This window comes from Trifolium pratense, linkage group LG3 (assembly GCF_020283565.1).
Source record: "Trifolium pratense cultivar HEN17-A07 linkage group LG3, ARS_RC_1.1, whole genome shotgun sequence".
In the NCBI taxonomy this organism is placed as follows: Eukaryota; Viridiplantae; Streptophyta; class Magnoliopsida; order Fabales; family Fabaceae; genus Trifolium; species Trifolium pratense.
This window is the reverse complement of record NC_060061.1, coordinates 44,705,607-44,776,675: the sequence shown is the minus strand read 5'-3', so window position 1 is coordinate 44,776,675 and position 71,069 is coordinate 44,705,607. Positions and strand designations below refer to the sequence as shown.

At 31.9% G+C, this 71,069-nt stretch overlaps 7 protein-coding genes, 2 long non-coding RNA genes and 1 pseudogene across 48 annotated transcripts in view; 3 read left to right on the top strand and 7 right to left on the bottom strand.

Annotated features, from left to right (window-relative positions):
* The window catches only part of LOC123918882 (ribokinase-like), a 7,936-nt gene extending 7,904 nt beyond the window's left edge, over nt 1-32 (bottom strand). For 4 of the 6 annotated variants that reach the window (XM_045971047.1, XM_045971048.1, XM_045971049.1 and 1 more), the window contains exon 1: nt 1-32. This exon is cut by the window's left edge. The gene's annotated coding sequence lies outside the window, so the exon portion shown is untranslated. The other 2 variants (XM_045971051.1, XM_045971052.1) reach the window with 1 other exon arrangement.
* An 829-nt stretch (nt 33-861) lies between these two features.
* LOC123918881 (cytochrome P450 71D10-like) lies at nt 862-3,470 on the bottom strand. Its single transcript, XM_045971046.1, has 2 exons — nt 2,485-3,470; nt 862-1,526 (listed from the first exon to the last, which is right to left on the bottom strand). Exons 1-2 carry the CDS (start codon nt 3,373-3,375, stop codon nt 906-908), a joined length of 1,512 nt encoding a protein of 503 aa, XP_045827002.1. The 5' UTR covers nt 3,376-3,470; the 3' UTR covers nt 862-905.
* A 12,356-nt stretch (nt 3,471-15,826) lies between these two features.
* LOC123915197 (cytochrome P450 71D9-like) lies at nt 15,827-20,747 on the bottom strand. Its single transcript, XM_045966341.1, has 3 exons — nt 20,655-20,747; nt 16,821-17,696; nt 15,827-16,438 (listed from the first exon to the last, which is right to left on the bottom strand). The coding sequence occupies exons 1-3, from the start codon at nt 20,745-20,747 to the stop codon at nt 15,827-15,829; spliced, it is 1,581 nt and encodes a 526-aa protein (XP_045822297.1).
* A 2,505-nt stretch (nt 20,748-23,252) lies between these two features.
* LOC123918880 lies at nt 23,253-31,131 on the top strand. The gene is made up of 6 exons (XR_006812988.1): nt 23,253-23,588; nt 23,795-23,864; nt 24,724-29,589; nt 29,796-29,865; nt 30,725-30,788; nt 31,075-31,131. It is a non-coding gene; the product is annotated as an uncharacterized LOC123918880 (long non-coding RNA).
* Nucleotides 31,132-31,807: 676 nt separating this feature from the next.
* Nucleotides 31,808-33,891, top strand: LOC123918878. Of its 27 annotated transcripts, none has more exons than XM_045971042.1 (6): nt 31,810-32,051; nt 32,209-32,271; nt 32,377-32,408; nt 32,543-32,628; nt 32,790-32,875; nt 33,567-33,891. In XM_045971042.1, the coding sequence occupies exons 2-6, from the start codon at nt 32,251-32,253 to the stop codon at nt 33,678-33,680; spliced, it is 339 nt and encodes a 112-aa protein (XP_045826998.1). In that variant the 5' UTR covers nt 31,810-32,051; nt 32,209-32,250; the 3' UTR covers nt 33,681-33,891. The 27 variants fall into 27 exon arrangements, 6 of the variants coding, with proteins under 6 accessions (XP_045826995.1, XP_045826998.1, XP_045826999.1 ...); XM_045971043.1 differs by having other exon boundaries at nt 31,816-32,051; nt 32,215-32,271; nt 32,799-32,875; XM_045971041.1 differs by having other exon boundaries at nt 31,817-32,051; nt 32,215-32,271.
* A 2,743-nt stretch (nt 33,892-36,634) lies between these two features.
* LOC123918877 (cytochrome P450 71D9-like) lies at nt 36,635-39,227 on the bottom strand. 2 transcript variants are annotated; one of them, XM_045971037.1, is made up of 3 exons: nt 39,036-39,127; nt 38,223-38,973; nt 36,635-37,795 (listed from the first exon to the last, which is right to left on the bottom strand). In XM_045971037.1, exons 2-3 carry the CDS (start codon nt 38,892-38,894, stop codon nt 37,184-37,186), a joined length of 1,284 nt encoding a protein of 427 aa, XP_045826993.1. In that variant the 5' UTR covers nt 38,895-38,973; nt 39,036-39,127; the 3' UTR covers nt 36,635-37,183. The 2 variants fall into 2 exon arrangements, with proteins under 2 accessions (XP_045826993.1, XP_045826992.1); XM_045971036.1 differs by having other exon boundaries at nt 38,223-39,227.
* Nucleotides 39,228-43,177: 3,950 nt separating this feature from the next.
* LOC123918876 (cytochrome P450 71D11-like) lies at nt 43,178-45,312 on the bottom strand. Its single transcript, XM_045971035.1, has 2 exons — nt 44,214-45,312; nt 43,178-43,925 (listed from the first exon to the last, which is right to left on the bottom strand). Exons 1-2 carry the CDS (start codon nt 45,123-45,125, stop codon nt 43,296-43,298), a joined length of 1,542 nt encoding a protein of 513 aa, XP_045826991.1. The 5' UTR covers nt 45,126-45,312; the 3' UTR covers nt 43,178-43,295.
* Nucleotides 45,313-50,112: 4,800 nt separating this feature from the next.
* On the bottom strand, nt 50,113-54,118 carry LOC123918875. Of its 8 annotated transcripts, none has more exons than XR_006812964.1 (7): nt 53,593-54,118; nt 53,373-53,482; nt 53,209-53,280; nt 52,676-52,777; nt 51,955-52,504; nt 50,848-50,948; nt 50,113-50,447 (listed from the first exon to the last, which is right to left on the bottom strand). It is a non-coding gene; the product is annotated as an uncharacterized LOC123918875 (long non-coding RNA). The 8 variants fall into 8 exon arrangements; XR_006812961.1 differs by having other exon boundaries at nt 50,114-50,447; nt 50,848-51,058; XR_006812965.1 differs by lacking the exon at nt 50,113-50,447 and having other exon boundaries at nt 50,718-51,058; nt 51,955-52,026; nt 52,428-52,504.
* A 734-nt stretch (nt 54,119-54,852) lies between these two features.
* Nucleotides 54,853-56,530, top strand: LOC123915196 ((-)-germacrene D synthase-like). Its single transcript, XM_045966340.1, has 4 exons — nt 54,853-54,879; nt 55,006-55,285; nt 55,706-56,078; nt 56,170-56,530. The coding sequence occupies exons 1-4, from the start codon at nt 54,853-54,855 to the stop codon at nt 56,489-56,491; spliced, it is 1,002 nt and encodes a 333-aa protein (XP_045822296.1). The 3' UTR covers nt 56,492-56,530.
* Nucleotides 56,531-59,499: 2,969 nt separating this feature from the next.
* Nucleotides 59,500-61,249, bottom strand: LOC123918874 (annotated as a pseudogene).
* Nucleotides 61,250-71,069: the final 9,820 nt, after the last annotated feature.

Sequence of the window (71,069 nt, the reverse complement as noted above, 5' to 3'; positions counted from 1 at the left end):
AATAATGGTGGAGTTTAGATCCGTTCCATTTTCTTATTCTCCATTTTACTCTAGTATCTTTATGGATGAATGACACATGACAATTAAAAATTCAATGGGTGAGATTAATTCTGAACTAACAGCACAGACTAATCCTTTGAGTCTTATGGGACCCAAATAAATGCACAGACTACACCATTAGGAAGTGTAGGATTGTTTTCTTTTTATGTTTTGGAATTATTGTATTATAACTTATTCTAATTTGTATTGACTTTTTGTGAGGTGTTACCCAACAAATAACCGGTCTAATTTTTTTTTAGCTATGTGCATGAATGAAATGGGTCTCACCATAAATTTCTATTTTTTAAAAAAATGTTATAATCAACAGCAACGGTTTTCTAGTGTTCTCTAAAGTAGCTCACTAAAGTAGGAAAAGAGAACGGTTTTTGCACATTACATTGTTTGGTGTTGCCATAGGACGAAAATGTTGTAGTGTGTGATTTCGGTTACAATACATACACATACAAATTAGTATCATAATTCCCAAATTGGTTTCAATGGAAAATCGTCAAGACGGGGGGCCTGAGAGTAATATAGGGGGCCTAAATAGCAATTTTCTCTCAATTTTCAGTTTTTAAAATCAACCCAAAGGTGTAAAAAAAAATCAACCTAAAGAGTAAGCCCAATTGGTAAGCCCAAATATGTTTTTTTTAAAAAAATAATAAATTTAGGTGGTGGTGCCAGTCATGAAGATTTTGTTCGCAAATTCATCCTTTTTAGTTTTTAGTGAACTTGAATATGTAATGATTTCGATCGATATAATCTACTGATTTGAATGAATGAATTGTTGTTTGTTAGTAAAAAAAAAATTGTAAATTTTGATTTCTTATCAAACTTTTATTTAATGATAGTTTAGTAATTAGTTATCACTCAACAGTTGAATGATACATAATAGGAATCAGATACAAATCATGTTTCCTTCTAACAGACAAACCAAATACCTCACTCATGTCAAGTTCTTCAGCTTTCACACCATTAATCATTTTCCAATCAAAATGGAAAAGCAAATTTGCTAATAAGATTTCAACATTAATAGTGCCAAATGTAGTACCCGGACACATTCTTCTTCCAGCACCAAACGGAATAAATTGAAAGTCCAAACCTTTGTAATCAATTATGCTATCAATGAATCTTTCTGGATAAAACTTCTCAGGTTCATCCCAGTAGTTTGGATCCATTCCAACCGCATACGAGTTTACTATTACCTTAGTCTTAGCCGGTATCTCATATCCATTAATTTCACAATTTTCGCTGCATTCTCGTGGTAGTAACAATGTAACCGGACCATGTAAACGCAAAGTTTCTTTTATCACTGCTTTTAAGTATTTTAGTTCATGAAGGTTTGTTTCATCGACATGCCCTTTTGCATCAAACACATTTCTTACTTCAATTTGTGTTTTTTCCATAAGTCTTGGGTTTCTGATAAGTTCTGACATTGCCCACTCTAAGGTTTTGGCTACCGTTCCACTTCCAGCACTAAAGATATCCTGAAAGAGAAGTTCACATGAAAGAAATTGCCAACAATATAATATTGATCATTGATAATGTCTTCTTCGAACTATTTTTTCAAAGTTATGTAGTTACCATAATGTATGACAAAATATTTGTCTATAAGGTCACTACAAAAAAACTCAATTTCCTAACAAAACTTGTTAGAGATTTACTTTTCACACCCCCAAAAAACTTCACACGCCCCCTGAAATTATCAAACTAACCCCATTACTTTCTAGATGCGAGCACTGTTCGCACTCTAAGTAGCGAGTGAAAATATTTTTTAGTCAAACTCAACAGTTGGCCCCTAGATGAAAAATATCATGAAAAAAAGAGTTCGCATTCTAGAATGCAAATTCAAATTCAATATTTTTTACTCAAACTAAAGCTTATAGAAGAATTTGGTTTTGGAATTTGCAACAAATTTGTATCTTCATCTTGTGTGGTTTAGAGAAGAAGATTTCACTTTGATGGAATTTTTTTTTCAAGCCCGCCACATTTGTTGGCGGCTTCGTCCGCCAGGAACTTTTATGCCATATGTTGGCGGATTTTTTTGCTAGGAAGTGCAAAATTGTGTCAGCAAGTTATTGGTGGCTTTAGCCGCCAAGAAGTTGTAGTCAATTCTCTTTCTTATTTCTTCTTCAAAAAAATTATTTTCCTCATTTGTTGGCGACTTTAGCAGCCAAGAAATATAGCGAGAAGCTATTTGTTGACAGATTTTTGCTGTCAATTGGCTGCCAACAAGTTTTTACTTCTTGAGAACTATAATTTGGTTGTTCTTGGGGGCTTTTGGCCCCCGAAATTGGTGTTTTCTCGTAGTGGGTATCAGTTCAACGATAAGAGTTTGACTTTATAAGTGAAGTTCAAACTTATTTGGAACGGTCGTAAAATGGTTAACAATAATTTTTCTCTTTTCCAAACTTATTTCTTTTTTAAAATGGAAAAAATACTAACCAACATGTTTGCTTTGATAATCCTATCAGACAGAGGATGCTCAAGGTTGTTCTGCTTCTGAAGCCTCAACAATACATCAACAAAGTCTTCACCTTCTTTTTCTAAACTTGTATCCAATTGATGATATCTAAGAATTTTCTCAAGAATCCTATCAATTTCTTTATGCATCTTCTCAGCTTTAAATCTTATACCTGTCAAATAATGAAGCACTTTAAAAGAAGGAAACAAATCAGCTACAGAAAAACCACCAACTAATCTTGAAACATCCTTCATAGCAACCATAAATGCTTCTTGATCTTCAGATTTTCCACCTAAGGCAATTCTTGATGTTAAGCCATAAGCAAATAAATTAATCATCTTAGTAAGATTAATAGATGACCCTTCACTCAAACCTATCTCCTTAACAATATTTGACACCTCATGTTCCCTAATTGATTTAAATGATTCAACACGTTTTGGTGTTAATAGTTCAAAAGTGCAAATTTTTCTCATTTGTCTCCAATAACTACCATAAGGTGAAAATGTCATGCCTTTTAAACCATAGGTTATAATATCAGCAGCTAGAATATGTGGCCTATTTGAAAATTTTGTGTCATGTGTTTTCATTATTTCTTTGGCAATTTCAGGGGAAGAAACAACTATGATTGAAATTTCACCTAGTTTTATATGCATTAATGGACCATATTTTTGTGATAATTTTGTTAGGCTACGATGAAGCAATGAACCAAGTTGGTGTAAGTTTCCTATAAGAGGTAGTTTTGGTGGACCTGGTGGTAACTTGGAGTTTGAAGGCTTTGATTTTTTTGATATCCAAATTAGGATGAAGACTGTGAATAGAAAGAAGGGTATGATGAACATAGATGATGAAATATTTTTGGGCTCAAACTCCATGATTTCTGAAGAAGAATAGCTATCTTAGATGTCAAATTAATTATGAACCTATTTGAATATATCTTGGCACAAATAATATTGGAAGGCACACAAAGGTTTTTATATCAAGAAAAAGACTTAAATAAAGGTTTAGTTTAATGTGCAGAAGTAAAATAATTTTACATCATGCACAAGTTTGTTTTCTTTCATACGTCACATTATATCTCATATGATTCAATGACGGGATTTAATGATTCAACCGTGCAAACAAATTTTTGTATAGTGCAAAATTAAATTTGTATATAGTGCAAGATTTATGTCACTTTTGAACCTCAAAATTATTTACGCTATATGGTAACGTTATTTTTCCGTGCTTAATTACAGACTAATTAAATGTTTTTATCATAATTTAAGACTATAAAAAGTATATGTGGATATAGTAAAAAAAAAAAAGTATGTGGATAAAAAGTTTCCGGGGCCTAATAAATTGATTGATTCACACTTGATAGAGAAATTGTTGGGGTTTGTCCAATGTGAATAATCCCCCATAATCCAACTATGTTTCCTTCAATAAAAAAATTCGGTTTCTGTTAACCAAATTTTTCCTGAATTTGAACTAAAAAAAATTTCGATTTCTGCGAACCGAAGTTTTTATCAAGAACAAAATTGAAATATTTTGGGTATAAAAGATACATGAGGGGTCTAAAGAGAAAACATCTAATCCAACTCCCTTCATAACCCAACATGTCCATACTTCAAAGAATGCAGTTGATAATATGACCAATCCAGTCATCAATGACAAATACAAGTGGATGTTTTCCCTTTGGGCCCCCGGTGTATCTTTTATACCCTCAAATATTTCAATTTTGCCCTTGATTAAAACTTCGGTTCGCAGAAACCGAATTTTTTTCTAGTTCAAATTCGGGAAAATTTCGGTTAACAGAAACCGAATTTTTTTTTCAAGGCAAAAAAAATTCAATTCGTAGAAACCGAAGTTTTTATTGAAAGGCAAAAAAGTAAAATCCAGAGGGTGAAAAAGAACCATGGGGGGCCTAAAGAGAAAATATCATACAAGTGGATGTGGTGTAGAAAATCATTCATAAGGTTTAATATTCACCATGTAATCTTATGCATCATAGACACGAAGAGGAGTGCAGGCCCAGAGTAGTACTATGACACAAACATGTCTTTCACCCTTTCATTGATCATTATTGTATCGAGATGTCGTTAACCCTTTCATTGATAATCATTATTTCTGTTTTGGACTGGCCATAAGTGTAACTCGACGTCGAGCATGGCTCACTTAGTTGTCGAGTTCAGATTCGGTCCAATAACATGTTAACCCAAGAGTCCAAGACCACATATCTCTTCTCAACGGCGGTAGTAGTTGACACTTCTGTAACATTCGACATTAAAATGATTGACATTTACAGATTACAGTCAATCATGACTTTTCAATTATTATTCTGACATTCACTAACGTTGAAACTTCGAGATACACCCTGAAATTAATAGTTTTGGCTCCATGTTGGTAGTATACACCCTTCTCATGTAGTAGGGTAAGATATTGTATTTTTACTCTCTTAAACTTCTCATTCTACGAAACTACTAACTTGAGGGTCAAAGTTTCTTGCGGTACACTCCCTCATCACGATCACCGTACTGAAGAGACATTCCAACCTCCGGTAAACATGTTAGGGATCACCAGTTACGACAGTTTTATCAGGGACCAATTTTAATATGTCTTTCTCCCTTGTAAACGTGTCGCATATAAAGAGTGTTAAGATGTGTCGAAGCAAGGAAAATAAATAAGAATTGGACCACTTTTTGAGTTGTAGGTTAATGTCGGATATCAACGCTGTCACACTTGATAGGTATCGATCAGAAAAATAAACTAAATACGGAGTACTATGTCTTTTTCCACAATGGATTTCGAAGAATTGCATACAAGGAATCCGAAGTTCAAAATATTGGTGGCGGGTGCCAAATGGCTAATTTAGTTCCATGACATCCCTCGTTAATTTCTGTGACCTTTTATGTTTTTAATCTCTTGTCTTCTTTATCCAAAAGATCCTTTAAGTCCAAATATTTATTCGAAAAACTAATATGATGATTATGTTATCATTAAAAAATATTAGAGATTAATACTCTCAAGTTTTAAATATAAATAAAAAATAACTTTTTTTTTTATGGAAAAAAACAACTTTTTTATTCATCTAATAGTTAATGAATTTGATCTACGATATATTTAAAAAAATATTTTTTGCTTATATTTGAAACCGAAAAGAGTAAATTATATTATCGTGAGGATGATGGTGAAATGTGCCTTAAAATCATAATTTCGTGTAATCAACAAAGTGCGAGACGTCTAGCTGATTCCAACCGTTAGTCATCTAGGTGTAAGTTGTTCCTTATGTGTTTTTCTAGTTTTTCTGTTATTATCTTTTCTTTTTCCTTTGAGGGTTTTGGTTAAGTCCCCCTCTTTTTGTACTTTTTATTTCTATTAATCTATGTTGAGGGTGTTGCAGTAGGTGTTTTCTCTGCCCCCTTTCTTTTGCTTAAAAAAAAATGTGTGAGACGTTTGGAAAAAAGGTGATGTGTTTAAGAACACAATAAACACAGTGGTCCGTGCTGAAAATGTGGGGCATTGGGAAATACACTCTAAATACTTTGGATAGTGATTATCGCTGAAGGGTTAAGAGAGAAAATGAGATAAATTATAGATTGCTCTTAGACCATGAGCAATGGTAGTGTTGAAAGTGGGGTTCAACTACCAAACATGCTCCAATGTATGTTTAATTAAGTGTTGAAGATGAGATGGATGTGAGAGAAGATGAAAATCTTCAACACATTTGAAACTGAACAGCAGGACACGCAGGGGGACACGCGGCAGGCTTTCTTTGGCTTGCAGCTGGCGCGTGTACACCACGCGGGGGGGGGGGGGGGAGCGGCTGGTGTCACACGCGGAGAGAGATTGTAAAGTTGATAAGATCCAGCCACGTGGCTGGCTGAATTTTTATCCATTTAATACTTTGAACTCAATTATTTCGTTGCAAATTAATTTTTTTTTTTGGGTAAATAGAGTTTTACCCCCTGCAAAATAGGCCAGTTTTGCGTTACCCCCCTGCAATTTTTTTTTTTGTGATTACCCCCTGTAAAATGAAGATTCCATAATTTACCCCCCTCAGTCGATAACATGGATGCTGACTGGACAAAATTGATGACGTGACACGTACAAGTGGAATTAATTTATTTTATATTTATTTTTTTATTGTCAATTCATTAATTAATGTATAATTATTATTTTTTTAATTTCAAAAAAAACTAAAAAAAAAAAAGAAAAAAACGATAGTAATTGGGGTTGAAGGTTCATCTTCTTCAATATTGCTATAATTTCATCCTTCTCTCCAAAAAAATCACAAACAACAAAAGTTATCCCCTCTCTAGGAAAAGAAAATCAATCAACACACCAATATACTCAACACCTAAATCTTCATCACTTACTTATACATCATCTTCAAACCCAAATCTTCATCACTCAAACCCAAATCATCTAAACCTGTCATCTTGAATGAAACTAACATAAGCCTTCATCGCCACGCTCGCCGAAACCCACAGAAACTTTCATCGTCACCTTTGATTTTTGTTTTCAGATCTGGAAAATATTCATTAAACCTAAAGTTCCAGAAAATATTTCTTGTTAACACAAAAAAGTTCATCAAACTGTAGATCTGGAAAATATTCATTAAACTTAAATTAATAACTCAAACCTTTATCCAAGAATTGAAGAGTTTTGGAAAGTTTAAATTTTTTGTTACTTTGGCTTAGTTTTGTATCGTATAGTTGTGGTTATAGAAGAGAAATAATTTAGGGTTGTTAATAAGATGTGAAATTTGAGAGAAATTTGGGTTAGAAGATTTTGTTGATTGTGTGGGATTTGATTTGTGATTACACCGAGAAGAAGAAGAACAAGAATGTTTATAAATAAATTCTATTAACAATTTTTTTTAATTTCTTTTTCTTTTTGAAAAATTAATAATTATATTAAGTTATTTATCTACGTGGCACAAAAACTTTAATAAAAAATGAATGAAAAGCCACACATGCATCCCACGTCATCAATTTTGTCCAGTCAACATCCATGTTGTCGACTGAGGGGGGTAAATGATGGAATCTTCATTTTACAGGAGGGTAATCACAAATTTTTTTTTTGCAGGGGGGTAACGCAAAAAAATTCATGATTTTTATTTGTCTATAAATAGAGACTTGGTTCATTTGATTTGGACACAGAATTTTTTTTTATTTTTTCACTATATTAATCTTATTATTATCTATCTATTAGTATTAATCTTGAAGTATTAGTCTTTTTTTGGTGAAATAGATCCCAATAACCATTTCAATAGCCAAAATTCTTCTAATTCTTCTAATTTGTATCATACTAATTATTACGTTGCTTGTGTGTTGCATTGCATTTTAAATTATTTGTATCGTACTAATTATGTTGCTTGTGTGTTGCATTGCATTTTAAATTATTTGTATCGCACTAATTACGTTATTTGTGTGTTGTATTTTAAATTAAGTTAAGATGATTTGTATCGTATAAATTATTTAAATAAATTTTGATTTTATTACAAAAAACTAAAAAATAAATTGTTAAGTGTTAATTATTTTAATTTAATTTTAATCGATAATTGTAATTTTATGTAATCATAAAAATAAAAATAAAAATTTAAATAAGAATATGAAATAAAAAGTGGTGGGGTAGAGTGTTAAATGGAAAAATTATTGAAGAGGATAAAAGTTGAATGAGTAGGTGGAAGAAAGAGAAGATAATGTGGAGTGAAAAAGGTGGTGTTGAGTGTGTAGACCATTGTGGACGGTCTTAGTGATCCCAGGGGATACATTTCTTGGTCTCACTTTTATAATTCTTTGGGAAGAGGAAATAGTAAAAAATCGAGTTTTCTCTACCTGGACCATGAAGCTATTTTCTTGTAACTATTTTGAGTTTATTGTCAAGACGCATTAATAATGGCAATGTTTTAAGAACCGGACCGGACCGGCCGGTTCGACCGGTTCAACCGTGAACCGGGGACATCAGCGGTCCGGATGGAGGCCAAGAACCGGAAGTCAGTAAAACCGGATAAAAACCGCTTTGAACCGGGTTGAACCGCCCTGAACCGTTGAAACCATTGAACCGGGGACGGTTCTGGAAAACCGGCCGGTTCGGAATCCAGTTGGGAAAAAAAAAAACAGAAAATTCAATTTTGTTTCTTCAGTTTTTCAGTTTTGTGTTGATTGATTGATTATGCCTTTGAAGAAGAATAACAATAGAGGAAGTGAGAAGAGGTTTTGTGGTGGTGATTTAATATAGTTTTTCAGTTTTGTGTTGATGGATTGATTATGCCTTTGAAGAAGAATAACAACAGAGGAAGTGAGAAGAGGTTTTGCGGTGGTGATTTAATATGGATTGGATGAGGAAAAAGAAAGAGAATGAAGTGATTTGAGGAAGAAGAAGAAGAAGAAAACCCAAACCCTAATCCCTAATTAATTAATGAGAAGAATCAATCGGGTTTAGTTTAGTTTAGGGGATGCACCTGGACGCTGTTGATGCTTTGCTGTATACCATCTGACGTGCGTGTGATGTGGTTAAATCAATACTATTACTTCCTTCCTTGCATTTTGTATTTTCCATGCTTCATGGTATTTGTTCACTTTTCGTCGATAAATATTAAATAAAAGTAGTAGTATTTGTACAAAATTAATCATGTTTTTTTTAAGTTATGTTTTGTGTTGAATGAAAAATCAAACTAGCATTAAATTGAGAAGAAGAGAGAAATATGAAGAACATAATAGAGAAAAATTATCAAAAAAAAAAATATGGGAAAGAAAGCAAGAAGATGAGGGTGGCGGCTGTGTGTGTAATATGAGAGAGGAACTTTTAATATTAGGGTTATATAACACATAACATTATAAGTGGACTTGGGCTCAACCAAATTTAGTAACATGATAATAAAAAACTATCATAAAAATTCTAATTCTATACCTTAAAAAAAATTCTATTATATTTTATTATTATAGAAAAATTATATGAACGGTTCAATATAAACGGTTCAATAACGATTGAACCGATCCGACCGGTTGACCCTTGAACCAGTTGTCACAACGGTTTGACCTCCGGTCCGGTTCTTAAAACATTGAATAATGGATTAAAGAGTTATTTGTTTCATTGTTTCTTGTTGGTTTTCACAACAAGTGGTTGATCAAATTCTCAACATGTGGTGCCATGCCATCTAGCTAGGTTGATTCTAGTATGATTGTTCGATTATACCTTCCCTTGCTTTGCATTCTCCTTTCCAGTCACTGCCAAATCAACTATACATCTCTTCCTAGATCTTGTCCTTCAGTTAATATTGTTTGTTCATGCGCTACACGTTCTCATTACGTTATATACACTGCTAGTCATTCCGTTATACACCTCATTACTCCTTTTATATTGTGACACTTCAATTTTTGAATCTATGTCACCACGCGACGTTAGTCGCATTACCGCATACCTTACTCTTTCTCTTGAATCTTACGGGTCTACGCCACAACAATCTAAATCATTACTCGCACTTCCAAATTCTCTTCGCTTCACATTTGCCACATCACGTTCCTCCTTCATCAGTATACTTCGATTAGTGATTGAGTTAGTTCGAATACATGACAAGTCCTGGGATAAGGGTAATTCTACTGAAAAAATTCCTGATGCACCTCCCAATTACAACATTTTCTTCCTTCGTTGTCTCGTTACCACGTCTCACTGACCATTGTTGAGATGTCTCTTATTGCACTTAGGATCATGCTACATGATTTCTTACTATATATCAACAATGCTCTTGAACTAAGATGGATTTGGATCTTATCCGGAATTAGCTGGGAGAATCTTACAAATAAGAGTTGAATGAAAAAGCTGACATATTAGTTGCGAGTTCGAGTGTATAGACGTTTGGTACTAAGTAAAGTTAAATACTTAATGCAAATTAATAGAGTAATTGAGAAATATTGGACCTCGTAAGACGCAATCTGTACTAGAATATGAGAAAAAGTTCAAGAGCTCAAATGAGAATGAGAACAATTTACCCTAGTTTGGCAAGTGGATTCCCGAATTTCGAGGACGAAATTCTTTTTAAAGGGGGTAGATTGTAATATCCCAACTTTAATTAACAAGAAGAAACATTAATTAAAGTGTTTATAGATAGTGGTGAAAGCATGAGTATTGAATATTAAACACGTTCACACACCATTTCAACATCAATGTTAGGATAAAATAATGATAATTAGGGCTTATGACTTGTGTAGCTTCCCCATAAATTTAGACATGTTAGCATCACGTACCGACATGGTTTGTATTGTGGTAATTCTTTTGAGTAGAAAAGAAGCTGTCTGGAGCTTGTGCCTTACAGATAAATATTTGAGGGATGTTTTTTGTATTACACTCGCCCGTGAAGTTTAATTTTTTTCTCCATTTTCATATCAAGTCCATGAAAAAAGAAAAAGAAAAATGTTTTTAAAACAACCCGCAGGTAAGCCTGTCTCCCCCCATTTTTAAGCGAGTTAGGCAAAAACTTCAAGTCAGACCGTAAAAAATGTCGGGTTTAAAAATAAGTTGTTTATGTATTTTTTTTAAAGTATATATGATTTTAGCTTATTTACAAGTTTATATAGTATAAAGAATCTAGTGTTTGATTAAAAGTTTTTGTTTTTTGAATTTTTCAAATAAGGTATATTTTTTTTGAAGAATTTCAAATAAGTTTCTTAATGTTGTAAAAATGAAAATTTGGTTGAATCAAACCAATTCATTCTTCTTCAGTTTCATTTGATTCAGATTTCGTAATTAATATAGAACTGCAAAAACCGATTCAAATAAAACCAATTATTCTTCGTTGGTTCAAATTTATTTTCTCTCAAAAACTTAATCAAATGATTTTTTTTTCACCTCTACGTATATTAATTTCAATTTATACAAAAATATGTTATCACTCAATATTGCATTATTCCTACAAATAGCTTTTCAACAAACCAAACCAAACTAACTAGTTGTAAAACGAAAACAAAAAACCAAACCAAACTAACTAGCCCTTAAAAAATACTGAAAAGTTAATAAAAAGAAAATGAAAGTTTATGATTGAGATGTTTTTCAAGTGACCTCTTTTTAAGTGTGTTGAAGGGACAAGTTCAACGAATAGATATACTTAAGAGACATTAATGATTATAATTTAATAAAAGGATTTTTTACAACTTTGTATGTGCAAAAATTATTTATTTGAGGTTTTCACAGCATGAGCATATAATATTTGAGGTTTTCAAGTGACCTCCTTTTTGAACATGAATGCAAAATAAGGAAAACAAATATGATTAAAATTGTTAAGTTTGTTTATAAAATCATCATTTTTCTTTCTGTATTTCTTGTTGCAACAAATGCTAACGATAGTAAGTCATTTTTCATCATAACTTTCTATCTTAATCTTATATTATATGCTCTTTATTAACATTCTTTCTTTTTTCATTGCAGTACTTATTGAATGTTATCAAGATTCTGATTGTCTAAAACATATGCGATTTCCAAAATTTGTTCAGAGGTGTATTCACTACCGATGTATATGTATTGGTACAGAATGATAGAACCATATGATCCTAGATTGAAGAGTGAATTCTTGCAATCACCAATGTATTAACTATATGGACAACTGCAGGGATTAATTTCTCGAGATGTATATAACTAAGATCTATTTCAAAACCACTTATGCAACATGTTGGTTGTTTGTCGGTTTATTTAGTTTGTACTAATTTTATGGTTATGTGTGACTTCAATAGGCTGCTAACTTAGACCCAGTTGGGTCTAAGTTAGCAAGGTGCACCTTTTCAGTTGGACAAAAATACCCATTCTTTTTAATTAATTAACCAAATTACCATTAATGGACGCGGATCCAGTGTCGCGCGCGTACCGCAGGACCATGGTTACAAACCGTTGATTTCCATCAGACAGCCAAGATCTGATCTCATCAAGACTGTCTGATCAATCAGACAGTCCAGATCATCCGAATCCATCAGATTCCAGCGCGTGCACCACACTGGATTACACCCTGGAGAGAGAAGAATCTACTTTTTAAAAGCAGGACACGTGTCGCTGTCTGATCGGCTGGGCGTGATTTTTTTCCATTTAATACTTTGAACTCAATTATATCGTTGTAAATTAATTTTTTTTTTATACCAAAATTCATAATTTTTTTTTCTCTACAAATAGAGACTTGGTTCGTTTGATTTGGACACAGAAAAAAAAACCCAATTTTTCACTACCTTAATCTCATTTTTCACTACCTTACATCAACTTACTGAAACCATTCTAGCAGCAAAATGGTTTCAGATTACAACTCTCTGAAACCATTGTACCAGATAAATGGTTTCAGAAGCAAACACAATTAATAAATTACTCACTGAAACCATTCTACCAGTAAAATGGTTTCAGAATACAACTATGTGCAACCATTCTACAAGCTAAATGGTTTCAGAAGCAAATAACTAATAATCAACTTACTGAAACCATTCTACCAGCAAAATGGTTTCAGATTACAACTCTCTGAAACCATTGTACCAGATAAATGGTTTCAGAAGCAAACACAATTAATAAATTACTCATTGAAACCATTCTACCAGTAAAATGGTTTCAGAATACAACTATGTGCAACCATTCTACCAGTAAAATGGTTTCAGAAGCAAACACTAGTTTTTAATTACCGTTTTATCTCATTTAATTAACTAAAAATAGTTTCAGGTCTCCAAAAATTTCATAAAATATACCAAAAGTTCCAGAATATTATCTACTATTTTCCTGGTATAATGGTTTCAGTGAGTTGGTTGAGTGGTGCGTGTTAAATTACAACACACAAGTAACGTATTTAGTAGACAAAAAATGAGATTAAGGTAGTGAAAAATTGCATTTTTTTTTCGGTGTCCAAATCAAACGAACCAAGTCTCTATTTGTAGAAAAAAAAAATTATGAATTTTGGTATAAAAAAAAAAAAATAAAAAATTAATTTACAACGAAATAATTGAGTTCAAAGTATTAAATGAACAAAAATCACGTCCAGCCAACCATTGTGTGACACGTGTCCTACTTTTAAAAAGAAAATTTTTCTCTCTCCAGGGTGTAATCCAGTGTGGCGCACGCGCTGGAATCTGATGGATCAGGATGATCTGGGCTGTCGGATTGATCAGACAGTCTTGATGAGATCAGATCTTGACTGTCTGATGGAAATCAACGGTCTGTAACCATGGTCCTTCGGTACACGCGCGACACTGGATCCGCGTCCATTGATGGGTATTTTGGTTAATTAATTAAAAAGAATGGGTATTTTGGTCCAATTGAAAAGGTGCACCTTGCTAACTTAGACCTAACTAGGGTCTAAGTTAGAAAACCCCATATATATATATATATATATATATATATATATATATATATATATATATATATATATATATATATATATATATATTTTGTTTATTTTTCTTCTTTTTTGGTTACTTATATACTCCCTCCAGATATAAATATAAGCAAAAGTGCACCTTTTAGATTCATTGAATAACAGGTGCATCTAGTCTATATTATAGTCCAAATACATTAATTATTCAATGAATCTGAAAAGTACACTTTTGCTTATATTTATGTCCAGATGGAGTATAGTTCTTCTTTGAACCTTAATACTTATTTCCAATTAAATTGGTTTGTTTTATTGAATGCTTCAATTTGTAGTCATTTAGGTGACGATGACGTTGGTGGTGGTGGTGGTCGTGGTCGTGGTCGTGCTCGTGCTCGTGGTCGTGATAATTAGTCCAAATTCCAATTAATTTGCAATTTTTTGTATTGTAAAAAAATAATATTAAATATATTGCACGATTTTTCCTCAAAATCTTTTGTTTTGTTTTCTATTTACTTCTAATTTTTGTTTTGTTGATAAACAAGTAAAATAGAAACATAATATATATAATAAAAATAAAAAAAACTAAAACCCTTAAAAACCCTAAAAATACAAAATGTCAAAAAAAAAAAAAAATTTGTTGTAGTGTGTTTATATTAATTAATATAATTTTTGTATAATTTTTTTCAATAATTTCTTTAAAAAAAAAAAAAACCCTAAACCCTAACCCTCAAAACCCCATCTAACCCTTAACCCTCAAAACCCTCCTAACCCTTAACCTCAAAACCCTTCTAACCCTTCCAAAACCCTACCCCTTACCTTCAAAAACGAAAATGAAAAAAAAAAAAACCAACTCAGGACGCCGCCTTGGGGATGGCGCGTCCTTCACAAGGACGCTGACCTCCCAATGGCGCGTCCTTCATAGTGTCACCAACCTATGGATGGCGCGTCCCACTCACAGAAAAACACTAGGGTATTTCGGTTAATTTTTCCTCAGGTAGGATGTTTTGGTGTATTTGATATTTGACAGGTGCAGTTTGAAAAAAAATTCGTCCGGAGAGAGTATTGTTCTTCTTTGAACCTTAATACTTATTTCCAATTAAATTGCCTCTTTTATTGAATGCTTCAATTTGTAGTCCTTTATTGGTCTGTTACCCTTTTGTGATATTGAGATTTTGTGGAAATTTAGCTTCACCTAACTTGATGCGTTAAACCCTACTCTATACCAAAAGAAAAATTAATTAGCATTTACATATTGATCACGCTAGCTTTAATCAGCATGCACATGGGCGACGCTAAAGTAAACGCTACTCCACGCCACTAGCACAAAAATAGCTAGTGTCAGCAACACCTTGACACTAATTAATTTAAGCTTTACTAGAAAAATATGCTAGTAAACGTTAGTGTCATTAAACAATATTTGCATGTAGTGTGACATTAAGATGACAATATGCCTGAAAAATATTTGTATGAAAGAGCTAGCGCTAAGTAACATTAAGATGACGCTTCACGCTAGTGTTTAATTTCAATAGTTTTAGCGTCTGATGCTGTCGCTAAATAGTAGTTGTTAGCGTCAATTTTTTAGTTGTAGCATCCATTTTTAGTTGATGCTAAAAAATTGTTTCTTGTAGTGTGTTGTCACATCATGATTTATTAAGTTAAAAACACATGATTTATCATATTAATTAAATAATATGTTGTACATTTTTAAATACATCTTCAAAATAATTTTTTTTGTTTTCACCACGAGTAACATTTTTTTTTTGTTGATAAAACCATGAGTAACATTTTACATCAATATTGTATGTATGTATATATAAGTAAATCTTACGCATAAATGCATAATTTTCTTAACAAGATTAAAGAAAAAAACTAAACACACAACTGGTTCTTTTGTGTTGTGTATAGTAACGATATACCTTTGGCATTACGATCATTATCACCACAATAATGTCCGTAAATCAAACTAATGATCATTACGATCATTATTCACTTCCGATTAATATTTGGGGTATCTAAGGATGATAAGTGATAGGAATAAGGAATAAATCATCTTTTCGAGTAACCGCTACTCCAAAAGTCTCACTCATGTCCAAATCGTCATTTTTCTTTGCATTCGAAAGTTTCCAATCAAAGTAATACATCAACAATGCAAGTGGATACTCAACGTTGACCAAACCAAACGTGACCCCAGGGCACATTCTTCTTCCAGCACCAAATGGAATGAACTCAAAATTATTACCTTTATAGTCTACCCTACTTTTAATGAATCTTTCAGGATAAAATTTGTCCGGGTCATCCCAATGATTTGGATCTCTTCCAATAGCCCAAGCATTCACTATAACTTTGCTTTTAAAAGGTATGTCATAACTATTTATCTCGCATGTTTGTCCACATTCTCTTGGAAGCAAAAGTGCACCCGGAGGATGTAATCTCAACGTCTCTTTCACAACATATTTTAAATATTGTAATTTATCCAAGTCACTTTCATTGGGTTTTCTTTCTTTATCAAATACCTCTCTTAACTCAGCTTGTACCCTCTCCATTATTCTTGGATTTTTAATCATCTCTGCCATTGCCCATGTTATGGTAGAAGCTGAACTATCACTTCCAGCTCCATATATATCCTTCAGAATTAAGAGATCTAGTTTGTTAAATTTATTTCAAAAGCATCCAGCCCAATATAAGAGATTATACATATATATCCTTAAGAATAATTGTATATTGAATTTGTTAATAACGATATTGGTTTTCCAATTTTTTTTGTTTTCACTATTGGTATTCAGTTCATTGGACAGCTTAATCTGATTCGAAAGTCAATTTTAACATCAAGTGTGGTTCCAACCCCTTTTCGATTACAGTTACTTGTTGGTTACGGTAAATAAGCAGGTAAAGTAATTGGAAGTTTTGCGGTTAAGAGATAACTAATTTAGTCAAAAATTTAAAATGAGTTTTATAAAAAAGATACAAAATCTTTTCTAAAAGAACCGGAGGGAGTAATATACTTACCAAGATCACAGCCTTGACACAATTATCATTTAAACAATATTCCTGTTTCAATAGCACATCAACAAGATCTTCCTCACCATGATCTTCATTGACCCTTGATTTATTAACCTCCCTATGCTCATCAACAATGTTTTGCAAAATCTTATCAGTTTGTTTGTGTAACTTTTCAAGCTTAGGCTTCAACCCAGATATATTTTGAAGCCATTTATAAGAAGGATATAAATCTCCCAAATTAAAACCTCCAACAACTTTACTAGCTTCCTTCACCAATGATATGAATTTCTGATTGTCCTTGCACTTCTTCCCAAAAGCTGTCCTAGAAATTATTGTAGAAATTGTTGAAAACACTTCTTTGGTTAAATTAATTTGTGATCCTTCTTTTGAAGCAATCCATTTGATTAGATTATTTACCTCTTCACTTCTAATTGGTTGAAAAGATTGGACTCGTTTTGAACTTAATAGCTCTAAAGTACAAATTTTTCTAAGTTGTCTCCAATAATCTCCATAAGGAGCAAAAGCAATACCAAGAGAGTTATTCATTATGTCCGAAGCTTGAATAGAAGGCCTTGATGAAAAAACAAGATCATGTGTTTTCATCACTTCTTTGGCATATTCTGATGATGAAACTACAATTGTGGAAACTTCACCAAGCTTTAGATGCATTAAAGGTCCATATTTTGTTGATAAATCTCTTAGCTTATGATGGGGAAGTGAACCTATAAGGTTGTGTATGCCTCCTATGATAGGTAGTTTCAATGGACCTGGTGGTAAATTTGGAGTTGGGTCAGATTTCTTGGTCACTTTTTTGTGTGCAATAAACAAAAAAGTGATAAGGGAGAAAATGGATGTAAAGTATATGATACGATCATGAGTTCCCTAAACATGTGGAAGGAAACTTATAAAAAAATGCATAAAAAAATATTTGGATGAAGATGCTTCAGCCCAACTTGAAGCTCAATTCATATGATAAGAAGCATCTTTAGGCTGAATTGTGATCTAATAATATTGGACTAAATAAAAAAACAATTAAGTCCAATTTTCTTTATTTTTATTGTAATTTTCGTTTTTGGTATTAGGAGAGTTTTTAGATGACCTTTAGTTGCTCCCTAGGCTCTCTAGATGCTTCCTAGTGGTGCACTAAGTCATTATAGTGGCTAGTAGGAATTTATAAGCAAGTTAGTGGGAATTTTCTAAGGTCTATAATGAATGAATGATAGTGGACAATAAATCCTACTATGTAAGGATATGCTATAAATAGGACTATCATGTACTTCTTAAGGCACAACTTGAAGTTTAATATAATTTGAGAGTTTTCTTGTGAGAACTTTTCCTTTGTTCTTGAGATAAGAACTTTATAGTGTTGGTTCTACCGGCAGGTCGCGGTTAGGGTCGCACTTTATTTGATAACTTTGGTTCTACCGGCAGGTCGCGGTTAGGGTCAAGTTCCTCTATATCTTGATAACTTTGGTTCTACCGGCAGGTCGCGGTTAGGGTCAAGTTCCTCTTTTACCTGTTTTCAAGACGATCCTAAGCAGTCGCTTATCAGTTGGTATCTGAGCTTCGACTCTTGAAATCAGGTTTGATCTATCATTTTTTTTATCTTGTTAAAAAAAAGAGTTGAAAAAAAAAATATGGAGAAAGAAAAACATGTCTCCATCAAACATTTGGAGAAGTTATTATTTCAAGAATTTCAAAAGCTTCATGAAAAGTTTGATCGCATGGAGAGGAATTATAGAAAAAATTATAAAAAAAGAGACGGAGAAAAGAAGATAGAAGATAGAAGAATGAAAAGTGAGGGACAAACAAAAAAACATATTGCAAATTTTGATGTATTTTGGGGTAACTTCCAAAATAAAGAGATTGGTAGAGAGAAAAGAAAACAAGAGAGCAAGGAGAAACTTGAAAGTGAAGTGAAGGGAGAAGAGATTATTGAAAAAGAAATTGAGAACATTTTTGTGGCTATCGAAAATGTCACCATTCCTAAGAGTGGGAAAGAAAAAGAAGAGATTATCGAAAAAGAAATTGATAGCGTTTTTGTGGTTACCGAAAATGTCATCATTCCTTTTAATAATGCTTCTTTTACTTCTTGTACTCTAGAGTCTTTATCTCAAGGAGAAGTTAGTGAAGAAGATAGAAATCTTACTTTTGAGAGAAGTAAAGAAAATGAAGTAGAGAAGATGGAAAATTGTGAGAGAAAATATAATGATGTTATAGAAGTGGAGGAGAAAGAAAATATTGAGAGAAAAGAAGAAAAGAAAAATGAATGTGAAGCAAAGGAAATTTATGAGAGAAAAATAAATGAGGAGGTTGAAAAAGATGTCAACTTTGAGAAGATTGAAGAAAAAAAATTCAACTTGCAAAAAGAAAGGGAATATCCAAAAGAGAGAATTTTTTTTACTAATCCTTTAGTTATTTATGCAGGTTTGGATTTGAGGACAAATCCTCTTGAAGAGGGAGAGAATGATACGATCATGAGTTCCCTAAACATGTGGAAGGAAACTTATAAAAAAATGCATAAAAAAATATTTGGATGAAGATGCTTCAGCCCAACTTGAAGCTCAATTCATATGATAAGAAGCATCTTTAGGCTGAATTGTGATCTAATAATATTGGACTAAATAAAAAAACAATTAAGTCCAATTTTCTTTATTTTTATTGTAATTTTCGTTTTTGGTATTAGGAGAGTTTTTAGATGACCTTTAGTTGCTCCCTAGGCTCTCTAGATGCTTCCTAGTGGTGCACTAAGTCATTATAGTGGCTAGTAGGAATTTATAAGCAAGTTAGTGGGAATTTTCTAAGGTCTATAATGAATGAATGATAGTGGACAATAAATCCTACTATGTAAGGATATGCTATAAATAGGACTATCATGTACTTCTTAAGGCACAACTTGAAGTTTAATATAATTTGAGAGTTTTCTTGTGAGAACTTTTCCTTTGTTCTTGAGATAAGAACTTTATAGTGTTGGTTCTACCGGCAGGTCGCGGTTAGGGTCGCACTTTATTTGATAACTTTGGTTCTACCGGCAGGTCGCGGTTAGGGTCAAGTTCCTCTATATCTTGATAACTTTGGTTCTACCGGCAGGTCGCGGTTAGGGTCAAGTTCCTCTTTTACCTGTTTTCAAGACGATCCTAAGCAGTCGCTTATCAGTATATAATTTGAAGATCCATTTGGGAAAAAGAAGTAGAATTATGTTGTGATAAAACTCTGTTTGCAACTCTAATATATACTATATCAAACGCTAAAAAAGTGTTTGATGAAACTTTCATTTTATTCATTAAAAAATTAAAAATTTATTTAAATAGGTCTTGCACGAATAGGTCAAACATTAATTTTTTTTTTTGTTTTGCAATAAATAAATAAAACTTACAACTACTCAAGAGTGTTTAGATAAAATGACACAAGTTTCTTTTATCATAATCAATATCATGATTCTGACTTGAGCATGCAGGAAATATTCGATATACGACAAAAAATAAATAAATAAATAAATAAATAAAGAGTCTTGCTAATGTGTGTCCTAAGAACACATGTTAGAAATCCTACAAATAATATTTTTGCATTGAAAAACACAATATTATGACACTTAAAAAGCTAAATACACAAATTTTATGAAAAATATTTCGATATTGAGTTCCTTATGCTCTTAGGATAGGGTGTAGTTATGGCGATTTGGATCCTCAGCAGCGGCAACCTCTGCTGCGGTGCCTGCTGCTGGATCTGACCATTCAATTGATAGGGTTTTCTATTCCATATTAATACATATTAATATGTAAAGCAGGTAAGTAAAGCCCAACATGACTCCGCTCTATGATCGTGCTCTGTTCCAATCACCAAAACAACGTGTTCTTTATTTTTTAACACAATTAAATGTGTTCTTGCAGCAAATTTGCTCTGTTCCGAATCCAAATCCTCTTTGGCACCCATTGTTTGTATGCTCGACAATTGTTTTCTCCCCAATAATTGATGGTATCACAATTAAATTATGCTCTGTTCTAATTCTCTTTGGTCCCAAATTTTAATTCTCACCGCTAAAGCTTTCTTCACCGGTAATCCCACCACAACTATTATTACAAGATTAGAAAAGGAAAAAAGAAAAAGAAAAATAAATCCTGTGTTTTCTATTTTATATATCATTGAGATAAATCAAGCTTTTTTATACATAATTGGGTCACAATTTCACAATCATGGATGTTTTCAGTAAATTTGAAAACCCCTTTCACATATAAAATTGAAGGTTCTTGAACAATAAGAAATATGAGAAAATATGTAATTGATTGGTAGGAAATTTATTGGCAGTGTTTCACAAAAGTAAAACTATCTACCATATTGATTAGATGAAGAAAGTGGTAAAAATAGCACAGGAATGATTCAACAGGAATGACCAGGAATGATGGTTCCGTGTTTCTTAACGATGATAGTTTGTGCAGTGTGAAAAGGAAAAACCAAGAAAAATAATTCCGTGTCACTAGAAAAAAATTTGTGTTGTTTTTGTCTTATAATCTGAGCCACTACAATAATCCAATGGCCATAAATGATGCAGCAGGGGCAGCAGCAGAGACTTTCGCTGCTGAGGATCCAAATCGGTAGTTATGGTGCATAAACTTCATCGTTATGCACAATGTATAAACAATGAAAATTACTCAACGCACCCCCATATGCTACCCCATTACTCGCGCGCCCCACATTTTCTTAGCGCACCCCCCAATTTTTTTTTCTCCTAGATTTCTTACGAGCCCCCCAGATTTTTTTTCCTCCCCAGATTTCTAGCGTGCCCCCCAATTTTTTTTCCTCCTCCAGATTTCTAGCACATCCCCCAAATTTCTAACGTGCCCCCCATTTTCAATTAAATAATAACTTTTGTTCCTTTGAAGTACATATTATAAGAATCTATTTTCAATTAATTGTGTTGGATGATTATATAGTCATATTTTAATTTAAAATTACATACTAAAACATATATTGTAATTATGGTTTAATTTATTACAATTAACATAAATCATTAGCGAAACCATTGGTTTTTTGTTTTATTACAAAACCATTAGAAAATTATTTTGGTTTCACATAGAAAACTATCAAAACCATTAAACCATACTTATGGTTTCAGTAATAATCAGTATTTAAAATCATTAAACCATTTAGTGTAAAACCATTTTAAAATACAAATGGTTTCAGTGTATAACTATTTGAAACCATTTAACCAGCATAATGGTTTCCAAGATTTTTAAAACCCTAAAAACACAATATCGGTTTTAGTAAACACATAAAACCATTTTACAATACAAATGGTTTTACTGTTTAACTCTCTAAAACAATTTAACCAGCATAATGGTTTCCAGAATAATATTGTATAAATAGTATATATATATATATATAACCATTTAACAATACTAATGGTTTCAGTGTATAATATCTCGAAACCATTTAACATACCAAATAGGATGAGATTTCGAAAATACCAAAGAAGATTAATATTAGTTTATCTAGCTTTATCATTCGATTATTTGAGGGATGAGCGAGGGATTAACGGATGTAAACCCATCGGTCCTCTTTTTAATCCAATTTTATTTTTTAATTTTATTTGCGAAAGACAAACAACCGATAAGCAAAGCACACGACCAACGTTCGGTCATTCGAGGGTTTAGCAGATGTAAACCTGTCGGTCTCATTTTAAATCCAAATTATTTAATTACAATTTGTTTTGTAGGTTTTTATCATTTTTATCATTTTTTTGGTTTAAATTAAACAAATTAAATAAATTAGATAATAAATAAATAAAAAAATAAATAACATCACAAGAGTGCATAAAGTAAGCAGGAGAGATGCATGTAGCATGAAAGAATACAGGCCCAACCCACAAGAAGGCCCAACGCAGCAACAAACAAAAAAAATAGGATATGATCTGGGCTGTTTAATTAATCAGACGACTCTTAAAAGGTGGTTGCCTATTTTTTTTTGCTAGGAAGTCTGAGTGTTTGGTTGGTTTATAATGATGCAAATTGGACTGTTTGTCTCGATACATGGAAATCAATTTACTAGATTTTGTTGTTTGTCGTTGTTGGGAAGTCTCTAGGTTTTCTTAACACACACCACTTTTTGCTGGGCAAGAGATTCTCTTCTGTGTAAATTTTGTCCATTGTAATTCTTACCATTTTTTTGCTATAGTAATTCAATTAAAAATAATGCATTTGGAAAGTTGAGATCCACATTGAATCCCTTCCGACCTTCGGTGAAATTGTCATTGAAGACAATTCACTCTCCCCTCCTTACTGACAATTTAAGTGTATTCAAATTTTCACAAAGACGTAAAGGATATTGAGGTGGATTGTCATTATATTCGAAAAACATTAGAAAATCATGTTATATCTCTTCCTCTTGTTGAAACGCACCGTTTCGGTTTTTTTTTCTAGAATAAAAAAAAATATAAAAAATAATAATAAAAAAAAAAAAAACATGGGACAAAAAGACAAACCAAATAAAACACGGAAACCCCACCCACCCCTTTCTATTTCTCTCACGTGCCTTTCACTCTCTACTCCCATCTTCTAGAATTCTCTCCACTCTCACTTTCATTTTGTTCGTCTCTATTCCAATTCACCATAATTCTTTTTCTCTTCTCTCCACTCTTGATGGTTAATTACTCATATAAGCAAAGCTATCTCCTAGTCTAAAAGTGTTCATGGGTAAAGATTTTGGAGTTAGGGTTATTGCTCTAAGAAAGGAGAAGAATATCCATCTCTTGAAAGTTGGTCATTTATATTCTTTGAGGTAAAATTTTATGATTCACGAGTTTAAAAATGATATCTATTTTGGATGAGTAGCAGAACTAGTGTGTAGTAAACTCTTAGATTTTTCATGAGTCACTTTAAACTCTAACTCTAACAAATTGGGGGTTTTGTCTAATTCTTTTATCTATTGGTAGTGTGATCTTAAATAAGTTTTCACGAGAGCTGAAATTGTTGTATGATGTTCAGATTCGATGAAAATTGCTCCGGTGGTCATTCCGGAAGGCATTGCTAGGAACGGAGTTGATTCGTCATAGTTGTGAGTTGATGATGATCATTACTACTTATTTTAACTACTATTATCAATTTTATGTTGCTTATTTTCTATGTTAAAGTATTTATAAAATTGGGGAACACACCCTTTGAACATTTTCTCGTCATTGTTATATAATTTCCAAGTCATCAAATTTAACTATACTTTATTTGGACTTATCCATGACTTGTTGAACAAATGAATTGAAAATGAGGTTTGTTGTGGTATTTTTAGATAAATTTCAATATCTTGTGAAACGTGGATTTTGATAAATATGTTTTGAGAATAATGATTTCGATCAAGTAACCGATAACGAGGATAACGGTCTAGGTGCACCTAGTTATATAATATCGAGTAGAAAAGGGCTATCCGTTAGATGGAGCCGCCCCTAAGTGAAAGGCCACTCTTAGGAGGAAAGGGCTATCAACGAGATGGAGCCGTCTCTCGATTCTCTCGTAACGAATTGGCTATCAACGATATTGTAGACTCTCTAATTAAAGATGAGGATGTATTTTCGTAATCGAGGAGAAAAGGGCTATCCGTTAGATGGAGCCGCCCCTAAGTGAAAGGCCACTCTTAGGAGGAAAGGGCTATCAACGAGATGGAGCCGTCTCTCGATTCTCTCGTTATGACTTCTTTTTATTTGATTGGATTTCTATATTTTTTATTATTTCAAATTTCAAACTCTATAATGATTTGGATCGAATATTATTTATAGTACGTAGTTACTGCTACACAATAATTATTACAAGCTTTCTAAAAATCAAATGCTCGTGCCTTTGTGTGTTTCCCATCTAGTTGGTAATGGTTGTTATCTCTCACTAAGTCCTTGTGACTTACTCCTTCATCTTATATTTTTTTTCAGATTCAAAGTCAACTGAATAGAAAGCTTCTATCAGAGTTAAAGATTTGTCAATGTCACTCTTTTGGTAGGCCTTCTTGATGAACAACTATTTTGTATATGTATATTTGGAGTTGATCGAGTATCTGCAGCTATTTTGAGTCTAGGAATATCTTGTTTTGAAATGTATAAATTTAAACATGTATATTTTGAAAATTTTGACTGAATGATGTATATGCTGCAAACAGGATTTATTCTGATTTGGAAACATTGAAAATACAAATGAGACTTTGTCGAAATTTCAGTAAAATTGTTCTAAAGTAAATAGTCATTTGGAAATAATATATTTATTGTTTGTTAAATTCGGTCATTAGGCTTGCCGGACTAGTATTAGTTCGTGCGCCGGTCACGATTGGAATTGGGTCGTGACAAAGTTGGTATCAGAGCCTGGTTATAGGTCCTAATAGCTGCAGACATAGAATGAGAATAGGTTCTTGTTAGTAAATTGTGAACCGCGGCACCATTTACTTGCAAGAAGCTATTAGCATTCTATGGTAGTCTCACTTGTTGTTCAATCCAATGATCTCTTTTGGTCTTTGATTTGTCTACATCTGATTTGTCGTCTTGTCCCATATTCGGTCAATTTTCTTTCATTTGGTCAGGACGCCACCCAACACTAGGATCTCCACTAGAAGCAAAGTTTTTCCTTATGGTTTACTTCCCAACCTAGTTAAAGAGTAATGATTCGTACGTACTCGTTGTCGATTTAAAGTAGATGATCGAGGATGCGGCATTCATGTCGACGGACGTGATTGGTTGTAGTAGTAGTAGTTAGTGTTGAGGTGCCTAGAGGAAGACAAATATTGCTAAAGGTATTGCAACAACTTATTGTGATTGTTGTTGAGAAGTAGCATGATAATGATAATCTAAGACAAACAAATTTTGATGGGTCACAAGTAGTTAGCCAGGGTGAGTACTAGACGATAACCCCATCTAGAGAGATTAATGTTGATATAGAGAAATTCATGATACCTAAACCCTTACCTTTTCTACGTCGAGTGTGCGTGAGGATCCACTTAAATTCATTGACTATCTAAAGAGGTTAATTATAAAAAGCGTTAGGATGCTCAGATATAGGGGCAGTGAAGTTGACATCATTTAAGTTGGAGGATTTGGTATATGACTTGTTTGATACACTTACCTGTACAAATAGGATCACCGACGTTGGCATGGAGTGAGATCTCTTGATTGTTTATGACTCGTTTTCTTTTAGAAAGTGTTGGAGATGCATGGTTTAAATTATGACTATGAGGGATTTAAACAAACTGAGGTTATGTCAATTTCAAAGAACAAAACTCGTTTTGCAGAACTTTCAAGGCACAACAAATATTACTATCACAAGAGAGATAGTTCTAGTAGACAAAATTTTTTACACAGTGTAGAGTCGTAGATTAGATTATGGTGCATATAAATAATTCACTTTTCCTTAGAATAATTTTGACTTTAAAGGTTGATTTCAATCTGAATTTTTTTTCAAAGAGGGTAAAATGTACTTTCAATGTGGTCGAGTATGCAGTAACAGGAGGGGTCGTCCTTGGCAGCTACGACACAATTATTATCTAGTTATGAATTAACACTGGTAGCTTTAGTATAGATTATGACAGGATGTTGTGTATGAATTGGACGTTCTTCCATCATATCACCTTAGTCTATTATAACAAGGGAGTGAGAATTGAGATATTGGGTAATCGCTTTTATCCTTTGCGAGTAGAACGTGATTTTGTACCATATAATTTAACCTCTTGTTTAGGATCTAACAAGTTGTTAAAAAAAAAAGGAGTTATTATGGATAATTATTCTTGATTATGGAAATACAAGTGAGTGAAGAAAAAACATTAAATAGTTCCAAAAAACGTGAGTTTCCTAATGTTTTTCCTGAAGAATTTCTTAGATTGCCTCATGATAAGAATATTAAGATATCTATAAACTTGGTTCCTAACACTCAACGACATCCATACCTCTTCATCAAATAGTTAGCATAACTTTAAGTGTTAAGGGAGAAAGCTATATGATTTTCTCAATAAGATATTTATTAGTCCAACTTCTTTTCCTTGGGAAGCCGTGATATTGTTTATAGGGAAGAAAGATGAACCCATGTGATATTGTGTGGTAGAGAATCGAATAGGAGGGTAGTAACGATTGAATATTGTTTACTTTGAATTGACGAGTTGTGTGATCAACTTCAAGAAGTTAAGTGTTTTGTCTAGGATTGATTTGCGGTCTAGGCATCACCAATTAAAGGTTGAGAGGGGTCTTATTTCAATAAAAACTCTTTGCACATACTATGAGCATTATATAATTCTGGTTATGTCTTTTGAGTTTACTAATTCTCTAACATCTTTATGGATATTTGATAGAGTTAGGAACGGTCATAAACCTGAGCGTTTTCAAATCAAGATTGTATTGAAGACCTACTAGGATTGAAAAATTTATTTTCAAGTCTCAAAATTCTACCTTTTCTTATGAGTCACCAAAAATAAAAATAAAAAAATAAAAAATTACTTATCTGTGAATTCCTAAGCAATAGAAACATGCGGAAAACCACCTATTAACTCTGCATTGGTTAGTAGCTTCTAGGCTATTAACATATTTATTAGTAAAAATTTAGGCCTTGATAAGGATATTATTAAACTTGAAATTTAATATTCCTTGATTTAGGAATACATTTGGATTGAGTATGTCCAGGCTTGGTTGGTAGACTATTAAGATGTAAATTAAATATGAAGTAGGTGGTTTATTTATGTAACATAAATACTAGTTATAATAGAATGATGCCCTGTGATAGTCATTCAAGGTGATTAACTTCTGGAATGAATGAAACAAGTATTTTTTATTTATAAGCTCTTGAAGACTATTTTTTAAACCTCTCAATATTTCCTACTATATGTTTCTTGGGTTATTAGATCACGAGTTGATAAATTGAAACAGTAGAGAGTAAATTAGGTGAGTATTATGGAATACGGTCATAAACTACTTACCAAACAAATCAGAGTTGCGCAGCGGAAGCATGTTGGTGGAAAGGAGATTTTGATATGCTGCAATGATTATAGTTAAAGCAGGGTGTCAAATAAAACTAGAAGTGTGTGAAGTGCTACTCCCAAAACCTCCATACATCATTGTTCAAGACATAATTTAAGTTCGGTACCTTTAATTTTATGTTCAATTCCTTGTGTGTTTTGTTTGAAAGTAATGTTGCAACCTTATATAAGTTCTTGTTGGGGGTGGTCTTACAGATGTCACAAGAGTGAGAACCTTGAGTATATTGTTTTAATGATTGTAAGATGTGAAAGTATGATTCCAAATGCCTAAAGTAATAAACCATTGAACTAAAAGAGATGTGATTCTAAGATCTATTGTTGAATTTTAGTTAGTTACAGCAAGAATGCTAGTGGAATTGTGCCAACAGTAGACCATTTTACATATAAGCAACAGTAGAAACTTTAAACCATCCATAGATCATTATGTTAAGATTTATTTAAACTAGATCCTTTCTTTACATGGTATGTCAATCTTTACTATCTCTGACAACATGGTGCTCAGTTGTCTGCTCCGTTTTAGATGTCTATCAGAAATAGGAACCCGTTTGAATCTTAGTACAATCATTATCCTAGGACCGATGGTCAATTTGTCAAAACTATAAAAAAAAAACATAGAGGATATGTTTCGTGCTTGTGTTCTTATTATTAGAGGAAGTTGACCAATGTTTTTCTATGATGGAAATTTCATATAAATAGTTACGAATCTAGTATTAAAGTGGCGCCTTTGAGGCATTGTATGTAGACAATGTATGTCTTTGATAGTATGATTGGATGTTGGCTAGTCTAAACTCTAAACTAGTGGGCCTAGAGTTGATTCAACATATTGTTGAAAAGGTTAAGATTTTCTAGGAGTGTTTAATGACAATTCGAAGTAGGAAAAGTCTTACTCTAATCAGAGATGTCGCCCTTACTGTTCACAGTGGGAGAGCATGCATGTATTCCTACATGTTTCACAAATGTAGGGTGTATTGTGGTTTGGCAGAAGGGGGGAAATTAGTTTAAGGTTCAATGGAATGTTAGAGTTTCGGTAGAGATTCGAACTTCTATCTTATCACTTGGGACTTCGACCAGATCTCTCGACAGTCCGTACGGTATTTTATATTTCTATGCTCTAGAAATACCTTTATGACCCTTTCATGTGATTATTCATGAAAATGTGCAGCTAGACTAGGATTTTTCTTATGTTGAACCATTTGATAGCTATAATATATATAGATAAGGAAGTGATATATATGTTTATGATCAAAGGGTATCGTTTAAGCAGAGATTCTATGGCAAAGATTGTTTAACGAGGTAATAACTTGAGAACCCAAATAAGTCATGTGTGACAAGTATCCACATTTATTTAAAAATCAAGATTAGTAGTATAAATTCGAGGACGAATTTTCTTAAGGGGGGAAGATTGAAACGCACCGTTTCGGTTTTTTTTTCTAGAATAAAAAAAAATATAAAAAATAATAATAAAAAAAAAAAAAACATGGGACAAAAAGACAAACCAAATAAAACACGGAAACCCCACCCACCCCTTTCTATTTCTCTCACGTGCCTTTCACTCTCTACTCCCATCTTCTAGAATTCTCTCCACTCTCACTTTCATTTTGTTCGTCTCTATTCCAATTCACCATAATTCTTTTTCTCTTCTCTCCACTCTTGATGGTTAATTACTCATATAAGCAAAGCTATCTCCTAGTCTAAAAGTGTTCATGGGTAAAGATTTTGGAGTTAGGGTTATTGCTCTAAGAAAGGAGAAGAATATCCATCTCTTGAAAGTTGGTCATTTATATTCTTTGAGGTAAAATTTTATGATTCACGAGTTTAAAAATGATATCTATTTTGGATGAGTAGCAGAACTAGTGTGTAGTAAACTCTTAGATTTTTCATGAGTCACTTTAAACTCTAACTCTAACAAATTGGGGGTTTTGTCTAATTCTTTTATCTATTGGTAGTGTGATATTAAATAAGTTTTCACGAGAGCTGAAATTGTTGTATGATGTTCAGATTCGATGAAAATTGCTCCGGTGGTCATTCCGGAAGGCATTGCTAGGAACGGAGTTGATTCGTCATAGTTGTGAGTTGATGATGATCATTACTACTTATTTTAACTACTATTATCAATTTTATGTTGCTTATTTTCTATGTTAAAGTATTTATAAAATTGGGGAACACACCCTTTGAACATTTTCTCGTCATTGTTATATAATTTCCAAGTCATCAAATTTAACTATACTTTATTTGGACTTATCCATGACTTGTTGAACAAATGAATTGAAAATGAGGTTTGTTGTGGTATTTTTAGATAAATTTCAATATCTTGTGAAACGTGGATTTTGATAAATATGTTTTGAGAATAATGATTTCGATCAAGTAACCGATAACGAGGATAACGGTCTAGGTGCACCTAGTTATATAATATCGAGTAGAAAAGGGCTATCCGTTAGATGGAGCCGCCCCTAAGTGAAAGGCCACTCTTAGGAGGAAAGGGCTATCAACGAGATGGAGCCGTCTCTCGATTCTCTCGTAACGAATTGGCTATCAACGATATTGTAGACTCTCTAATTAAAGATGAGGATGTATTTTCGTAATCGAGGAGAAAAGGGCTATCCGTTAGATGGAGCCGCCCCTAAGTGAAAGGCCACTCTTAGGAGGAAAGGGCTATCAACGAGATGGAGCCGTCTCTCGATTCTCTCGTTATGACTTCTTTTTATTTGATTGGATTTCTATATTTTTTATTATTTCAAATTTCAAACTCTATAATGATTTGGATCGAATATTATTTATAGTACGTAGTTACTGCTACACAATAATTATTACAAGCTTTCTAAAAATCAAATGCTCGTGCCTTTGTGTGTTTCCCATCTAGTTGGTAATGGTTGTTATCTCTCACTAAGTCCTTGTGACTTACTCCTTCATCTTATATTTTTTTTCAGATTCAAAGTCAACTGAATAGAAAGCTTCTATCAGAGTTAAAGATTTGTCAATGTCACTCTTTTGGTAGGCCTTCTTGATGAACAACTATTTTGTATATGTATATTTGGAGTTGATCGAGTATCTGCAGCTATTTTGAGTCTAGGAATATCTTGTTTTGAAATGTATAAATTTAAACATGTATATTTTGAAAATTTTGACTGAATGATGTATATGCTGCAAACAGGATTTATTCTGATTTGGAAACATTGAAAATACAAATGAGACTTTGTCGAAATTTCAGTAAAATTGTTCTAAAGTAAATAGTCATTTGGAAATAATATATTTATTGTTTGTTAAATTCGGTCATTAGGCTTGCCGGACTAGTATTAGTTCGTGCGCCGGTCACGATTGGAATTGGGTCGTGACACTTGTCACATTACAACTTCAACCTACAAATATATCTGGGACGGAAATTTGTGACCGAAATATTTTCCGTCCCAAAATATTTAAATTGGGACGAAATTTGCGACGCTTTTCACTCAGAAACATTTCTTTTTAAATTTCTTTGGTCAGTTGGGACGGAATTGATATTCCGTCTCCAAATTGAGACAAAGTAAAATATCTGTCGCAAATTTGGGACTGAATTTGTATTTCCGTCTCATAATTATTCCAAAATTTAGTGAAATTAAAGGGGGAAAATTGGCGCCATTACCACAGTGACGGGAATGTAATTTTTATTTCTTTATTATAATTATTATTTAATATCATTTAAAGGGAAAAAGGGGTATTTAATTTTTATTTATTATAATTATTATTTAATATCATTTATTATGGTTTATAAAATTTCACAAAAAATTTAAATTATGCAAGTATATACAAAATAATTATTTTAGGCGTTTTATTTTTTTGGTAAGGATTTAGGCCTTTTATTAAATTAAAATAATTCTAATTGTACCAAACGAAAATATAAATTATATTTGGTAAAATCAAAGAATTGTAAGAATTAATTTTATTATTTTTAAGTAAATTAGAAGACTTACTTTATTGTGTCAAAAAAAAAAAAGACTTACTTACTTTAATAGATAAATTATTAAGATAACTGGAAAAAAAAAAAAGTTTATTTGATAAATGTTGGTAAAACAAAGATAAATCTCTAACACAGGCAATTTAGAGAAAGAAGCCAATTGAACCCTAACGCTAGTGAGAATGAAGCACTCAGTCTCGTCATCGACTCATCGCTACCAGAGAACCCTAACGCCAGTCACCGGCCATCACTTTCATCTCTCGTCTCAACACCAGTCAACTCAATCGTCACCGTCTCTTCTCTCAACTCAGTCACTATCGTCGGTACGAATTTTCCATCCCCTTTTCGTTTAAACTTCTCCCTGACCTCCATTGGATCTCTATCTTTGTTATGAGTAAAGAGGAAGATTTTAGTTCTTCAATTTTTTTAATTCCTCTCTCTCTCTCAATCCCTATATTTATGCCGAACACTGTTTTGAAGCTACAGGAAACTATCGTCTCTCTAGTTTGAAGCTACAAGAAGATGATAAACAGGGTTGTTGATGTAAGTTCTCAACCAACTCTTCAATTTTTTATTTTCAATTTCAGTATTATTATGATATTTTTGGAAATTTCTCTATGTTTTATCACTTCTGTATATGATGAACAGGGTTGTTTCATATACATATCGCTGGATCTAGGGTATCGTGATTACTTTAGATGTCTTCAGTTTTAGTTAATGATTTGTTTCGGAAAATTTTGATTGAATTTATCCAGTATTTTTTTGTTTCTCCTTAATGCTGTTTTCTAATTTTTGTTCATTTTGATTTGATTAGTGGTTTGAGCTCAATGTATTCTTTTGGCTGGAAAGATGGGTGCAGCATATATATGTTCTTCCAAGTTTTTTTTTTTTGTTTGAAAAGTACGTGCTTCAAGTTACTTTTCTTATTTTCTTTGGTTTGGTTTATATATTGATCAGGAGTTGTAGGTGTGTTTTTCATTAGGCTTCTCATCAGGATGTTAGGAGTGATATATTGTGATTCTTGTACTGGTCTTGTGTTATCCAAAATTTCATTTTTACAGGTTATGCAGCTGTATGCTCTGCTGCAACTGTCGTAGTTTATGGGGCAGAGGTAGAGAATTTCAATAGCTTATTTATCATATGGGGGGTAAGTCTTGACTCTTGATCATTGTTATGGTGTTTTGGTTGTATCTCATAATTTGGAGCTGAAGAAACTTTTTTCTATGTGTTAACCTTTCTCTTGATTAATAGTAATGCAGTAAGAGGAGAAACAATGACTGAAGTTTTAGCTAATGGAATTTGAATTGAACTGATCAAGTATTTTCTTTATGCCAAGGTATTAAAAAGGCCCTTGTTTTTGTACAAGTGATGCATATGTGTGTACTAAATTATCAGTTGCCTTGTTTTTGTCTTACTTTGAGTAAGCAAAAGAAATATAGACTTGTTGAAAAGCTGAATTGGGAATGGTTGAATGTTGAATATTAAGTTTTTAAAATGTATTAGGCCTTTATTTCCTTTCATTTGTACTTAACTAGTTGATTAGTTAGTTGTGCAGCACAAAAAAAGAGAAAACAAATATATCTTATATCACTGCATTTTAGTTTTTTATGAGCATCTTGACTAATTTACTATGTATATATGTTGCAAAAATACATACAACTTCAGAACAATAGATAATGTATGAGGTATAGGATACTATATGTGATAGCAACCTCCTGTTACATTTTTTCTTTTAAGTATGCATACTAATTAATTTGTGGGAGAATTCTTTTGAACTTGTTGCAAATTAGTTGTTGAGATAGACCCCAGTCAATTAATGTTTTCTATTTTTATTTTAGTTTACAGGGAAAACATTCTCCGGCTATGTTCATACTTTGAGTCTCTACATCAATATTAGGAGTTTGGTGATAATGAAGTACTTGCCGAAGCCTATTGATATGGATTGCATTTAGATGGAAGCATGTGTGTCCATGCCTTCATAATAATAGTGATGACTTTGAATGTAAAAACTTCAAAATTATTAGAAGTTTAGTCTTTTGGATATGTTGTTATAATTTGGATTATGTATATTATGTTTATGATTGAGCAATTTATGTTTTGTATCGGACAAGTAAATATGTAATTTCTTACAAGTTGAATGAAAATTGATGATTATTACATGAATTTATATAAGTAATTACTTTTATTAGGATTTTATTAGAGTGAAACAAGAAATTGGATAAAATTATGCGGCACTTTGATTGGGACGGAATTTTAAAATCTGTCAGTAAATTGAGACGGAATGTTAAAAAGGTCCCAATGTTTGATAATTATTTCTGTCCCGAATTCCGTCCCAAAATTGCGACAGTTTGATTATTTCCGTCCCCAACAAATTGCGACGCGCGAATTGCGACGAAATTTGGTTTGTCACAAATTCCGTCCCAAAATTAGTTTGGGACAGAAATTTCAACTGTTGTGCGACAGAATTTTCCGTCCCAAATGAATTTTTTTCTAGTAGTGACTCTTTTGGTAGGCCTTCTTGATGAACAACTATTTTGTATATGTATATTTGGAGTTGATCGAGTATCTGCAGCTATTTTGAGTCTAGGAATATCTTGTTTTGAAATGTATAAATTTAAACATGTATATTTTGAAAATTTTGACTGAATGATGTATATGCTGCAAACAGGATTTATTCTGATTTGGAAACATTGAAAATACAAATGAGACTTTGTCGAAATTTCAGTAAAATTGTTCTAAAGTAAATAGTCATTTGGAAATAATATATTTATTGTTTGTTAAATTCGGTCATTAGGCTTGCCGGACTAGTATTAGTTCGTGCGCCGGTCACGATTGGAATTGGGTCGTGACACTTGTCACATTACAACTTCAACCAACAAATATTTTAATTAATGTTATTTGAACTTGTGCATCAGTTTCACATCAGGAAATTGATGCTTGACCACCCATATGGTTGGGAACAGGCCAGTCCAGGCTTGCCTGAGTCTGGCCTATGATTTTTCTTCAAATCTAAGTCTGGTTTACGGCTTATCAAATATTATTTTTTTTGGCCTGGCCTGACCTTTAATCCTATTTAAAAGTCTGTGTTATATAAAAGCCTCTATATAGTCTTTTTAAATAGGCCAAACATACCTTAAAGCCTATTTCACGTTTAAATTTTTATAATTTCTACAACATTAAGAAAAAGCTAATAAAATAATTAACACAGTAATTAAAAGCTAATAAAATAATAAGTATGATTACGACAAAATCTATTAAGTATGCCATAATACAAATTGTTTACTAAGCACTAATGTTAACCCGATGATTTGTGAATTGTGCTGAAATATTTTGTCTAAATAATATATTTTTTCTTTGTAAAAAAATAATATATTTTTTACAAGATATAAATAATAATATTATATAAATATAAACAATAATTATTAAATATAAACAGACCCATCTATCAGGCTTTGTAGGTTTTTTTAGAAGCATGAGTCTGGTCTATTTATATAAATAGACTCTTTTTAAGACTTAAGTCTGACATTTTTAATAAACAAATCAGGCCAGGCCGAAGGCCCCTGTACAGCCTATTCCCAACACTACACCAACATCATTTTAATTTTTCTCCGGAGGGAATGTCAATAAAGAATATCCTGCTCCATTATCAATTTAATTGCTAATTATTGTTGTGATTTTAATTATCTAATCTCTAATTATTGTTGTAATCTTAATTAATGTTGTAATTTAATGATATCTTTAATTATTGTTGTGATTTTGTCATCACTAAGATTCTTATTTTTGCTGAATATATGCTTAGCTGTCATCATCAATTATTGTATATAAATTGTAGGAATTAGAGTATTTGTGTAGTCTTTGCCGTTCAAAAAAAAAAAGGAATATTTGTATAGTACTCCCTCCGTATTATAATATATGTCGTTTTGACACTTTTACACATATTAAGAAAGATAATTAATGTTGTATGGAAAAGAGAGATTATGAGTTGATTTACAAAATTGTCCTTCATTTATGGTATGGAAAAAAAAATTTGAAGAATGGAAAGAAGAGAGAGTAATAAATAGTTAAGGGTATAATAAGAAAAATAGCATTAAATGCTTCATTGGTGATATAAAGCGACATATATTGTGGTACAAATTTTTCCTCCAAAGTGACATATATTGTGGTACGGAGGGAGTAGTCTCCAGGAGCATAGCTCAGTTGGTATGGATATCGCACTTTATGTGCATGAGCCCGAGTTCGAACTCGAGATACTTCACTTATTCACATTTAACTTGGATTTTCCAACCACTAGTATACTTGACAAAAAAAAAATTGTATAGTATTATAATACTACTTATGGATAGCTTAGCTGCATTGAGCATTTTTCTTAATTGCTATAGTACTAAAATTCTATTTATGGATAGAATCCGATCAATGAGAAGCAACAAAACAAAAATTCTTGACCGGACAACTATATTGCAAACTATAATAATAGTTTCATTTCCAAAGATTTAAAATCTTGCCATACACACATAAAAACATAATTATTTCCTTATCAAGAAAAAAGACTTAACATAACAAAGCCAACAAGTTATATTAATATATAATATATATATCTATCATTAAAAAAACTTAATTGCATATTTAGTCCCTTATGTTTATTTTAGTTTTTAATTTGGTCTCTTATGTTTAAAAAGTTTCATGTTTTGTCCCTTATGTTATATTGATTTTAATATAAGTTCGTCATTTTCGTTAAATTTTGAGTTAATTTTTTATAATTTTTTGTTAAATTTTGAATTAATTTTTTCTATAACTTTCACATAGTACCTTCTTAAGTTGTCCGCATATGCAAATCCATAATTAGTCACGTAGACGATTTAAATAAAAATTTGACTAAAAGAATCAATTTGAAACTTTTTAAACATGATAGACCAAATTAAAACTTAAAATAAACATAAGGGACTATACATGCAATTAAGCGTTAAAAAAAACAACAAGGCAAAGCCACGAAAGACAAAACTTCCATGCCTTCTAAGAAGGGGAGGAAGAGGAAAAAAAACACACCAACAAAAATATAACACCAAGAGACTGAAACCCAAATGCAGCAACCACTACACCCTAACACACCCTACAAGCAGCCCTCCAAAAAACACATGGAAGGAAGCCAATAAGCAACAACAATCACAGCAATTCAAAGTTAGCTAACTCTAACCAATGCAGCATTAGCGCGCTCTTATTTCGTTTTCTATTGCTTCTGCGCATGCATTGAACGATCTTTTTACAACATACTCGTTATCTTTTTATGCCTTCAAATTTAAGATTTTACCGATTTCCCAAATTTCCAGTGCTTCGAATTCTTCATCCGTATATTCATCATCTGTACTACCGGAACTTTCTTCTATTCGTGATGGACAGTTGCCTTGCATCAAATTTTGTTTCGCCTTGTCTTGTTTTTTTGTTGGCTTGCTAGAGTAGGCTAAGGATGATAAGTGGAAGGAATAAGGTATAAATCTTCTTTTTTAGCCATAGTTACTCCAAAAGTCTCACTCATGTCTAAATCTTCTTTCTTCACTCCAATGGGAAGTTTCCAATCAAAGTGATACATCAACAATGCAAGGGAAAATTCAACATTGGCTAAACCAAATGTGATCCCCGGGCATATTCTTCTACCAGAGCCAAATGGAATGTACTCATAATTATTACCCTTATAGTCTACAATATTTTCAATGAACCTTTCAGGATAAAACTTTTCTGGATCAGTCCAATGGTTTGGATCTCTTCCAATGGCCCAAACATTCACGATGACTTTGCTTTTAAAAGGTATATCATATCCATTTATCTGACATGCTTGTCCGCACTCTCTTGGAAGCAAAAATGCACCTGGAGGGTGTAATCTCAATGTCTCTTTTACAACATATTTTAAATATTTTAACTTATCTATGTCACTTTCTTTGGTTATTTTTTCTTTATCAAATGCCTCTCTTACCTCTGCTTGTACCTTCTCCATGATTCTTGGATTTTTAATCATCTCTGCCACAGCCCATACTATGGTAGCAGCTGATGTCTCACTTCCACCTCCATACATATCCTTCATGATCAAGAAATCTACTTAGTTAAAATGATTAATATATCCAAAAATCATCCATCCCAATATATGAGATTTTTTTAGGCAATCCCAATATAAGATATATACATACTCTGGTCCTAAATCTTAAATTTGAAAAATAGATTAAGAACTCGTGAATATTGATAAGTTAAGTCATTTTTACTCTTATTTTGTTAAGAAAGAGAAAAATTCTTTCCTCCCATCTATTTCAAAATTTTCAAATTAACCCCTACAAATTTTATAAATTGCAAATTCACCCCTATTTTTTCCAAAATTATAAATTGCAAATTAACCCCTTTTTTTTTTTCCAAACACACTATTATCTCATCTCTAATTATATTTTTAAGATAAAAAGAATCCCTAAATAGTTCAACTTAGATTAATTAAAGTAATATATTAATATGCTTACCAAGATGACTGCCTTGACACTATTATCAGTTAAACAATCCTGATTCAATAGCACATCTATAAGATCTTCCTCAACTTTTTCACCTTCATCTTCATTGACCCTTGATTTATTAGCCTCCCTATGGTCATCAATAATGTTTTGCATTATCTTGTCAGCTTGTTTGTGCAACTTTTCAAGCTTAGGCTTCAATCCAGACATATGTTGAAGCCATTTAAATGAAGGGAACAAATCTCCCAACTCAAAACCTCCGGCAACCTCCACGGCTTCCTTTACGACCGAAATGAATTTTTGATTTTCCTTACACTTTTTTCCAAAGGCTAGTCTTGAAGTGATTGTAAATATTGTTGAAAACACTTCTTTGGTGAGATTAATTTGTGATCCTTCTTTTGAAGCAATCGATTTTATTAGATTGCTTATCTCTTCACTTCTAATTGGTTGAAAAGATTGGACACGTTTTGAACTTAATAGTTCTAAAGTACAAATTTTTCTAAGTTGTCTCCAATAATCACCATAAGGTGCAAAAGACATACCAAGGGAATCATAACTCATTATCTTTGAAGCTAGAATTGGAGGCCTTGATGCAAATACAAGATCATGTGTTTTCAACACTTCTTTTGCATATTCTGATGATGAAACTACAATTGTTGAAACTTCACCAAGTTTTAGATGCATTAAAGGTCCATATTTTGTTGATAAATCTCTTAGCTTATGATGGGGAAGTGAACCAATAAGGTTGTGTATGTTTCCTATGATAGGTAGCTTCAATGGACCTGGTGGTAAATTTGGAGTTGAGTTAAATTTCTTGGTTACTATTTTGTTTGCTATGAACACAAAAATAAAAAGGGAGAAAATGGATGTAAAGTATAGGATTTGAAGATCCATCATATTGGAAACAGAATTATGGCTCTCTTTGTTTTCTGATGAAACTCTGTTTGTAACTCTATTATATAGAACGTAGAAATTTCATAATTTTTTAACAATATCATATTGGTAATGTATTACGTTGAAAAAACATGTTTGGTGTACTAGCAATATTTAAATTTATCCATGTTTTTCTCTTCTTTTTTTTTTTTTATTTAAACTCGGTATCTGGCTTAAGTTCGACTAATCTGAGGGGACTAATTTCACTGCCCACTTTGATTTAAAGCTAGAGTTTTTTTTTTTCTTTTTTTTTTTCGGCATAAACTAGCCCACTGAAATTGACAGACCTTAAGAGAAATACACTATAAAGTCCAAGTCAATAGCACCGCTAAGCCAATTCAAGTGTGTTCTGTTTCTTTCATTGGGATTTTTTTCTTTATCAAATATATATACCTCTCTTTTTTCAGCTCTTACGTACCTTCTCCGTTATTCTTGATTTTTAATTATCTCGATCATATCCTTCTAGATCAAGAGATTTAGTTTGTTTAATTAATATGAAAAGCAGCCATACAAGAAAGACTATATAATGGAGTATGGACCCGAAGACGACAGCCGAAGTTGATATGATGCGCCATAGAACCGTGGCTGCTCCTCGAGATGGGTGATGATGTAATATTAAGGTTGATTGTAATGTAAGTATCACATTGCTAATGAAGAAAAAAAAGGTCAAAAAAATTATATTGAAGAAGTCTCACATCACTTAGAATGGTCAAGGTTATATAATGGACCTAAGTTCTTTGTTTGTAATTGCATTGATCGGTATCACTTTAAGCTTATATATGACTTTTTTGTTTTTCTCTTACTCTTTTATTATAGTGTTGTGAGATGTAGTTAGGTATTTACTTTGGAGAGTGTGGGTGTATTGGGGTCATGAGATGTTTGAGAGTGAAGTCTATGTGTTGTAACAATTTTCACATAGTGATATTCTCTGGTTGTCAATTTTGACAACGACCGTAATTTTTTTTCCGGTTTTGAAATTTCCATATTATATTTTTGTGTTGTGCTTGCATTCTTTTATTTTCTCTACGCCTATTTTTCCTAACATGTACTTACAAAAATTCCAATGCTCAAGTCAATTATGTTATTCAAACAACTAAAGTTTGACAAAAATACAACAAACTAGTGGGATACACTTGATGGATTGTGGACCCATCACAAGTTTCCATTCCGAAGTAAAGAAATGATGAAGTCGGTGCACTAAACTAAAATACTCCCTCCGTCCTAAAATATAAGTAAAAGTGGGTCAAAAAAACTTGATGTATTTTGTTAAAGATTTGGAACAAATACATATACTTTTGTTGACCAACTTTTACTTATATTTTGAGACGGAGTGAGTATATATTTTCTCCGTCTTCAAACGTGATCCAATCCAATTGTTATTTAGGAGTCAAGATTCGATCACATAATTTTATCTAACGTGATCCAATCATGTTAATAAAAATCACACAACCATATTCAATTGTGCACCCATCACAAATTAAGTCTTCGTCTAGTGGAGAACAGTTGCCCAAAGTTTTTAACTTGGTTCGGTTCATAAATAGTCATAAAATTTCGGCACACAGATTAAAAAAATAAATTTCTGACATCAATCTTAATTAATTCGTTTCTCTAAAAGTTGTTTGACTTGTTGTGAGCAGTGTTTTAAAAACCGGACCGGACCGGCCGGTCGAACCGGTTGAACCGGAAACCGGAGGTAAACCGGTCTGGTCTGATTGTTGGACCGGACATGCTAATGAACCGGTGGAAACCGGAATGAACCGGTGAAAACCGGAAAAACCAGTGAACCGGCGGTTTTTTGAACCGGCCGGTTTATTTGCGGGCAGATTTTTTAAATTTTTTTTATGCTTTTTTTTTTACGTTTTTTTTTTCCTTTCTTTCTATTTTTTTTCTTTCTTTTGTACGCTTTTTTTTTTTTTTGTTACGGTAAACAACAAGCAGAACGGATGAAATTGTTTTGAAATGAAACAAATTTCACTTGATATCCAAAGCATAACAAGAAGTAACATTGGATAGGGCAAAACTAATAACAATAGAAAAGAAACAAATGCTTGCTCAAAATTATTAACCCATTTGAATATTCCAAGAAGAAAGTAACAATATCATCCCATGAACTGAAATCCATAGATCAATCACCGAAAAGGTCTAACCTTGGCTAACAAAATCAATATTAGGCATGTTTGAAAGAAGAAAAAAAAATCAGTAAGATGAAAGAAAGACAGAGAGAGAGAGAGAGAAAAGAAGAAAGAAAAGAAAGAACAAAGATCTGGCTAAATAGTGAGGAGAAAAGAATCAAAGAAAAGAGAAAAAAGAAAGAAAAAACGTAACAGATGGAGGAAGAGAGAAGATAGAGCGGCTGTGCAAGTAGGTTGTGTAATAGGAGTAATGAAATTTCAATTTTAGGGTTATAGCTTTTATTTGGGCTTTTGGGTCAACAAAACTAGGTAAATTAATAGCTCAAAATATTATAAAAAGACTACTTTTCTTTTTAACCAAATAAAAATAAATCAAGTATATTTGACATACAATTTTTTTTGGTAAGATATACAATTATTATTTATTCTTTTAAAACCTATAAACATAATTTATTTGTATATGACATTCTTTATATAAAAATTTATTTATTATTATTAGTGGTATATGTCCTTGTTTTATAGAATTTATGGCATTCTTTTTATGAAATTTTCAAATTTTCATATTTTTATACTTTTTTAAAGACCGAGTTATCTGATTCAACCGGTTTAATAACTATATAGTCTTATCATAGAGACCGGTTCATTCCATCGGTTTAATCCGGTTTAATCCGGTTTGTCATGCGGTTCGACCAGTGACCCGGTGGTTCGACCAATGAACCAGTGACCCAGTACCCTCGCCGGTTCGATGACCGGTCCGGTTTTTAAAACACTGGTTGTGAGTGTGTCTCACCATTTATTTGTATTTGTATTTATACATCTAATGCTAAGGAGGCCCTTGAATGCTATAGGATCTCTTTAGTAAAAAATAGCATATAGCTGATAAATTAATGCAAATAATATTTTCTCTTCATCCATTAGAAATAGAACACGACAGTTCATCAGAAAATGTTTTCTCTTCATCCCTATCAGAGGAGATTCAATGAGCCCATAATAAATTCTACAGTTAGAAGATCACATACCTGATAACCTTCAATCCATTACCTATAACAAACTCGGGTACGCTTCTGCTTATAATTATGTTTTATTTTTTGATGATTAACATGATTGATTCTAGGGTTTATGAATCAACTTTAATTCTAACAAGTGGTATTGCTAGATTTGTGACATGTTCTGATAAGTTCATGAGAAGATGAACTTATGAGAACATGTGGATGCATATTTTATGCTTTGAACTCAAACCAATACACTAGAACACATAGTATAAGATAATTGTTTCTTTTGTTAATTTGTTAAATGTTTTCTATCATCAAAGCAATGAACGATATATTGCTTTGAACACATATTATTTCAACAATCTCTTCATTTTTTAATGATGATAAATAATTGGAAAATGCTAAACAGTGCCCCCGGGGCACTAGTTAAGGATACAAATATAGAAGTTTTATCTCGTAAATTGTGCATTCAATATTTTAATGATGTGAAAATAAGGAAAATGTTAACATGTGCACCAAAGGCACATGTTAAGAAAGCAAAAGTGGAAATAATATATTGAAATATGTGCATTTAATTTCGTAAACATTAAATTTTTTTATAATAATAAATGCAATTTTCTATATTTAGAACCTTAACATGTGCCTTTTATGCACATGTTAACATGACCCAAAGTTATTTTCTCTCATCATTAACTTTATCATTTGTTTCCTTTTTTAGTATGCTTAACTAGTGCCTCAGGGGCACTGTTTAGCATGACCCTAAATAATTAATTAAAGGGAACAATTTCTTTTATTAAAAGTAAATTATCATATTGTATACTCCTCCCCTTGAGTACATGTTAATGCCAAAATATATTACGTACTGAAGTGAAAATATGTTTTTCACTATAGTGAGATGCAATGTAGATAAATTATAATTTTCACTTGAGTAAGATTGATTACTAAAAACTTCAACTTTCTTGTCATGTTATTGGTCATACATTGGATAATTGTCGTTACAAGAAAAAGAAGAAGAAGAAGAAACTTCACTATTCACTACTATACTCCAAAGAAGTATAACTGATTGGAATCAAGTACAAGTCATCCTTTCTTATAACAGATGCTCCAAACAGCTCAGTCATATCTAAATCATCACTTTTCATTCCATTAGGAAGTTTCCAATCAAAATGAAACAATAACAAAGCAAGAGTCAATTCCACATTTGCCATACCATAGTTTATACCCGGACAAATTCTCCTTCCAGCACCAAACGGAATGTACTCAAAATTAGTTCCTTTATAATCAACAGAACTATCAATAAACCTCTCAGGATAAAACCTCTCTGGCTCAGTCCAATATTTTGGATCGGTTCCAATCGCCCAAGCGTTGATTATTACCTTACTTTTGATTGGAATGTGATATCCATTAATCTCACAAGCTTGTCCACATTCCCTTGGAATTAAAAGAGGAACTGGAGGGTGAATTCTTAAAATCTCTTTGATAATTGCTTTTAAGTATTTTAATTCATCAATGCATGTTTCATCAATTTTTCCTGTTTTTTCGAATATCATTCTCACTTCAGTTTGTGCTTTCTTCAATACTCTTGGATTCTTCATCATCTCAGCCATTGTCCAGTTTATTGTAGTTGCTGCTGTGTCACTTCCACCTGTGAAGATATCCTTAAATAATGGAAAAAAAAAATATCAAGTTATAGCTCTTTTTGGATATACAATTTAATTTGTGCTTATGCTTATCATATAAGTGTTAAAGTATCAATTATTTTCATATAAGCTTTAAGCTATTTTCATTAGCTATTCTAAAGAGCTTGTGGAAGAAGGTGAAAAAAAATTATGAACATATCATAAACTATATCAGCGGATACGTTCAAATAAGTCAATTCATACAGACCCTACAGAAAAATAATTATTCACATGTATATGATTTTGGAAGAAAGTATATATGCTTACAAAGAGTATAGCCTTGATATTTCTTTTAGTTAATGAAAGTTCCTGATTGCAGCTGCAACCTTCTTCAAATTTCAAGAGAATATCAATCAAATCTTCCTCTCCTTCAACTAAACAATCTTTAGTTCTTGACTTTGTTTCTTTATGATCATCGATAATCATCTCAAGTATTCTATCAATAATTTGATGCACCTTCTCAAGCTTAGATCTCATTCCACTAAAGTTTTGAAGCCATTTTGCCGAAGGAAACAAGTCTCCAATATAGAAACCACTAGATAGCTGCATAACTTCTCTTACTTGCGCTATGAACTCATCTTGCTCAATGTATTTTTTTCCAAATACTGCCCTTGAAGTGATTGAAAACATCATTGATACAACTTGTTGAGAAAGATTAACTACTCTTCCTTCATCGGAAGCAATATTTTTGACGAGATTACTCATCTCTTGTTCCCTTATTGGCCGAAAAGATTGAACGCGTTTTATACTTAAAAGTTCAACGGTACAAATCTTTCGAAGTTGTCTCCAATATTCGCCATAAGGTGAAAAAACTATATCTGTTGATTCATAAAAGATTATCTCTGAGGTTAGTGTATGAGGCCTCGACGCAAATATAACATCATGTGTTTTCATTATTTCCTTAGCATGTTCTGCTGAGGAAACAACAACAACAAAGAGTTCACCAAGTTGAAGATGCATTAAAGGTCCATATTTTTTTGCTAAATCTCTTAATTTTCTATGTGGTGGAGAGCCAATAAGATTAGCTATGTTTCCTATGATAGGTAGCTTCCATGGTCCTGGGGGTATATTTGGAATTGAGTCAATTTTTTTGTTTTTCTTCTTTAGTTTTAGCGTTACAATGATTGAGATGAGGAAAATGAACAAAATGGTGAAAGGGTAAATTGTTTGAAGATCCATATGTTGATAATATATGAAGAGAGTAATTAAGTAATTGAACAAGTTTTTCTTTTTCTAGTTTAGTGGTGAAGAACATTAATTCTTTATACACATATATATAGAAACATTGTGGAATCTCTGGCTTCTCTGCAATTAGTGTTTTTCTCTAGTTCCTTTTGTTGCTTGTATTGTTTTTTGGAATCTTTGCAATTAGTATTTTTTTTTTTTTTATGTCGCAACAAATGCTACCTAATCGTTTCTTGTATTTTATAATGGAATATCCGGAATAATTAGTATTTTATTCATAAGTCATAGCTAGTGGTGACAATGTAAAACAAAAGTTTAAAGACCTATTTTTGAATTTTTTTAATGGCAATATATATATATATATATATATATATATATATAAATGAAGAAAACGACAATCGAGTTCAGTACAATAAAATAACAAAATAAAATCAAGGAGAGTATAAGAAATACTACTCAAATACAACAAAAGAGAGAAAAGGGAAAGGGAGGGAGAAAGCAAACAACAAAGCAAACCAAAAATACCAAAGGCAAGCCAACCAGAAGCATCCGCACACCACACTCCACCCGACCTATTTTTGAATCTATATATATTGCTGAAGTGGACTTTAAAATTTTTGCGGTATTTTAATTTCAATTTGAAGATGGGTCAATTATCTTAAATCATAAATTATTTTGTAATATCAATAAAATATTAATGCTATATATAACATTTACTATTTAATACTTTATTTTCTTTCGATATTGTTTTAATCTATACTTATATATAAAGAGGATACAAAAAATTTTGATGTAAATTTTTCATAATACCAATAATATTCTTGCTTTTTATTTTTTTTAGCAGCAAAAATCTCTTAATTTTTTTACATAATATCCTTGCTTTTTATAATAACATAAAATATTTTTTTTACATAAATTTATATAATAGACATAGACAGGCGTGAAACGCACCCTGTCCGGCCGCTAGTGTACAATAATATTGCTTAATTTGTTGAAATTGCTAAAATGATTTATAATTTGAGTTGGAGTTAGTAATAAAATAGCTATTTTGTTTCGGTTGGTTGAACAAATGGCAAAACCATTAAAAACTCATACACACAAATCGGAGGGATCGGGGATTGAACTTCGGTCATAATATCTGACACTAACAATTTCGACATTTCTGTCAGTTGAACTAGGATTTGTGAACATAAAATAGCTAATTTATTAAACATAATAAACAAAATAAAAGTCAATGCAAATAATTTATACAGTAAAAAAAAAAGAGCAAATTAATTCGTCACGTTAATTAATTAGTCAACTGCCCGTTGTCGTTTTGTGGATGTCTCCTTCTTTATCTCACAGTTGCCATTGCCTTTGACTTGTTGGTGTTTCTGGCTCATTTTCTCGCACCTTGATACCCTGGTTGTTTTCTTGGTAGGTTGAGATATGCAAATTTTACGGTTGGAATGTCTTGCATTGTATAGGTGTTTTTTTTTTTGCAAATATATTATTATTAATAACTATCACATCCACTCGTACGGTGCACGAGTTTAATTAGCCGTAAGATATATAATTATAAATTACGATATGATAATTGTAATAATATAAGGTATATGAAAATTTTTGAGTAACATTAAACGATAGTTCAACAATAATTTTGGATAAATATTCATACAAAGGAAGGTATATTGTGGAAGACTTTCTTATAGAACACATTCGAAGTCTTAGTCGTATCTTCGTTGTCATCGTCGATGATCAATATTTTTAATCCTTCTCTAGAAGTAACTCTTGAAATCACAACATACAGCTGAAAGAAATCATTAAAGGAAATTGTCTCTGTTGAAATTTAAAAGGAATTCTTACGTCAGATGGTGTCAGAGAAAATCTAGGTATGAAAACCTGATCACCAATATTACTTCCTAAAATAATTTTTCCTTAAAGAGCATGTTTTCTCAATCTTTTAATAATAAGTCTTGTTCCATTGCATAATCCTAATTTTTTATTCAAATTCCTTAATAGCATAACAGGAAATTCAACTTTAAGTCTCAACTTGTGATTTGGGAGTCCCGACGTAGAAATCGTGTTCAAAAATTCGGGAGTATGAACATCATCCACTGTTTGACCATCTACATTATGTGCGAGTGAAGTATCATAACTCAAATATGTTTTTTCTTCACCAGGAATTAAATCCAACATATAATAATTTATTGTGTCGACTATTGAATTTTTAGGAGCTAATAATGCTAGCAACACACTTTTTAACAAACACTCCAACACACTCTCTTTTATTGGTTGAAATTCACATGGGTCCCATAAAAAAATGTGGACCCATATAACTTTTATGGGACCCATATAAATTTTAACCAATAGAAGAGAGTGTGTTAGAGTATGTTTGTTAAAGAGTGTGTTGCTAGCACTCCTCGTAGCTCTATTTTGGAAACACGTTATATCGTTCACGTTTTGTAAAAGTCTGGGATATGTGCTTTCAACGATAGAATCAAGAGGATCTCCTGAATTTGGAATCAATAGATCTGATGGAATGTCAAGTTCTAAATCATCGTCGTTGTCATCTTCGATTTCTCCATCGCCAACACCCAAAACTCATTCAGAAAATAATCTTCTTTATCCGGAAATGTTAGGATACATTGTTAGCAAAAAAAAAACAAATGTGAATCAGTGATTTTTTTCGTAATTAATAATATAGTCACGTTGAGATATACCTGGAGTCAACTACTATTTGCATAAATATGACTTTGATATATATATTTGCAGTAATATGATCAATCATACTCCTCAACATGAAGAAACTTTTAAGTTTAGAAAAACATAAAAAAAGTATATTTTTCTTAGCATGTTTAGTTAAAAAAAAAGTAAATTTTAATTTCAATGATTTTTTTCTTTCCGTAAAAAAAAACTAAGAAAATGGTTAACATATTTAGTTAATTAGTAAAAAATATTGAATTAGGATAAAAAAATGTAAATTTTTTCAAAAAATAAATAAAACACTAAGAAAATGTATGAATTGATGATTTGCTAGATTTGTAATTATCAGTTTTAATTGTTTAAACTGTGCAATATAATTTGATGGTGTTTAATTGTTGTATGAAATTTTTCCTATGAAAATCAATGGTGCTTATCAATTATTGCACATAATTTTAAACACAATTGGTATACTTGTCATAGTGGTTGAAAAATTGCCTTGCATTGAAGGGTTGTTGTTCGAATCGTAGTCAAGATAAAATATTATTATTTTTTAATAAAAATTGCAAGATAAAAGTGGAGGAAAAATAAATTAGGTTTATGGTTTGCTTGTGTATACAAGCTTATAATATAAGAGATTACTAAGACCTGCAAAAGGGCTACAAAAAAAATGCGCTGTATATAAGCGGAACACAAATGAAAATATCAAAACAGACATTACTTAATAGAGGTCAACTTTTAATCTCATTCTTAGAAAGACACTCTTCAGCTTCCAGATTATTAAAGAAGACATCAACCGACCTATAGAGATGTCATTAGACGACACTAACTCTCGATCTCGAATCAAAAGTGATCGGCCAATCAGAATCCAAAAAACAGCTCTTTGAATCAAAAGTTGATGGGGCATCAGTAGAAAGAGAACCTGGGAAAATAAGTCTTGGTTCGCAGACCGCCTCCAAATAATCAACACTGACACGGTAGAGATCAACCAGATACAAAGAAACCTGCAAATCTCAACAGATTTGGAAACCATAGAGACTTATAAAAATCCTTCAAATCTCAACAGATTTGAAATATAGTCAAAGAATCAAGTATCGTAGAAAACAAATCACATGCGGCATCAATGTGTGCTTTTTGAAATAACCTCTAAAAAATAAACTATAAGTTTGTAAAATAAGATATAAACTCATGATGAAAATACTATTATCAAATAGATCTTTTAATTTATAAATTATAAGACATAAATTTTATAAACTAATTTATTATTTAGCCTGATCTTTTTGAAATTTTGTCCATGAGTATTAAATGCATTAAAATCCTTCATTAGGAAAAATACATAAATCTAGAGGGCTACTAAACCTAGTAGCTACTAATATGGGGAACACGCAAAGTATGGCTATAAAATTAAGAAAAACGTGTGAGGACGCAGGGACAGACCTATGTTAAGGCCAAGTGTGGCAATGGCATGGCCACACCAAAATTTTCAGTTTTTTTTAATATATATAATATATAGGTAAATATGTTTTTGTCCCCGTAAGTTTAATTCAGTTGATTGAAACATCGCATACGTGTATATTATTCATGAACTGGAGTTTCAACCCCAAACACTGCACTTATTCACCTTTAAGGTAAAATTTCTAACAACTAGACTACTAAACAAAAAAGAGTTAAATATATTTTTGGTCTATAAAATAGTAACATTTTAAATTTAGTGTTTACTTGTTTTTTATTAATTTTTTAATCCCTAAAAAATTATCATGTGCAGTCAATTTTGATCTATAGTGTTAAGAAAACTTGTATTTTTGAATGATTATTTTGTAGGTGTGTTTAAAAAAAAAAGTTCATCTAGAAAAAAAAAGAAAAGAACACAATATTGTTACTATTTTAGCCAGTTTAAAATTCAAAAAGGTCAGCGGCGGTTTGCGACGGTTCTGCAAGTGGTTAGCGGCGGTTTTGACCCGTCGCAAGAGTATGTTACGACAGTTGATAAAAGGTCGTGAATCCTAGCGTCGGTAGTACTATACAGCGACGGTTTAATGAACTGCCGCACAAACCGTCGCATTTTGTGTAGCGTCCATTTAAAACCGTGGCAACATTAGTTTAAACCGTCGCAAAATCGAAGGTGTTTGGTAATTTATATCACCCTTTTGCGGCAGTTTAGAACCGTCGCCAGTGTGTAAATATTGATTTACCGACGGTTTTAAACCGTCGCAACTCCTTTTTTTATTAAAAAAAATTATGTTTTTTTTTTAGCTTATAGCTTTCCTTTTTTTTTTTTTTTTTTTTAGTTTATAGCTTTTCCTGTTATTAAGATTGAACTTGATATGAAGGAACAAGAGGATACTAAGGCCTTGATTGGATAAACAACTTTATTTTTTTTTAAACAACTTAATTAAGCACTTATAGCATAAATAAGTGCTTATTTATAAACAATAATAAAACAAGTCAATTTGCCCCAAACCACTACATAAATCAAATCATCAAAACGTATTAATCATTAAGAAACTCCAATTCAAAAAATTTCTAAGCAATGACAAAATGGTTGAGTAGAGTTGGTGTTGACCGCTCTTACGCGGTGGAGTTGTTCAAAACTAGTAATGGCTGTGAAGTTTTGAAAAGTCGGTAATGACATCTCTGCAAAACTCCAAAAAGAGAAAAGTTAGAATAGAACAAATTATTTACACTCAAGATAATATATAGTCTAAAAAATGTCCTCTGTTGAGCCTGCACTCAAGATACATGTAAACTATCAAATTGAAGAACATATAATTTACACTGTATATAAATTATCAGCCCCATAAACATAAACATAAGAATACCTTGGATATGACATCCAAATTCATCATTACCGAAACAAAAATAGTAGTTAATTAATGCCAGCATGAAAACTTAGAATAGAACAAATTATATAAATGGATTGCAATGAATTAGAAACCAAAGATGTTACATGTAAGCATATGAATATTTCAAACCAAAAGAAGATACAATACTCGACACACATTCATGTGCAAAAATAGTTATGAGAAACAAAAACCTTGGTCAAGAGGAATGCATATTTCTCCTCAAAACCATTGGTTAGATGCTTTCCAACTGTCTTTTCGTTCAGGTGATTGTCCATGCTATTCACAAAGCCATCTTGAAACTCAAACACATGGATCAGTTACTACAATGTGTGGATAAGTGTAGCTAACATTATGAACAGGGTATCTATCAGAAAGGTGTTCTTAGTTCAAGCTTTTGTGAATCTGAACAAGAATAAGTAAAAGTACTAGATTGATAATATTAATATTAAACACAGTTGCATCTAGTAGAATTATTCTAAGTTGTTGAAAAAGGTCCTTAACATTCATTCACAATTCACTTTGCATTTCGACACTTTCACTTTCCAATCATTCTCATATAAAGATGTTATTCTCATTAGAGATTAGCCACCGAAGGAAATTAGTCAAACATGTTTGAGCATTTTGGTCATATTACTAATTTTCGTCAAAAGCTTATAGTAATGTCGGTTGATGTAATCATGTGTTAGTCTATGCTTGTTCTTAACATGAAGTTTCTTTTTTCTATTCAATGTTGGTTTTGGCTCATTCTAAAGCTACATCTTTATCAGAGAAATATCTAACTCTTATAAATTTCAAATACCAATCCTACGCATTTTAAGCCTAAGTATTTCAGATAATCCTATTTCTTCTAGCAGGAAGCAGTTTGCAATTTCTATTTCAAATAATCCTATCCTTTTTTCAAATTGGAAAAACTACATAATTAAACGGCAATAGTATTCTTCGATTACATCACATATTGATCATTTCATCATAGTAAAATCAAAACATTTAAGAAGTTTTGAGTTCATATTAGCTTTGTTCATATAAGAAGTTTGAAATACCTAATTCTTCATACTCAATCAAAACATACAAATCTACCAAAACACTCACATGAATAAATAATTGGAATGCCTAATTTGAATAATCAAAATATATACCTAATTACCAATTTATTAATCAGAAAGAACAAACATGTTCACAACCTGCCAAACCAGAAAACTTCGGTACTGTAAAACCAAAATGCAGCAAGCAAACCTTATTCATGATCAAGCCAGACTAATTAATAGCACAATAGCGTCAGGTAAAAAAGAGCAGCTTACCCAAAATGAAGCACTCCTTTCTCTGCATAAGTCATTGAATTCTTACGAGGTCCTATCTTTGTACTACCGCTGCTAAACTTAAGGAGTGAAATTAAAGTGAATGGAAGCTCAAAAGAAAGTATCATATGCAAAACAAAGAATCCTAGTTAGTGTTCATGTACTACAATTTAATGCAGCATGTGTGATTGCATATCCACTATTACTATTACTAATCCTTCAATGAGTACATAGACCAAGTATGACCAGCTATTGCAAATTTAGTTTCATTTCAGGGTGTGTGAGATATGATAAATCAGATGTTGCCAATTAGGAATTTGTGTCATATCCTAATTATTGGCAATGGTAATTAACATTTACAAAATTCACATTCATAAATTTTATCAGATGCTAATTATTGGCAAAAGTATAAATAATGGCATGTCATAGGATTAGGACTATTGTCTTCATGGTAGGAGCAGAGAGAGAAGTCAGACCTGTTTTGTGGTGACAATGTACATTGTACACTCTTGTGCTTGCAAATTTTAATGCATCAGTAACACCAGGATAGAATCTGGAGGTAAATCATCCACAAATTAACAATTTGAACTTTAAAATTCATAACAAGATATGTTTATTTAGTAAGAAGGTGCAGATTAGCATGTAGAGCTCAAGATACTTGTGTAAGAACAAAATCTTATTTTAATGTAAGATACTTGACATTATTTTGTACTAAATAGAGTACCATTGAAGAACAACAGTTCGTGTAAAACCGCAGGCCCAAGATGAGATATTGAAGAACAACAGTTCGTGTAAAACCGCAGGCCCAAGATGAGATCCTGTTACACTAGAGCAGTAAGTATATTCAGTCTTCAGTTGTTTCAAAAGCATAATTTAAAAATTCATAGCAGTAAATCTCTAGATCATGCAGGCTCATGAACAACTCAGTGTCCTAATAATCTAACATCTTAACATCCTCATCAAACTAACATACTTCAAAACAACACAAAAATGATCAAAACAAATGCAGAAGAGTCCAAAAGAAACAAATGTCAACTAATGTACCTGAGCTTATGAATCTCATTTGGTACAGACCCGGAAAATTAATTTTAAGCTCAAATAATGGTGTCAAGTAGTGATTGAGACTAATGAGAAATCACAAAGGAAAACCATTAATTTTCACTATTAATTAATAGGAACAAAACCCCTATCCATCAAAACACAAATACAAAACCAGAATTCAAAAACAAGCAAATAAGCTTTAATTTAGATGCAAACCTTTGTGTAAAGTTCGAGCTTTGATCTATGTCAAACAACACGATTCTTTATTCCACTACCTTCCTCCAAAATCTATAAAAGAAATGAATAAATGATATCATAGGTTAGTGAGATAGAACACTGATTTAAGAAACTAAGATGCAAAGAATTTAAGCCCTATTTACCGTGATATTGAAAAGCTCATTACAGTGTGAATTAATCATTTCATATTAGCTCTGTTCATATTAGTTTTGTCTCAACATTGCGGCCGTCGGAAAGTTTGAAATACCTAAGTCTTCATACTCAATCAAAACATACAACAAAGCAATAAATAAATTTTTCAAACACCAAATTCTTCATACTCAATCAAAACATATAACAAATGAATAAATAAATTTGATATACCTAATTACCAACGAAGAATTTGAAGGTTAAACGAGTGATGAACCGTGAACGATTCCAAATGAGATAACTGAAACTCAATTGAACAACTCTGAAGTTGAACGATGCTGAAATGAAGGATTTCTGAGAAACTGAATCGAAGCTTTGTTGAAACTAGGGTTGAACGATTTTGAAACTCAATTGAACAATTCAAGTTGAATGATGCTGAAATGAAGGATTTCTGAGAAATTGAATCGAAGCTTTGTTGAAATGAAACTAGGGTTGAACGATTCTGAAACTCGATTGAACAATTCTGAAATGAAGGATTTCTGAGAATGATTTATTGTTGAAGGATCGAACGATTTGTGAATGGAAGCCAAATTTGTGAGTGCAAAAAAAAAAAAGAGGGAACAAGGAAAGGGTAGCGGTAATATTCAGATATGACGACGACGGTTTAGAATGAACAGTCGCAAACTCATGAAAACAACATAGCGACGACGGTTTTAGTGAACCGCCCCTATCATTCTGTCGTTATTCACAAATTTTTTTGTAGTGAATATTTGATTTCTGGGTCATAATTTTGATTACTTTTATTTTAAAAAGTCATATTGAAATACATATCATGTCAAAAAATGATAATAAAAGAGAAGCATGAGTCTAATGTTAAATATAGCGAAGAGAATACTAAACTTTAACATTCGTTCTATCTCTAATTTTTTATTTTTTTTATTTTTATCCCAAAATTTTAGATCTTTTATAAAAGCAAAGTACAGTTCATGATATTTTACCGTTTGTTTCCTTGTAAAAACCAAAAACATCTATTAAATGAATTTTTTTTTCTTTTTTTAATAAAAATGAAGAGTAAAAATAACATAACATTTCAATATTTATTATTTCTTAATCTATGTGCGAAATTCTAAAATAACCAAAGATTTAACTTGAATTTAAAATTGTCATTTAAATCTTTTTATGCTAATAAATTTTGGTCACACCAAAAACAAATACTAGATCCGTCCATGTGAGGAAGTCATTAAAATATGGATGAAAATGGAAAACTTTCGTAGATGCCACACAAATTACAAAGAAGGGAAACGAAAACCATCAAATATGGGGCATGAATAGTTGAATTTGAGCCATATCTTTGTTGTTAAGATTTTGAGTTTAGAGGGAAGAGTATTTACAATGTGGTCTCCACTTCTAGGTCTGACAATGAATCGAACCAATTCGAACAAATTAAGTTCGAGACTTTGACAATTGATTCGTTGAACTTGGTTCATGAATCAAATGAGCCGAACTTATGCTAAAGATCAAGTTTGTTAACTAAATGAAAATATGAATGCAGGAACTTGATAAGAATATTAATGCAAGAAGAATGATATATATATCTCAAATCAAAATATTTGTATTAATTAAGTTATTCCCAAAATATGAATGCAGGAACTTGATAAGAATATTGCAGCACGAATTGATACATTAAAAGATGAAGTGAGAAAGATGCTTGTTTCAAAAACTGATAAACCATTGGCAAAAGTCAACTTAATTGATTCAATATGTCGTTTGGGTGTGAGCTATCACTTTGAACATGAAATTGATGATATTTTGCAAGATATTCACAAGTGCTATGTCGAAAATGGAGAAATAACTCTTGAAGACAACCTTTACTCTCTTGCTGTGCTATTTAGGGTGTTAAGGCAACAAGGATTTCATGTTTTCCCGAGTATATATCTATGCATACCTCAAACTTATTTAAATTTCTTTATTTCTATTTTTTTGGTTTTCACTACTAGTTTAATCTGGTTCGGGAGCCAGTTCTGACATCAAGTGGTTTCAGTCCCCTCCCGATCGCAGTTGCGGGGTTACTTCTCCTCTTACAACAACAAATAATTTATTAAAGTTCTTACGTAAGAAAAAAAATAGTGCTTACATAAGAAAAAGTTCTTACGTTTTTTGAAGGTTCTCCTAACCAATTTTCACTAAAAAAAAGTCTATACTTTGTTCATATCCTCGTAAATAAGTTTTTTCTTTGAAGATTCACATATATTTTTGAATGGCATGTTTTCATCTCGTCGTTATTTTTACTATTATTTATTTGAAGTTGTATATTCACTCTAATGGTTGTTTTTTATAAACACACTAGACGTGTTCAACAAATTCAAGGACAAACAAAGAAACTTCAATGAAAACCTTATCACGGATGTTGAGGGGATGTTAAGCTTGTATGAAGCATCACATATGATGATTCATGGAGAAGAAATTTTGGAAGAAGCATTGAGTTTTACTTCAACTCATCTCGAGTCCATTGCCACCGAATTAAGCCCTTTTCTTGCTACACAAGTCAAAAATAGCTTAAGGCAAGCTCTACACAAGAACTTGCCAAGGCTAGAGTCACGACGCTACATTTCAATCTATGAGCAAGATTCATCCCATGATGAAATTCTACTCACTTTAGCAAAATTGGATTTCAATTTTCTTCAAAGCCTATATCAAAAGGAATTTGGAAACATTTGCAAGTAAGTATTGCAAGTAAGAAAATATTAAAAGAAAAATTGTAAAGATTAATCCTTTGTATGCTAATTTTTATTTTTTATTTTATCTTTAAAGATGGTGGAAGGAGCTGGACTTGGCCAACAAACTACCTTATGCACGAGATAGGATTATTGAATGTAGCTTTTGGGTTTTGACTACATTTTTTGAGCCCAAATATTCTCAAGCAAGAAAAATCATGACTAAAACAATCAACCTATTATCGGTCATTGATGATACATATGATGCATATGGAACGATTGATGAACTAGAACTTTTTACCAAGGCAATTGAAAGGTTAACTAACACTTCACATGGAAGGAAACATATATTTACATCACCCTTATTTTTCCCTTGGCTTTCACTCTTACTATTTTTAGTAAATTTTAATAAAATGTGATATTTATTCTCCTTTGTCTAGACACATCTTGTTAAAAATGCTTCTTTTTCCCTTTTTTTAAAACTAACGTAACATTATAATATACTAACAATTTACTTATAAAAAAACCTATATTTTCCCTCAAAAATCTCAAGAAAAGAGTTAGGATTTCCTATATTTAAGCTATAAAGGACATGCATGATGAGACTTCGAGCTAACAAATATTCATATATTCGATCTCATAGTGAGGTAATTTAATTTGTATCTAATACACTGGACTGTCTAATTTAATTTAGGGATTAGTTTTGATATCAAGTGATTTCATCGCTCGATGTCATAGTTGATAGTAAGGTAATATTTTTCTAAAACAAATGTTGTGTTGCTATCACATAACACTCACAAGCATTTTTAAATACTTGACATATAACATGATTAGGAACATATAAGATAATCAAATAACATGATTAACAACTTGTAGACAAATATTTACCAAAACAAAAACAACTTGTAGACAAAATTTAAAGACGAAAATGACAAATCACGTGTTCCAAAAATTATTAAAGACAAAAATAATGAATCACACAACATGTTCCAAAAATTAGTAAAGACAAAATTTAAAATGGCATCTTGGCTTGATTATCAAAAATGTAAAAATCGCATCTTCAGTTTTGGAGTTTTCTAAGATAAAATTTTCTTGTCAAAAAGTATAATTTTATATTTCATAATTATAATTATGCGATCTTTTTTTTTAAAGTATAATTTTGAGTTCGCCAAATTACAAGTTTGTAATATCTAATATGGAACACAAAAAAGATCTCAAAGTTCTCCCCGCCCAATTTTTTTTTATTTTGTCCACTAACTTTTTTTCTCTTTTCTTGTTGTAAAAAAAAAAAATCTTTTCAACAAACTCGTTATTTATTAGGATGTAATGTAACAACAATATTTATATTTAAGCCACTACGTTTATCCTAATGGTGAGGGGTTTGGATAATATGCAGGATGTCTTAGGTTCGATCCTCTCTAGCTCTATTGTAACAAAAAACAAAACAATATTTATATTTAATGTTTTATTAATTAATTGTTGATTGATATTACTTAATTTACACTATTTTTTTTTTATAATTTAATTTACACTAATAATTCACTTGAAACCAACTTTATTTTATTTTCATCACCAGTATCCGGTCCACCGGACCTCCTATTCCGGTTCGGGGTCATTTCAGCCTCCTCCCAATCGTAGTTGTGGAGAAAATTTACAAATAAAAGCATCAAATGAAAATTTTGTTTGAACAGTTATTCTTAAAATGTTATTTTAGGTATTTGATTATTTTATTGAAACTTTTTTTGATATCAAAATTTCGAAAAATCATTTAATTTAGAAGTTATTTCAAATAGATTTTCGTAAAAATCATTTTTGAAATACAACTTTTTGAAAAAATTGTGATTTTGACTATGTTTTGATCTCCAATAATATGTGTTTATGTTATATGATGTTAAAATTAGTATTTCAATTTAGAAAAAAAATGAATATAAAAAAATTTGTAATATTTTGAAAACCAATTTTAGAAAATCTATTTAAAAAAATACAAAGAAAAAATCTATTTTTTTAAAGTTGAAATAAACAGAACCTATTTCTCTCCAAAACCCATCATCCAAGCATACTTGGTCCTATAAAATGGGAGATAGTACTTACAAATACTTTTGTCTGTATTCCTTCCTCTCTTGACTGACTATTCTACTAAGAAACTAAGTTATGCACCAATGTAACGATAATCCAATATCTCCAATATGACGCCAATTTGTGGTTCACAAAGCTGCTCTTGAGGTGTTCGATGAAATGCAGCAGTAAAATATATGTTTATCAGTAAGGGTAGTGTTTTATAAAAGGGTATTTGAAATGCTGCTAATTTATATTTGAATTATACCTATTGTGTATTCTTGTTTGAGAGGTTGATTAAAAATTGCTCATTTCTCTTTTGTCAGAACTGTTTTTCCATACATTGAGAAGCAATATTGCAAGATGGAAGAGAGCAGTGAGATGGTTTCGAGAAAACAAGTGAAACAAATTATGCATGAGATTGTTTGGCCTCCGGTGCTTCGGTGAGTCCTGATTTCTTTCATATACACTGCTAATGTTGAGATTTTTTATAATGTCAATCATAGTTACTTCAATCATATTGGTCGGATCGTGAAAAACGTTTGACTTCAATCATAGTTACTTCTAAAGTTACCACATGTGATTGGTTGTTATTCCCACACTTATAGTTATTTCTTGAGAAGCAACTTGAAGATCATGCAACACGTCATTTAGTTCAAACTTAGTGCTTTTCAGGTTACTCTCAAGGATAAAATAGTTACATGATTAGTCTATTTATTATTTGATGCCTTAAACCATAGATAGTGAAGGAATGAATTAAAGTTTGGGACATTTCAGTTATATTTCTCATAGTACCATGACATTGTTGATGCCTTTACAAAAAAGGCTGAGTGAAAAATCAATTATTTATAAATGACAGAGGTAAATTCACCACTTGTTAAAAAATTAAAGGACTTGTGCAATGCAAGGGTTTTTATTGAAAGGGAAGGGAGAGGTAAATTACAATCCCTTATATAGTAAGGCTTAAGGGTGCAGATATGTTTGCGAGTTATTGAAAATTTCAATCCCTTATGTATTATATACTGAATAACAATATTTTATTACATGTTCTCTGGAGAATTCATCTCAAAACAGAGACATATTACATACAACATTCACACTGTTACAGAGAAGAGTTTTACACAGGACAGATAATTGAGAGCTTGGTTCTCTCCCTCCCAATTAATCACTTAATAACTTCTAGACTACCAACTATGAATTCTCTTTTTCCTATTTATTCTTACAAACAACACACATAATTGACAACGATAATTAATTAGTAAAAATCATAACTGTAGCAATATTTAGTAAGAGGTCTAATAGTATCTTTTCGGCACCCTACTAAAAACATTACTAGTACACTGCCAAAGGTTTCATTTTCTTCTTGTGAAGCTCATGTGACATTCAAAGGATGATATACAACAGGAACCAAAAAAAGATCATCTTTTCTTCTCACTGCGACTCCAAATTCCTCTGTCATGTCCAACTTTTCACTTCTGATTCCACTTGGAAGCATCCAGTCAAAATGATACAACAACAACGCAAGGGCCAACTCAATATTTCTCAACCCAAATGAGCTCCCTGGGCATATTCTTCTTCCGGCACCAAAAGGAATGTACTCAAAATTACTCGCTTTATAGTCAATATCACTATCAATGAATCTCTCTGGATAAAATCTTTCTGGTTCAGTCCAGTAGTTTGGATCTCTTGCAATTGCCCAAGCATTGACTATCACCTTACTCTTAATCGGTATTTTATAACCATTTATCTCGCATGCTTGACCACATTCTCTTGGTAGCAAAAGAGGAGCTGGAGGGTGTAACCTCAGGGTTTCTTTGACAACCAATTTCAAATAATTGAGTTCGTTAATGTAATTTTCATCTACCCTTCCTTTCATTGAGAAAAGCCCTCTCACCTCAGCTTGTGCTTTCTTCATTATTTTTGGATCCCTTATCATTTCTACCATTGCCCAATCTATGGTGCTTGCTGATGTTTCACCTCCAGCACCAAAAATGTCCTGAAAAGTAGCTATCAATAAGGTCAAGCTAATTGAAGAGTATTTAAAGTGATACATAAAAAAGACAACTTGTAGATAACATCCAATGCTACAGAGTAGACAAATCATGTGGGAAATATTTCAAAGCTTCAAAGATTTTACAGTAGTAAACCAGTTTTTCTTCATAGATTTGGAAGATGTTAATACGCTTACCAGGATTATAGCCTTAATATTGTTTTTTGTTAAGGAAAAGTCCTTGCCACTACCATCCTCATAATTTAAGAGAACATCAACCAGATCTTCTACTTCACCTTGATCATGTTTGGCTTTAGTGTACTTTTCCTCTTTATGCTCATTGATGATGTTTTCAAGTATCTGATCAGTTTGTTTCTGAAACCCCTCAAGCTTAGGCCTCAAACCAGTAACATGCTGTAGCCATTTAGCTGAGGGAAACAAATCTCCCAAGTCAAAACCTGCTGCAACCTTTACTGATTCTTTTACCAATGTTATAAATTTTTCTTGGTCTTTGCATTTATTGCCAAAGGCTGCCCTCGAAACAATTGTGTATATTGAAGAAAGTATAGCTTCGGTGAGATTGATTTGCAATCCGTTCTGTGAAGCAATCCATTTGACAAGATTGCAAAACACTTCTTCTCTAATTGGTTGGTATGAGTTGACCCTTTTTAGGCTTAAAAGCTCCATTGTGCAAATTTTTCGTAGCTGTCTCCAATAATTACCATAAGGAGCAAAAGCTATATTTGTAGAATTGTAAGACAGTATTTCTGTAGCAAGGATTTTAGGCCTTGTTGCAAAGTGAATATCATGGGTTTTCATCACCTCCATGGCACACTCGGGTGATGAAATGACAATAGTCTAAACCTCTCCAAGTTGAAGATGCATTATGGGTCCATATTTTTTGGCCAGGTCTCTTAATTTCCGATGGGGTTGAGAGCTTAACAGATTGTGTATATTTCCTATAATGGGTAGCTTTGTAGGCCCTCGTGGTATGTTATAAGTTGAGTAACTTTTCTTCTTTCTTATCTTTTGTACCATAAGGGTTAAGAGGACAAAGGAGAGAATATATGTAAAATAGAGGACTAATGGAGCCATGGCAAAAAACATATTATGAGCCATATCCTACTAGCTAGTGTCTATATATATATATAATGTTTGTTTATATAATGTTTGTTCTAAGCAAAACATAATCCATAATGTAATATGATCAAAAGTGGGAAGATCATCAAGAAATAAGTCTAAATCAGTTGTTTTGTAAAATACGATTTGAAAAGTTAATACAAGAAAGAAGAAATTATAATAAAACATTTTTATTCAAATATGAAAATGCTTACAAGATATAGGATCTCTAGAATTCTTCAGATTGTTCTTCTTTGAGAATTTTTCGATGATCCTTAACATGAACTACGCTTCCTTTTATAGATGAGAAGGAAGCATCTAGACTTAATGTACTGACAGCTGTCAGTTACACCTAAATAATTACATATCGATAAAACATTAATACTAACTTTACATAATGGTCAAAAGTAGACAATAATATTGCTTGCCACGATACTAACTTTAACTAAAGTAAAGATTCCAATATAATCTTGTCGGCCATAATTCTAATAATGCTGTCTACTGCAATAATTGCTTAATCTTGAAGATCTATTATTCCAAAACAGTCATCTCCATTATTAGGGGCTGAACTTTGAGATGATCCAACAGAATCATTATCATTGTTAATATCTGATTCTGAAATAGCAGCTTGTAATTTCTTCAATAATTCTTTCCTGTTGGAAGAAGACGATAAATCAGCCAAAAATTTTGATTTTTCGGCCAGGAACTCACATTCTTTTTCAGTATCTAATCCTTTAACGAGATATTTGGGATGTTTAGAAAACCAGTTTTGTAAGACTTGATTTTTAATAAGATCTGGATTAAACTTATTCCACCATTTAACTTTATTGCATCTGATAATCCAAAAAATATTACTATCGGGCACTGATAATTCTTTTCTAAATGTCCAGGAAGTAATCCAAGAAATTCCAAATGAAGCATGGAAAATTAATATTTTTAAATGATTTGGAAACTTAATTTCTCTGCTGAAATTCTCAAAGGCTTGAGCTGCAAACTCTGGGTAAATGCTAACATCTGGTCCCCATTCATGAAACCATTTAACGAACCAAAAAGGGAATTTAAGAGGGAAATCTTTTTTAAACCAAATGAACCAAGAATGGTCAAAGGGTTGATAATACAACATATTGTTCCAGGCATCCATATAATCGAAATAGGAATAGTGTTGAGGTGAGAACCGTCTAGAGAAACCTTTTGTAGCAGAAGGATGAGCCTTCCAGTCTGAAGGAGATAATATCTTTAGAATTTTAAATTTAGAGAAAATAAGTTTGTTTTTGTCATTCTTAACAAAAGTGTGAGTTATATCAATGGATTCAGTATCCACTAAAATAAACTCATAAAATAACCGAGTCTTTTCTGGACTTGAGGGTAAGTAATGGAACCCTGATGGGAAAAATTTTGAAGTAATTTGTAGTAAGGAGCCTTCAGAATTATATTCTGGTTCAACCAGGAAAAGAATCTTTTTATAATCTTTTTCTATGAAGGGACAAGATAATGAATCTGGAGGGGTATAAAAAGGCAGTTTTTCAGGGGTTTTTGGTGGGTTATTTAATGCTGATGGAGTGCTTAATGCAAAGGTTAGTGGAGAAACTAATTTGGAATTTAATGATGGTCTAATGGCTCTAGGTGAGTAAGATGATGAGGGTGGGTAAAAAGCTGGTAAGGCTAAAGGGGTTAATGGAGTAAATTTTTTCTATAGGGGAGTTGACGAAGCTGGGTTTTGTAACACCTGTTTTGCTGTACTAGCTCTTTTTGATGCCTCCTCGAGAGGAGGGCCATAATTATCTTTTTTGCTCATTGTTACTTTTTCCCTGTAAAAATTCTCTGGTAAGAAAATCTGGTAGAGAATTCTTTTCTCCTTTAATATGTTCTATGTCAAAATCAAAGCATGATAATAAAGCTTGCCATCTGGCAAAAATATGTTTGGAAACTAAATTTTTAACATCCTTTTGTAAAACTTCTTTTGCAGCCTTACAATCAGATCTTAATAAAAATTTCTTTGAAAATAAATCATCTTGAAATTTAGTAATACATAAAACAATAGCTAAAACTTCTTTTTTGATAGTACTGTAATTTAGTTGTGCCGGATTCCAGGTTCCTGAATAATATCTAACAACTTGTTCTATAGATGACTCTGGTAATCTTTGTTTTAATATTCCTCCAAATCCTATATCAGAGGAATCAGTTTCTACTATAAGAAAAGCTTGGGGATTTGGGATTCCTAAGCAGGGTAGCCTTCTAATCAGTTGCTTAATTTGTCTAATGCTTTGACTCATGGTTTCATCCCATGGGGGAGGATTCTTCTTAAGCCTATTAAATAAGGGTAAACAAATGATCCTAATGTTGGGAATAAAGTCAGCCACATAATTTACACATCCTAAAAATCTTTGTAATTGAGTTTTATCTTTTAATTCATCTAGGAATTTATCTCCAAATTCTATAGCTCTACTAATGGGAGTAATGGTTCCTTGATATATGTTAAATCCTAAAAATCTCACATTAACTTGGAATAATTTCATTTTTCTGGCTGATAAAACTAATCCATTGTTTTTAATGATTTTAAAGAATTTCTCTAACTGGTCAAAATGTTCATTTAGAGATTTGGAAAATACTAATATGTCATCTAAATAGACAATCGAAAACTCTTGATAATCATTTAATATATCATTCATAATGTGCTGGAATTCACTAGGAGCATTTTTTAGTCCTAGGGGCATTACATTCCATTCATAATGACCGAAGGGAACTACAAAAGCAGTTTTATATTTATCTTTTTCTTCTAATTGAATTTGATAATATCCTGACTTTAAATCAAATTTAGAAAATATAATTGCATTAGATAATCGTCCTATTAAATCCTTTTTATTAGGAATGGGATATCTAATCCATTGAAGCACTTTATTTAGCATATTAATATGTTTTTTCTTTTGAGAAATTAAATTAATTGTAGATGTAGAAAGGTTTTGAACAGTATTTAAATCTTTAATTCTAGGTGCTTCGAAAAATCTAAATATAACTTCCCTTCCCAGGGCGTTTGAAGTGGTAGCTTCATGAGAAACTGTGAAAGGGTATAATAATGAAAGAAATGGTGTACCTAAAATGATATGTTGATGAATATTTTTTACTAATAAAAAATGAGCTTTATAACAAACATGATCTTTACAGATCTTAGCATCTGTTAATTTATACTGAACTTGTAGTTTATGACCTCCTGCACCACTTAATCCTTGCAAAGTTTTTTCATAAAATTTTGTAGGTATTAATCCTTCTTGGATACAGTTCATGTCTGCACCCGAATCTATTAACGCTACTAGATCAATTCGTTGATCTTTAACAAGCAAAGTAATTGGACAAAGCCATTTATGTGTAATCATTCTATTTAAAGTGGCAATATAGGGGGGATCATCTATATCTTGCCTAATATTCGAAGTTCTAACTTCATTATTTATAATTTGTTTTCCTTTTAATTCTAAGTATTTAACTTCTAATTCTAAATCTTTTACTTTTAATAAATCTATTTCTTGTTTCATGAGCGAGATTTCATTTTGTAAATCTTTAATAGTTATTGTGGGAGTAATAATAGGTTTAAATCTATTCATGATTTCTTTAAATTCTATTTTTTGAACTGTATTTTTGTTCTTTTCTTCACGATCTATCATGTTTTTAATTTGTAACATGAATTCTTCCTTTTGTGAAGATTCAGGCATATCCTTTAATATACTTATTAAGGTAGTAGCTTGATCACTAGTAATTACATTTATACTTTTAATACATTTATCGCAAGTACATAATTCAGCTCCTAAACAACAATTTTCTTCAGAACTAATTTCTGATTCGGAACTAGTTAGCATTTGATTAAGGTCATCTTCTTCATAAGAAGATTCTTCAGAACTAATGGATGAAGTATCATTTAACATAATATCTCTTAATACATTAATAAGATTTTCTTTTAACTGATCACTGATGTCTAATTTATGAATTTCGTTAATTTTTTGCTTAACACGGCAAGTTTTTGCATAATGACCAAAACGTCCACACTTAAAACATTTAATATCAGATTTATCATTCTGAAATGTTTTCTTCTTTCCTTTAGATTTTTTATAAGATTTGTCTTCAGAGGGTTCTTTATTTTTTCTGTAATGGTTTTTTCGTTTTTTATAAGGTTTATAATTGCTAGAGGTTTTAGTGTAATTTTTTCTAGCCTTTTTACTAGGGGCTCTAATGGGCTCTATTCCAAATTGTTCACAAAAGGAACCTAATTCCCTTTTACTTTGAGTTACCTCAGATTTAATTTTATTTTGTATTTTAAAATCTGTACAAATTCCTATTCCAGTTTCTATAATTTGGCTAGATATTTGTCCAAAAGTTAATATAGAGTAAGGAATTACTCCATTACTTTTAGCTTTAATGGCCATTCTAACCTTTTCTGCTAATAATCTAGGTAATCCTGCTATAAATCGTTCTTTCCAATAATCAGCACCACCATCAGGTCTATTACATAGTTTTGATAAAAACATATCTTTGTACCAACGGTAATCACTCATTGTTGGACAATAAAGGTTTGCTAATTGATCTGCAGCCCTATCCTGTATTTGAGCTGGATCTCCTACAAAGTGTTTGGTAATTGTATATAATAAAGTATTTACAGCATCTTCATCTCCTAGGACTCCTGTTATTGGATCTAATTTTTTAGCTTCTAAGATAGCATGTTTTTCTTCAGGACTAATTATATTATCCCACCATCCTTTTAATTGTCCAGTAAAACTAGTAATTATTAATATAGCTGCTTTTTTATCTGAATTTTCACCTATTGATTTAAAAGCTGTAGCTGCCATGGTCATTTCTTGAATGGTATTTAATATATTTTGTTCACTATGTCCATCTATGTTCCATTCTATAATTGAATTGCCGCTGTATGAGCTGGCAACCATGTCTCTAGCTTCTTCAAATTGAAGATCCGAAAAACTAGGTCTAGGATAATAGTTTCTAGTTCTTCCTTGGTAACCCATGTGTTTTCTGATTCTATTAATCTCAGAATTATCCTAATTTTTCTCTAATATATTTACTTGTGCTTTTGCTTTCCCATTAATAGATAAATCAGATAATTTCTTCATAAGATTATCTACTAATTCATCTTTTCTAGGTCCTAATTTGACTTCGCTTAAATCCTTCTCAGGGACATTAATCAATTTGTATATAGGTCTTTGCGGATCTAAAGGAAAATCCTTGTAAGTCTCTATTTTGTTATTTGTAAGAGGAGTATGAGACATCTGAGTCTCTACTCTATCTAACTGATCTGCTATGGTGCTTAATATGGTATTTGAAAAATTCAGCTGAGACTGAACTTTTCCTATATCAGCATTTTCTGGTGATTTAAAGGGATAAGCTTCTAAGGGTACATTATGACTTTCTATCTTAATGGCTTCTAATGGAGGATGAACAGATTCAACTGTTTTGTTGGTTAATGTTGTCCATTTTTTAGCAGTTTTTGTAGTAACATTCAAATAATTTGTTTGTATGAAAGGATTAATTATTTTTTGTTCTGTACAATATTCTTCAAACCAAGTGAAGAAATAGACATTAATTCTTTTACTTCTAATATAGTCATAAAATTTCTTAAGATAATAAGCAGTTTGTATTTTCTCAAAAGTACCAAAGTACCAATCTCTTTTTTCTTTATTATATTCCGCTTCAAAGTCTTCCCTAATCCAAGCTTTATCTATTTCAAACTCTCCTTCTAATTCTATAACATTAAGAATTTGTGAGGCAGTAGGAGACATAGGAGGAGAATCATTTCTTCCCTCAGTCTCATAAATAGGTTGGGGAATATTAGGAGTAAAATCAACTCCTGCTAAATTAATATTAATGGTAGAATCTATAGATCTTCTAGAGCTTGTACTAGCTCTACTACTAATAGGTTCTTCAATCCTCATGGATTGACTTCTATTCATTCTGATCCTAATGCTACCATCATTTTCTAATATAAATTGTCTAGGTTGTCTTGATTCTAATTTTGGGGGAGGCATTATATCCTGTAATATCCATTCTTCTGGTAATTTTTGTCTTAAGTCAGAAGCCTTTAATCTTTTTGGTGTAGTAATATTTGATCGTCTTAAATTAGCTTCAACAATTATGGTTTCATTTTTTGGCGAACTTCTAATTGCCTTAAAATTGTAATTAATTAATATTTGAAACTTAGATTTTTCGAAGCACCTAGAATTAAAGATTTAAATACTGTTCAAAACCTTTCTACATCTACAATTAATTTAATTTCTCAAAAGAAAAAACATATTAATATGCTAAATAAAGTGCTTCAATGGATTAGATATCCCATTCCTAATAAAAAGGATTTAATAGGACGATTATCTAATGCAATTATATTTTCTAAATTTGATTTAAAGTCAGGATATTATCAAATTCAATTAGAAGAAAAAGATAAATATAAAACTGCTTTTGTAGTTCCCTTCGGTCATTATGAATGGAATGTAATGCCCCTAGGACTAAAAAATGCTCCTAGTGAATTCCAGCACATTATGAATGATATATTAAATGATTATCAAGAGTTTTCGATTGTCTATTTAGATGACATATTAGTATTTTCCAAATCTCTAAATGAACATTTTGACCACTTAGAGAAATTCTTTAAAATCATTAAAAACAATGGATTAGTTTTATCAGCCAGAAAAATGAAATTATTCCAAGTTAATGTGAGATTTTTAGGATTTAACATATATCAAGGAACCATTACTCCCATTAGTAGAGCTATAGAATTTGGAGATAAATTCCCAGATGAATTAAAAGATAACACTCAATTACAAAGATTTTTAGGATGTGTAAATTATGTGGCTGACTTTATTCCCAACATTAGGATCATTTGTTTACCCTTATTTAAGAGGCTTAAGAAGAATCCTCCCCCATGGGATGAAACCATGAGTCAAAGCATTAGACAAATTAAGCAACTGATTAGAAGGCTACCCTGCTTATCCCAGATCCCCAAGCTTTTCTTATAGTAGAAACTGATTCCTCTGATATAGGATTTGGAGGAATATTAAAACAAAGATTACCAGAGTCATCTATAGAACAAGTTGTTAGATATTATTCAGGAACCTGGAATCCGGCACAACTAAATTACAGTACTATCAAAAAAGAAGTTTTAGCTATTGTTTTATGTATTACTAAATTTCAAGATGATTTATTTTCAAAGAAATTTTTATTAAGATCTGATTGTAAGGCTGCAAAAGAAGTTTTACAAAAGGATGTTAAAAATTTAGTTTCCAAACATATTTTTGCCAGATGGCAAGCTTTATTATCATGCTTTGATTTTGACATAGAACATATTAAAGGAGAAAAGAATTCTCTACCAGATTTTCTTACCAGAGAATTTTTACAGGGAAAAAGTAACAATGAGCAAAAAAGATAATTATGGCCCTCCTCTCGAGGAGGCATCAAAAAGAGCTAGTACAGCAAAACAGGTGTTACAAAACCCAGCTTCGTCAACTCCCCTACAGAACAAATTTACTCCTTTAACCCCTTTAGCCTTACCAGCTTTTTACCCACCCTCATCATCTTACTCACCTAGAGCCATTAGACCATCATTAAATTCCAAATTAGTTTCTCCACTAACCTTTGCATTAAGCACTCCATCAGCATTAAATAACCCACCAAAAACCCCTGAAAAATTGCCTTTTTATACCCCTCCAGATTCATTATCTTGTCCCTTCATAGAAAAAGATTATAAAAAGATTCTTTTCCTGGTTGAACCAGAATATAATTCTGAAGGCTCCTTACTACAAATTACTTCAAAATTTTTCCCTTCAAGGTTCCATTACTTACCCTCAAGTCCAGAAAAGACTCGGTTATTTTATGAGTTTATTTTAGTGGATACTGAATCCATTGATATAACTCACACTTTTGATAAGAATGACAAAAACAAAATTATTTTCTCTAAATTTAAAATTCTAAAGATATTATCTCCTTCAGACTAGAAGGCTCATCCTTCTGCTACAAAAGGTTTCTCTAGACGGTTCTCACCTCAACACTATTCCTATTTCGATTATATGGATGCCTGGAACAATATGTTGTATTATCAACCCTTTGACCATTCTTGGTTCATTTGGTTTAAAAAAGATTTCCCTCTTAAATTCCCTTTTTGGTTCGTTAAATGGTTTCATGAATGGGGACCAGATGTTAGCATTTACCCAGACTTTGCAGCTCAAGCCTTTGAGAATTTCAGCAGAGAAATTAAGTTTCCAAATCATTTAAAAATATTAATTTTCCATGCTTCATTTGGAATTTCTTGGATTACTTCCTGGACATTTAGAAAAGAATTATCAGTGCCCGATAGTAATATTTTTTGGATTATCAGATGCAATAAAGTTAAATGGTGGAATAAGTTTAATCCAGATCTTATTAAAAATCAAGTCTTACAAAACTGGTTTTCTAAACATCCCAAATATCTCGTTAAAGGATTAGATACTGAAAAAGAATGTGAGTTCCTGGCCGAAAAATCAAAATTTTTGGCTGATTTATTGTCTTCTTCCAACAAGAAAGAATTATTGAAGAAATTACAAGCTGCTATTTCAGAATCAGATATTAACAATGATAATGATTCTGTTGGATCATCTCAAAGTTCAGCCCCTAATAATGGAGATGACTGTTTTGGAATAATAGATCTTCAAGATTAAGCAATTATTGCAGTAGACAGCATTATTAGAATTATGGCCGACAAGATTATATTGGAATCTTTACTTTAGTTAAAGTTAGTATCGTGGCAAGCAATATTATTGTCTACTTTTGACCATTATGTAAAGTTAGTATTAAAGTTTTATCGATATGTAATTATTTAGGTGTAACTGACAGCTGTCAGTACATTAAGTCTAGATGCTTCCTTCTCATCTATAAAAGGAAGTGTAGTTCATGTTAAGGATCATCGAAAAATTCTCAAAGAAGAACAATCTGAAGAATTCTAGAGATCCTATATCTTGTAAGCATTTTCATATTTGAATAAAAATGTTTTATTATAATTTCTTCTTTCTTGTATTAACTTTTCAAATCGTATTTTACAAAACAACTGATCTAGACTTATTTCTTGATGATCTTCCCACTTTTGATCATATTACATTATGGATTATGTTTTGCTTAGAACAAACTGTTGCAAATTGCCTTGAAAACGTGAAGAAAAACAACACTAGTCTGCTGTTTTCCGCTCCGGGCGGAAAAACCTGTGTTCCGGGCGGAAATTTGAAGCAGGAAAAGGGGTGCTCACTGTTTTGCCGCCCCAGGCGGAAATACTGGTGTTTCAGGCGGAAGTTTCCGCCCCAGGCGGAAAAAGCTGTGTTTCAGGCGGAAATCGCTGCAGAGTATTTAAAGGGTCACGTTTTCTGTTTTTCATAACAAGTTTTTAGGGTTTCTGAGGCCAACATACAAACTAGGGTTAGAAGAGTAACATCTTGGGAACACTCTAGGGTTGGGTAATCATTCTATCACCTTGGGAAACACTTTCATTGAAATCTCTTGGTCACGAGAAGAGATTTGGGAAAAGGGTAGAAATAGGATAACTCTATTTTCTTGTAACTCTTTTGAGAATCTCATTGTAATCAAGGAACAAAGTTTGATAGTGGAACGGAGAGCTGCTCTCTCCCCCAGATTAGGTCACATTGACTGAACTGGGTAAACAATTTATTGTGTCCTTTTCTTTTCTCGCCGTTTATCATTATTTGTGATTATTATTGCCGTTCGCTTATTTTGATTGCTTAATCGTATTTGCTCCACACATCAAGATTATTATTGGTGTGATTTTATCGAATTCACAACAATTGGCGCCCACCGTGGGGCAA

Coding starts and splice junctions, on each gene's coding strand:
- LOC123918876 (XM_045971035.1), bottom strand. CDS start 45,125: ATGGATCTTCAAACAATTTACCCTTTCACCATTTTGTTCATTTTCCTC. Junction 43,926..44,213: donor ATATCAAGGCTATACTCTTT/GTAAGCATATAT, acceptor CCATTATTTAAG/GATATCTTCACAGGTGGAAG.
- LOC123918878 (XM_045971039.1), top strand. CDS start 32,251: ATGATAAACAGGGTTGTTGATGTAAGTTCTCAACCAACTCTTCAATTT. Junction 32,409..32,542: donor TACATATCGCTGGATCTAGG/GTATCGTGATTA, acceptor TGATTTGATTAG/TGGTTTGAGCTCAATGTATT. Junction 32,876..33,566: donor GCTTATTTATCATATGGGGG/GTAAGTCTTGAC, acceptor TTTTTATTTTAG/TTTACAGGGAAAACATTCTC.
- LOC123918877 (XM_045971036.1), bottom strand. CDS start 39,107: ATGATGGATCTTCAAATCCTATACTTTACATCCATTTTCTCCCTTTTT. Junction 37,796..38,222: donor GTGTCAAGGCAGTCATCTTG/GTAAGCATATTA, acceptor TTGATCATGAAG/GATATGTATGGAGGTGGAAG.
- LOC123915196 (XM_045966340.1), top strand. CDS start 54,853: ATGAGCCGAACTTATGCTAAAGATCAA. Junction 54,880..55,005: donor GAACTTATGCTAAAGATCAA/GTTTGTTAACTA, acceptor ATATGAATGCAG/GAACTTGATAAGAATATTGC. Junction 55,286..55,705: donor AGGATTTCATGTTTTCCCGA/GTATATATCTAT, acceptor TAAACACACTAG/ACGTGTTCAACAAATTCAAG.
- LOC123915197 (XM_045966341.1), bottom strand. CDS start 20,747: ATGGGTGCCAAAGAGGATTTGGATTCGGAACAGAGCAAATTTGCTGCA. Junction 17,697..20,654: donor ATAAAGAACACGTTGTTTTG/GTGATTGGAACA, acceptor CCACATGTTTAG/GGAACTCATGATCGTATCAT. Junction 16,439..16,820: donor GTGTCAAGGCTGTGATCTTG/GTAAGTATATTA, acceptor TTAATTCTGAAG/GATATATATGGAGCTGGAAG.
- LOC123918881 (XM_045971046.1), bottom strand. CDS start 3,375: ATGGAGTTTGAGCCCAAAAATATTTCATCATCTATGTTCATCATACCC. Junction 1,527..2,484: donor TTATCAAAGCAAACATGTTG/GTTAGTATTTTT, acceptor CTTCTCTTTCAG/GATATCTTTAGTGCTGGAAG.